The sequence below is a fragment of the Hordeum vulgare genome, chromosome 3H (genome assembly GCF_904849725.1).
Source record: "Hordeum vulgare subsp. vulgare chromosome 3H, MorexV3_pseudomolecules_assembly, whole genome shotgun sequence".
Taxonomy (NCBI): Eukaryota; Viridiplantae; Streptophyta; class Magnoliopsida; order Poales; family Poaceae; genus Hordeum; species Hordeum vulgare.
Window position 1 is genome coordinate 379,357,716 of NC_058520.1, and position 72,089 is coordinate 379,429,804.

The 72,089-nt window shown below is 46.3% G+C and overlaps 1 protein-coding gene across 4 annotated transcripts; it reads left to right on the forward strand.

Annotated features, from left to right (window-relative positions):
* Positions 1-29,197: 29,197 nt before the first annotated feature.
* On the forward strand, positions 29,198-34,783 carry LOC123443915 (peroxisomal biogenesis factor 6-like). 4 transcript variants are annotated; one of them, XM_045120476.1, is made up of 16 exons: positions 29,198-29,514; positions 29,772-29,893; positions 29,973-30,061; positions 30,157-30,192; positions 30,727-30,820; positions 31,025-31,067; positions 31,148-31,236; positions 31,515-31,573; positions 31,648-32,147; positions 32,265-32,346; positions 32,445-33,016; positions 33,105-33,243; positions 33,335-33,403; positions 33,586-33,807; positions 33,905-34,024; positions 34,301-34,783. In XM_045120476.1, exons 1-15 carry the CDS (start codon positions 29,312-29,314, stop codon positions 34,016-34,018), a joined length of 2,433 nt encoding a protein of 810 aa, XP_044976411.1. In that variant the 5' UTR covers positions 29,198-29,311; the 3' UTR covers positions 34,019-34,024; positions 34,301-34,783. The 4 variants fall into 4 exon arrangements, with proteins under 4 accessions (XP_044976411.1, XP_044976412.1, XP_044976409.1 ...); XM_045120477.1 differs by having other exon boundaries at positions 34,304-34,783; XM_045120474.1 differs by lacking the exon at positions 34,301-34,783 and having other exon boundaries at positions 33,905-34,256.
* Positions 34,784-72,089: the final 37,306 nt, after the last annotated feature.

Sequence of the window (72,089 nt, forward strand, 5' to 3'; positions counted from 1 at the left end):
AAACCTCATCTGAGGGGTTTGAAAGTTTAATCAAAGAAATGCTTTTTGGTAAAATAATATTTGGTGAAAATAGATATTTATCCTAAACACATGGCATGATCATTAGGCAGGAGATCATGAAATGAGGAGGTGATTAGGAGGATGGCAATAATTAATGGGGAGCAATCACATGCATTCAAGCAAACATGCAAACAATAGTCACTCCAAGAATCACAAGCATTCACAGAAAATTTAATTGGTCCTAATTTTTGAAATAAGTTACTTAATCGGGAAAGCCAAAAACTGGGTGTGACACAAACAAACATCACCAAAACTAGTAATAAAGGTTTTACTTGGCACAACACAAAAATAAACACAAAAACATAATCATAACAGAATTATGATGGTGTGGACACAACAAAATAGAAAGCAAAAAAGCAAAGATAAATTCATTGGGTTGCCTCCCAACAAGCACTATTGTTTAACGCCCTTAGCTAGGCATAAGGCGATAGAATCAAGTATCGTCGTCTTTGGTGCTCAAACCATAAGTATCCCTTATCATGGATTCATAAGGGAATCTTATTTTCTTTCTAGGAAAATGTTCCATGCCCTTCTTTAATGGGAATTGAAATCTAATATTCCCTTCCTTCATATCGATGACAGCACCAATAGTCCGTAGGAAAGGTCTACCAAGAATGATAGGACATGTCGGATTGCAATCAATATCAAGCACAATGAAATCTACGGGTACATAGTTCCTATTTGCAATAATAAGAACATCATTGATCCTTTCCATAGATTTCTTAACAGTAGAATCCGCAAGATGCAAATTAAGAGAGCACTCATCAATCTCATTGAAGCCTAGAACATCACCTAAAGACTTTGGAATAGCGGAAACACTAGCACCCAAAGCACACAAAGCATTGCATTCATAGTTTTTGATCTTGATTTTGATAGTAGGTTCCCACTCATCATGAAGTTTTCTAGGAATAGAAACTTCCAGCTCAAGTTTCTCTTCAAGATATTTCGTCATAGCATCGACGATATGATCCGTAAAGGCCTTGTTTTAACTATAAGCGTGTGGAGAGTTTAGCATGGATTGCATCAAGGAAATACATTCAATCAAAGAGCAACTATCATAATTGAATTCCTTGAAATCCAAAGTAGTAATTTCATTACTACTCAAAGTTTTCATATCCTCTACTCCACTTTCAATGCTTTTAGCATCAAGATAGATAGACTCCGAATCCTTGGGGCGTTTCTCAACCAAAGTGGATTCATATCCAGCCCCATCATCATTAGGTTTGACAATAGAAAACAAGGATTCAATAGGAGTCACACCAATCACTTTGAGATCTTCGTGATTCTCATCACGAGAACACGCCTTTTTAAGCCATTCATGTCTAGCACGAATTTGGGCGGTTCTTTCTTTACTCTCATTCATGGAAACACGCATAGGTTTTAAAGTTTCATCCATATTAATCTTGGGAGGAGCACATCTCAATTTCAAAGCATCAACATCAAGAGACATTCTATCAACGGTCCTAGCCAAGTCATCAATTTTGAGCATTTTTTCCTCTATGGATGCATTGAAAATCTTTTGCGAGTTGATAAACTCCTTAATAGTACTCTCAAGATCAGAGGGTAATTTATTGTAATTTCCATGAGAATTGTTATAGGAATTGCCAAAGTTATTAGAGGGATTACTAGGAAAAGGCCTAGGAATAAAGTTTCCTCTATAAGCAATGTTGTTGCCAAAATTATTCCTACCAACAAAATTAACATCCAAGCTCTCATTGTTATTCTCAATCAAGGAAGACAAGGGCATATCATTTGGATCTAGAGCATCACCTTTACTAGCAAGCTGTCGGGACCCCGATCCTAGGTCATAGGAATCCAGCCTGTAACACATCGCATCTCTTTGCGGTCTCACGCACGGTTAACTCCACGGCTGCAGCCTTACCTTAGCCGGGACCGTTTGCGTCTTTTGACTCACGTATGCAATAGTGTCGCTAGCATTCCAATGTCAAAGAACCTGGATCGACAAGTCTAGTCACAAACCAAAGTGGCAGTACCGCACAAGGACAGGCATACATGACCCAACAAAGCAGGTGTCGGTCACCAGCGAGTGTAGACGAGTCGTAGCAAGCTACAAGGACTCCATTACATCGCGTGACATTTCCCCAAAGGGGACAGACACAGCAGCTAAGAAGGACACATGCCGGTCAACCAAAGTGTCCGGAGCAGTAGCGAACTACCAAGGCTCGTTGGATCAAAAAGGGGCATTTCCTTGTAAGGAGTGCTACTAAAGTTCACGACTAGGTAATCGAACCCCATACATATGAAGTACGACACACGTACGCATGGCATACCGATATGTATAGATACATCGATGGCATCACAACATAACCATAAACATACAAACTTTATTTAAGAGGCTTGGAAGAGCCACACACATAATATTACACATTAAGGGTCTGACGACCCATAATAGCAGTCATTCAGTTACAAGCCAGTGGAAGAGTTTAAAACTGTCTGAGTACAGACAGGTGCAACTAGAAGGCACATGGCCTGACTATACTATAGACCCAACGTAGGGCCAGATCGTAGCTCGGAGACCAGCTACTCATCGTCGTCGAAGTCTACGAAGAACCCTCCATTAGGGTCATTAGCAACCTCTGCAACATTTATTAAGCAAACATGAGTACGGAGGTACTCAGCAAGACTTTAGGATAACTATCTACTCGTGCAATGTATCAAAAGGTATTGTGGGGTTTCATGCGGGAAGCCAGCATTTGACTCGTGGCTAGACAACATGCATTTTAAAATAATTTTGACAACTTGATTTCTCGCACACGAGTCCACTAACACCACAACAATACACCATCGTGGAATCATTCCGTCTCCATACGGAATTGCCGTCCACGACACTCACGCTTATCTTGACAATTTTATGAGTAGCCATTGAAGTTATCTATGAATAACATATGTCTCCAAGTAGTCCATATCCGCGGACGCGGCTATTCGAATAGATCATAACCCTGCAGGGGTGTACTTCGTCACACATGCTCTCGCCACTTATCGCCATGTGCACGTCATGCACCTCGGCAACCTTCAAGCGGAAGCCTAGCGAGGGAGTCGGCCACGACCATTAACCACACTAGTACCTAGTTCAGGTTTATCGCCTATCTGAGAGTAACCCGTACGGAAGTCCGGCCGAGGTTTCCACCACGGCCTCAAACGATGTGTGCAGGGTTCCCAAGCCCACCATCCGGGTGCCACTGCCTACCGCATCACAGCCCACCTCTCAGGTCAGCACCATGCACGGCCTCCAGCATGACTATAAACACCAGAAACTACTTGCAACTCCTCGACCGAGTACTAAGCGATTAATAGGTCGAGCGGGGTCATATTTCAGGGCCCAGCATGTGGTAGTATCTAGTCTTGGATTACATACACGGAACTCAGTTCCTAAGGACGGTTCCAATGAAACAACCCGCCATGTACTCCTACACAGCCTTTCACCGGTACCTTTACCAAACCAGGTTCAACACACAACCTTTGCTTACCGAACACATTCTCACAATTATGTTCATCTCCCAGATGACAGACCATACACAACTCTAAGCATAGCATGCATAGCAGGATAAGGCACATCATGGCTCAAGCAACTATCAGGTATGCTAGGTTGGAAGGTTCGGCTATTTACTGTGACAAGGATAGGTCATGCAAAGGAAGTGGGTTCAACTAACGTGGCAAAAGCAGTTGAAGCATTTGATCATAATGCAATAAGTAAGTGCAGGAGCAAGAACATGGTATTTATCGGGATGATCAAAATGGTTGCTTGCCTTGTTGCTCAGAGGAGTGACAATATCCGTCAGACGGATATTCGGTCGAATCCGGGGGAGCGGAGCCTACCGAAAGGAATGACAACAATCAATAACAAACATATGCAATCAAGATGATGCATGAGCATGGCATGAGAATGCAAGGTGATAAACTAATATAGCTAGCATGTATTAGGTTTGAAGTTGATTTGAATCAAATTCAAATATCACTTCAAACAAGGTATTCTCGGATACCATTCTAATTGATTCGACCTGATGCTCAGATCAATTTGATGTTAACATGCATGGGATGACATGTTAAGTTGCTGGTTTGTAATTAGGACGGTATTTGATCATGTCAATCATAGTGAAAATCAAATATTTTCCACATTCCATTTATAAAGTATTTATAAGGATTGACTTATTCATTAATCTACATGTTTGGGTTCTGTAACATTTTGAAACATGTCTGAAAATGACATATTTAGATTCCTTGAATTTTTCTGTTACTTTTTCATATATAAATTATTTTCATTGGAGTTACAGATTAATTTCTATGAATTTTAGAAGTTTTAAACATTTCTGGAATTATTTCTATACTGGAAAATCCATTTATTGCGTCAGCCTGACATCAGCAGGTCAACTGACCTGTTGAAAGTCAAACCTTACCAGTGGGACCCACTGGTAAGTGACTCTGGTCTGTTTTAGATTAGAATTAATCTTAATTAGCTAATTAATCTCACTGGACCCACATGTCGGTGACTTATTAAATTATTTTGTTTTATTTTTATTATTCCAGATTATCCAGAGGCTGGCCCCACACGTCAGTGGCTCAGGCCAGCTGAGATCCACCGGTGGCGAGGTCGTCCTCGCCGGCGGGGAGCCTCCGACGACCACCAGTACGGTGGAGGGCTTCGGAAACTCGCCTCCGACGGCCAAACTCACGGCAAAGACCACGGGGAGAACGGCCACTCGACGGCGCGCACGATAGGACAAACCCCAAGGGCTGGGGTGGCCGGAATCAACGCCGACGACAAGCTTGGCGGCGACCAAGTTTGGCCATCGTCGAAGCCATCGATTACAGGGTCAAAACGCGCGGGGCTGGGTTCCTAAAGCATCTACGTGATGTCCTGAGGCTGCTGGTGGTCTCAGACGGACCAACCCTTCACCAGAGGGCTACCGGCGACGAGCTGCAGTGGCGGTCCTCGTTGGGCTCCGATGGAACTAAGCCTAGAGGAGGGGATCGACGGGGAGAGCTTAGGGAAAAGATGCGCAAGCTCACGAGGAGTGCAGAGAAGGGCTTAGACGGCTCGGGGAAGCACCGAGGGCAACGAATCGAGCAGAGCTCGCCGGCGGCCGAAAGTTGAAGACGACGGTGCCGAGGGCGTTGCAGGGCTCAGGAAGGCTTCGGCTTCTGCAGGGAGGACCAGATCGACGAGGCGGAGCTAACGGCACACTCAGAATGAGGATCCTATGTCTAGGGGCACGGGCAGCTCGAGCTCGAGCTCCTGTCAATGGCGGCAGAGGGGATCGAGGGAACCGAGAGGAGAGGGGGAGGAATGAGCTGGGGAATGGATAGCTATGAGCTCGGGGAGCTTATCCCCGTGCTTGCCAGCGCGAAGCGGCGGCCAGGCAGGCGCACAGGTGCGTGGCCGCGCCGGAGTACGTGGCGGCCACCTCGTGCTGTCCACTGGCGGGGGAGGAAGACGACAGAAGAAGATGGGCCCGGCCAGGTGAGCGTCAGGTAAGGTTTTCTCATTTTCTTTCTGTTTTGTTTCTGTTTTAAATACTGAAGTTGATTTGCTATTTATTTCAGCTCCCAAATAGTTTGTAAAAACTATGTTGAGCACCTTAGAATATTTGTTGGAATATTTCCAATCATTCCTAAAGTTTTCAACATTTTTGAAAGTTTAAAGTTTCTGATTTCAAATTTAAAACTTGAAACCAGTAGCTTTTTGCATTTATTTAAAATGCTTCAAGTGTCAAGAAAAAGGTTTTCTTCATTGCTTATATACTTTCATGATTTATCAGAAAGTTTGAACTTTTCTTGAGGCCATTTTGGGTTCATTGATTTTAACTAGTTTGAGATTTCCTTTATTTAAAGAAGTGGCTAGGGTTTTGAGTTTTCCTTCACCACTTACTTTATTCTTGTTGAAATTTCCTAGATGCAATGCAAAGAAAACATGAGCACAAAGCTAACTTGCTTAAAGTGTCAGGGATGTGACACAAACAATTTCATTAACTATTTACACTTGTTCCAAGAACCAATACTGTTTTTGGGTAAAGATGAAAACCAAGTTCTTGCTCGAACTCGCAATGAGAACGGAAAGAGCTTCAATTTAATCACATCATTATCCACATCTTTCTTCTTTTGCATATCGCATAACTTAATGAAGGTATTAAGATGGGATGCGGCATATTCACTAGGAAGGTCGGAAAATTGCTCTTTCATAACAAGATTCAGCAAAGCAGCATTGATTTCATATGATTCCACACTAGTGGCGAGAGCAATTGGAGTACTAATAAAATCATTATTATTAGTATTCGAGAAGTCACAAAGTTTGGTGTTTTCAGTCATGGTGACTTCAGCAAGCAGACAAGCACACAAGCGGACAGAAAGCAAGCGAAAGAAAAGGGCGATCGAAAAAGGCAAATATTTTTGTAATTTTTGTTTTTCAGAAGTGGGGGAGAGGAAAATGAGAGGCAAAAAAGTAAATGCAAGAGATGAGTTTGAGACAGTTACTTGGATAAGCTTCACTTAGAATAGTCCCCGGTGCTAGAAATTGACACGTTGGAGGAAGACTATTCTTGACTTGATACTCCTGGGCAACGGCGCCAGAAATTGGCACGTTGACGGGAGACTATTCTTGACTTGATCCTCCCCGGCAACGGCGCCAGAAATTCTTCTTGCTGCCTCTTGAGCTTGTGTTGGTTTTTCCCTTGAAGAGGAAAGGGTGATGCAGCACAGTAGCAGTAAGCATTTCCCTCAGTTTGAGAACCAAGGTATCAATCCAGTAGGAGTATCAAGCCAAGTCTCCAAAGTACCTGCGCAAAAACAAACAAACTTGCACCCAACGCTATAAAGGGGTTGTCAATCCCTTTACGATTAATTGCAAGGTGAGATCTGAAGGTGGAAAGTGCAACAAAGTGAAAGTGTAGAACTGAAAATATGATGTGAAGTAGACCCGGGGGCCATAGTGTTCACTAGAGGCTTCTCTCATGATAGCAAGTATTACGGTGGGTGAATGAATTACTGTCGAGCAATTGAAGTCATGATGATATCTAAGGCAATGATCATACATATAGGCATCACGTCCGAGACAAGTAGACCGATACTTTGTGCATCTACTACTATTACTCCACACATCGACCGCTATCCAGCATGCTGTTGGAAATATGCCCTAGAGGCAATAATAAAATGGTTATTATCATATTTCCTTGTTCATGATAATCGTCTATCGTTCATGCTATAATTGTATTAACAGGAAACAGTAATACATGTGTGAATGAATAGATCACAATGTGTCCCTAGCAAGCCTCTAGTTGGCTAGCTCGTTAGTCAATAGATGATCATGGTTTCCTGATCATGGGCATTAGATGTCATTGATAACGGGATCACATCATTGGGAGAATGATGTGGTGGACAAGACCCAATCCTAAGCCTAGCACTAGATCGTATTGTTCGTATGCTAATGCTTTTCTAATGTCAAGTATCTTTTCCTTCGACCGTGAGATTGTGCAACTCCCGGATACCGTAGGAGTGCTTTGGGTGTATCAAACATCACAACGTAACTGGGTGACTATAAAGGTGCACTACGGGTACCTCCGAAAGTGTCTGTTGGGTTGGCACGAATCGAGATAGGGATTTGTCACTCCGTGTGACGGAGAGGTATCTCTGGGCCCACTCGGTAGAACATCATCATGAGCTCAATGTGACTAAGGAGTTAGTCACACGATGACGTTCTACGGAACAAGTAAAGAGACTTACCGGTAACGAGATTGAACAAGGTATAGGTATACCGACGATCGAATCTCGGGCAAGTTCTATACCGACAGACAAAGGGAATCGTATACGGGATTGATTGAATCCTTGACATCGTGGTTCATCCGATGAGATCATCGTGGAGCTAGTGGGAGCCACCATGGGTGTCCAGACCCCGCTGATGGTTATTGGCCAGAGAGGTGTCTCGGTCATGTCTGCCTGTCTCCCGAACCCGTAGGGTCTACACACTTAAGGTTTGATGACGCTAGGGTAATAGGGAATTGTTGTACGAGGTTATCAAAAGTTGTTCGGAGTCCCGGATGAGATCCCGGATGTCACGAGGAGCTCCGGAATGGTCCGGAGGTAAAGATTGATATATAGGACGGATGGTTTCGGACACCGGAAGTGTTTCGGGCATCACCGGTAACGTACCGGGACCGCCGGGACCACCGGAGGTGGTCCCGGGGGACCACCGAAGGGGGGTGACGACCCCAGGAGGCTAGATGGGCTAAGTGGGGAAGGGAACCAGCCCCTAAGTGGGCTGGTGCACCCCCCGCCCAGCCCATGTGCACCAGAAAAAGGGGAAAGGGGGGGAACCCTAACTTAGGTGGGCCTTAGGCCCACCAGAGGGGTGCGCCACCCCTCCTCCTTGCCCTGGCCGCCACACCCCCCATCTGGGAGGGCTGCCGCACCCCCTAGGGTGGGAACCCTAGGGGTGGCACCCCCTCTCCCCTTCCCCTACATATAGTGGGCACTTTTGGCCTTTGGAGGACACGGTTTTCCCTCTCCCTCGGCGCAGCCCTGCACTTCTTCCTCCTCCTCTCTGCCGGCGCTTGGTGAAGCCCTGCCGGGAGACCTCGTCTCTCCACCAACACCACGCCGTAGTGTTGCTGGTCTTCTTCCCCAACCTCTCCCTCCTCCTTGCTGGATCAAGGTGCGGGAGACGTCACCGGGCTGCACGTGTGTTGAACGCGGAGGTGCCGTTGTTCGGCACTAGATCGGAATCGCTGCGAGTACGACTCCATCAACCGCGTTCTAGCAACGCTTCCGCTTAGCGATCTTCAAAGGTACAAAGATGCTCTTACCCCTCTCTCGTTGCTGGTCTCTCCATAGGAAGATCTGAACATGCGTAGGAAAAAATTTGAATTTATGCTACGTTTACCAACAGTGGTATCAGAGCCAGGTTTTCTATGTGTAGATTCTATGCACGAGTAGAACACAAAAGTTGTGGGCGATGGTTTGTCAATTTGCTTGCCGTTACTAGTCTTATTCTTTTCCGGCGGTATTGTGGGATGAAGCGGCCCGGACCGACCTTACACGTACGCTTACGTGAGACTGGTTCCACCGACAGACATGCACATCGTGCATAAAGGTGGCTAGCGGGTGTCTCTCTCTCCTACTCTAGTCGGATTGGATTTGATGAAAAGGGTCCTTATGAAGGGTAAATAGCTTTGGCATATCATCGTTGTGGTGGTCACGTTGGTAAGAAGGCGTTCTTGCTAGAAACCCAAATCAGCCACGTAAAACTTGCAACAACAATTAGAGGACGTCTAACTTGTTTTTGCAGGGTTTGACATGTGATGTGATATGGCCAAAGTTGTGATGTTTCATGTATGATGTATGAGATGATCATGTTATTGTAATAGGTTTCACGACTTGCATGTCGATGAGTATGACAACCGGAAGGAGCCATAGGAGTTGTCTTAATTTATTGTATGAGATGCAATGCCATGTGCTTACTACTTTTACTTCATTGCTAACGGTTAGCCATAGTAGTAGTGATAGTAGTAGTTGGCGTGACGACTTCACGAAGACACGATGATGGAGACCATGATGATGGAGATCATGGTGTCACGCCGGTGACGATGATGATCATGTGATGCCTGAAGATGGAGATCGAATGAGCAAAGATGATAATGGCCATATCATGTCACTATATGATTGCATTGTGATGTTTATCATGTTTTACATCTTATTGCTTAAAACGACGGTAGCATAATAAGATGATCCCTCTTAAAATTTCGAGAACGTATTCCCCTAAGTGTGCACCGTTGCGAAGGTTCGTTGTCTCAAAGCACCACGTGATGATCGGGTGTGATAGATTCTAACGTTCGCATACAACGGGTGTAAGCCAGATTTACACACGCGAAACACTTAGGTTGACTCGACGAGCTTAGCATGTAGAGACATGACCTCGAATACAAGAGACCGAAAGGTCGAACATGAGTCGTATGGTTGAATACGATCAGCATGAAGTTGCTCACCATGATGACTAGTCCGTCTCACGTGATGATCGGACACGGGTTAGTCAACATGGATCATGTATCACTTAGATGACTAGAGGGATGTCGATTTAAGTGGGAGTTCATACTTAATTTGATTAAATGAACTTAATTGTCATGAACTTAGTCTAAAAAGTTGTCTTTATAAATATTGTAGATGTCCAACGTCAACCTCAACTTCAACGCATTCCTAGAGAAAAACAAGCTGAAAGATGATGGTAGCAACTATGCGGACTGGGTTCGCAACCTGAAGCTCATCCTTGAAGCAGCTAAAAAGGCTTATGTCCTTAATGCGCCGCTAGGTGACCCTCCCGCTCCCGCAGCAGCCCAGGACGTTCTAAACGTCTGGCAAGCGCGAAGTGATGACTACTCTATGGTCAGGTGTGGCATGTTATACAGTTTAGAAACGGGGCTCCAAAGACGTTTTGAGCAACACGGGGCATATGAGATGTTCCAAGAGCTGAAGCTAGTTTTTCAAGCTCATGCCCGTGTCGAGAGATATGAAGTCTCCGACAAGTTCTTCAGCTGTAAGATGGAGGAGAACAGTTCTGTCAGTGAGCACATACTCAAAATGTCTGGGTTACACGGTCGTCTGACTGCACTTGGAGTCGAACTTCCGGATGATGCTATCATTGACAGAATCCTCCAGTCTCTCCCACCAAGCTACAAAGGCTTCGTGCTTAACTACAACATGCAAGGGATGGAGAAAACCATTCCCGAGTTGTACTCGATGCTCAAGTCTGCAGAAGTAGAAATCAAGAAGGAGCATCAAGTGTTGATGGTCAACAAGACCACTAGTTTCAAGAAAGGCAGGGGTAAGAAGAACTTCAAGAAAGATGGCAAAGCTGTTGCCGTGCCCGGTAAGCCAGATGCCGGGAAGAAGAAAAATAACGGACCCAAGCCTGAGACTGAGTGCTTCTACTGCAAGGGAAAAGGTCACTGGAAGCGGATCTACCCCAAATACTTAGCGGACAAGAAGGCCGGCAACGTTAAAGGTATATGTGATATACATGTTATTGATGTGCACCTTACCAGCGCTCGTAGTAGCTCCTAGGTATTTGATACCGGTGTTGTTGCTCACATTTGCAACTCAAAGCAGGAACTGCGGAATAAGCGGAGACTGGCCAAGGACGAGGTGACGATGCGCGTCGGGAATGGTTCAAAGGTCGATGTGATCACCGTCGGCACGCTACCTCTACATCTACCGTCGGGATTAGTTTTAAACCTTAATAATTGTTATTTAGTACCAGCTTTAAGCATGAACATTGTATCAGGGTCTTGCTTAATGCGATACGGCTACTCATTTAAGTCAGAGAATAATGGTTGTTCTATTTATATGAGTGATATGTTTTATGGTCATGCTCCGCTGGTGAATGGTTTATTCTTGATGAATCTCGATCGTGATGTTACACATATTCATAGTGTGAGTACCAAAAGATGCAAAGTTGATAATGATAGTCCCACATACTTGTGGCACTGCCGCCTTGGTCATATCGGCGTTAAGCGCATGAAGAAGCTCCATACTGATGGACTGCTAGAGTCTCTTGACTTTGAATCATTTGACACATGCGAACCGTGCCTCGTGGGCAAGATGACTAAGACTCCATTCTCAGGAATAATGGAGAGAGCCACCGACTTATTGGAAATAATACATACTGATGTGTGTGGTCCAATGAACGTTGAAGCTCGCGGTGGTTATCGTTATGTTCTCACTCTCACCGATGATTTGACTAGGTATGGGTATATCTACTTGATGAAGCAAAAATCTGAGACGTTTGAAAAGTTCAAGGAATTTCAGAATGAGGTTGAGAATCAACGTGACAGAAAAATTAAATGTCTACGATCTGATCGTGGAGGAGAATATTTGAGTCACGAGTTTGGCACACACCTAAGGAAGTGTGGAATCGTTTCACAACTAACGCCGCCTGGCACACCGCAGCGCAACGGAGTGTCTGAACGTCGTAATCGCACCTTATTAGATATGGTACGATCTATGATGTCTCTCACCGACTTACCGCTATCATTTTGGGGATATGCATTAGAAACTGCAACATTCACTTTAAATAGGGCACCGTCTAAATCCGTTGAGACGACACCGTATGAACTGTGGTTTGGCAAGAAACCTAAGTTGTCGTTTCTTAAAGTTTGGGGCTGCGATGCTTATGTGAAGAAACTTCAACCAGAAAAGCTCGAACCCAAAGCGGAGAAATGCGTATTCATAGGATACCCTAAGGAAACTATTGGGTATACCTTTTATCTTAGATCCGAAGGTAAAACCTTTGTTGCCAAGAACGGATCCTTTCTAGAGAAAGAGTTTCTCTCGAAAGAAGTAAGTGGGAGGAAGGTAGAACTTGATGAGGTAATTACACCCCCTCTCGAACAGGAAAGTAGCGCAGTGCAAGAAGTTGTTCCTGTGGTGCCTACACCGACTGAAGAGGAAGTTAATGATGATGATCATGAAGCTTCGGATCAAGTTACTACTGAACCGCGAAGGTCCACAAGGGTACGCTCCGCGCCAGAGTGGTACGGCAACCCTGTGATGGAAATCATGTTGTTAGACAATGGTGAACCTTCGAACTATGAAGAAGCAATGGCGGGCCCGGATTCCAACAAATGGCTTGAGGCCATGAAATCCGAGATAGGATCCATGTATGAGAACAAAGTATGGACTTTGGTGGACTTGCCCGATGACCGGCGAGCCATAGAAAATAAATGGATCTTCAAGAAGAAGACTGATGCAAACAGTAATGTAACCGTTTACAAAGCTCGACTTGTCGCAAAGGGTTTTCGACAAATTCAAGGAATTGACTACGAAGAGACTTTCTCTCCCGTAGCGAAGCTGAAATCAGTCCGAATCATGTTAGCAATTGCCGCCTTTTATGATTATGAAATTTGGCAAATGGACGTCAAAACAGCGTTCCTTAACGAGAATCTTAAGGAAGAGTTGTATATGATGCAACCAGAAGGTTTTGTCGATCCTAAAAGTGCTAACAAAGTATGCAAGCTCCAGCGCTCCATCTATGGGCTGGTGCAAGCATCTCGGAGTTGGAACATTCGCTTTAATGAGGTGATCAAAGCGTTTGGGTTCATACAGGTTTACGGAGAAGCCTGTTTGTACAAGAAAGTGAGTGGGAGCTCTGTAGCTTTCCTCGTACTATATGTGGATGACATATTATTGATGGGGAATGATATAGAGATGTTGGAGAGCATAAAGGCCTATTTGAACAAGAGTTTTTCAATGAAGGACCTTGGAGAAGCTGCATACCTATTAGGCATCAAGATCTATAGAGATAGATCGAGACGCCTCATAGGTCTTTCGCAAAGTACATACCTTGACAAGATACTGAAGAAGTTCAATATGGAAAACTCAAAGAAAGGGTTCTTGCCAGTTTTGCAAGGTATGAGATTGAGTAAGACTCAGTCGCCGACCACGGCAGCAGATAGAGAGAAGATGAGTTCTGTCCCCTACGCTTCAGCCGTGGGCTCTCTAATGTATGCCATGTTGTGTACCAGACCTGATATAAACCTTGCGATAAGCTTGGTAGGGAGGTACCAAAGTAATCCCGATGCGGAACACTGGACAGCGGTCAACAATATCCTTAAGTACCTGAAAAGGACTAAGGAAATGTTTCTCGTTTATGGAGGTGACGAAGAGCTCGTCGTAAAGGGTTACGTCGACGCTAGCTTCGACACAGATCCGTATGACTCTAAGTCACAAACCGGATACGTATATGTGTTGAATGGTGGGGCAGTGAGCTGGTGCAGCAGCAAGCAAGAAGTCGTGGCAGCATCTACATGTGAAGCGGATTACATAGCTGCTTCACAAGCGGCTCATGAAGGAATTTGGATGAAGGAGCTCATCACCGACCTTGGAGTGGTTCCAAGCGCGTCGGGTCCTATGACACTCTTCTGTGATAACGCTGGAGCCATTGCCATAGCCAAGGAGCCCAGGTTTCACCGGAAGACGAAGCACATCAAGCGCCGCTACAACTCCATCCAGGACCATGTCCAGAGTGGAGTGATAGATATTTGTAAAGTACACATGGATCTAAATATTGCAGACCCGTTGACTAAACCTCTTCCACGAGCAAAACATGATCAACACCATGATGCTATGGGTGTTCGATACATCACAATGTAACTAGATTATTGACTCTAGTGCAAGTGGGAGACTGTTGGAAATATGCCCTAGAGGCAATAATAAAATGGTTATTATCATATTTCCTTGTTCATGATAATCGTCTATCGTTCATGCTATAATTGTATTAACAGGAAACAGTAATACATGTGTGAATGAATAGATCACAATGTGTCCCTAGCAAGCCTCTAGTTGGCTAGCTCGTTAGTCAATAGATGATCATGGTTTCCTGATCATGGGCATTAGATGTCATTGATAACGGGATCACATCATTGGGAGAATGATGTGGTGGACAAGACCCAATCCTAAGCCTAGCACTAGATCGTATTGTTCGTATGCTAATGCTTTTCTAATGTCAAGTATCTTTTCCTTCGACCGTGAGATTGTGCAACTCCCGGATACCGTAGGAGTGCTTTGGGTGTATCAAACTTCACAACGTAACTGGGTGACTATAAAGGTGCACTAGGGGTACCTCCGAAAGTGTCTGTTGGGTTGGCACGAATCGAGATCGGGATTTGTCACTCCATGTGACGTAGAGGTATCTCTGGGCCCACTCGGTAGAACATCATCATGAGCTCAATGTGACTAAGGAGTTAGTCACACGATGATGTGCTACGGAACGAGTAAAGAGACTTACCGGTTTCGAGATTGAACAAGGTATAGGTATACCGACGATCGAATATCGGGCAAGTTCTATACCGACAGACAAAGGGAATCGTATACGGGATTGATTGAATCCTTGACATCGTGGTTCATCCGATGAGATCATCGTGGAGCTAGTGGGAGCCACCATGGGTATCCAGACCCCGCTGATGGTTATTGTCCAGAGAGGTGTCTTGGTCATGTCTGCCTGTCTCCCGAACCCGTAGGGTCTACACACTTAAGGTTCGATGACGCTAGGGTTATAGGGAATTGTTGTACGAGGTTATCGAAAGTTGTTCGGAGTCCCGGATGAGATCCCGGACGTCACGAGGAGCTCCGGAATGGTCCGGAGGTAAAGATTGATATATAGGACGGATGGTTTCGGACACCGGAAGTGTTTCGGGCATCACCGGTAACGTACCGGGACCGCCGGGACCACCGGAGGTGGTCCCGGGGGACCACCGAAGGGGGGTGACGACCCCGGGAGGCTAGATGGGCTAAGTGGGGAAAGTAACCAGCCCCTAAGTGGGCTGGTGCGCCCCCCACCCAGCCCATGTGCACCAGAAAAAGGGAAAAGGGGGGGAACCCTAACTTAGGTGGGCCTTAGGCCCACCAGAGGGGTGCGCCACCCCACCTCCTTGCCCTGGCCGCCACACCCCCCATCTGGGAGGGCTGCCGCACCCCCTAGGGTGGGAACCCTAGGGGTGGCACCCCCTCTCCCCTTCCCCTATATGTAGTGGGAACTTTTGGCCTTTGGAGGACACGGTTTTCCCTCTCCCTCGGCGCAGCCCTGCACTTCTTCCTCCTCCTCTCTGCCGGCGCTTGGCGAAGCCCTGCCGGGAGACCTCGTCTCTCCACCAACACCATGCCGTCGTGTTGCTGGTCTTCTTCCCCAACCTCTCCCTCCTCCTTGCTGGATCAAGGTGCGGGAGACGTCACCGGGCTGCACGTGTGTTGAAAGCGGAGGTGCCATTGTTCGGCACTAGATCGGAATCGCTGCGAGTACGACACCATCAACCGCGTTCTAGCAACGCTTCCGCTTAGCGATCTTCAAAGGTATGAAGATGCTCTTACCCCTCTCTCGTTGCTGGTCTCTCCATAGGAAGATCTGAACATGTGTAGGAAAAATTTTGAATTTATGCTACGTTTACCAACACATGCATCTAGTGTATTAAGTTCATAACAAACAGAGTAACGCCTTAAGCAAGATGACATGATGTAGAGGGATAAATTCATGCAATAGATATAAACCCCATATTTTTACCCTTGATGGCAACAACATGATGCGTGGCTCGCTACCCCTTCTGTCACTAGGTGAGGACACCGCACGGTATGAACCCAAAACCAAGCACTTCTCCCATTGCAAGAATTGTAGATCAAGTTGGTCAAACGAAACCCACAACTCGAAGAGAATTACAAGGATACAAAATCATGCATATAAGAGATCAGAGGAAACTCAAATAACATTCATAGATAATCTGATCATAAATCCACAATTCATCGGATCTCGACAAACACACCGCAAAAGAAGATTACATCGGATAGATCTCCATGAAGATCTTGCAGAACTTTGTATTGAAGATCCAAGAGAGAGACGAATCCATCTACCTACTAGCTATGGACCCGAAGGTCTGTGGTGAACTACTCACGCATCATCGGAGAGGCAATGGTGTTGATGAAGAAGCCCTCCATATCCGAATCCCCCCTCCGGTAGGGCACCAGAACGTGCCCCAGATGGGATCTTGCGGAGACAGAAGCTTGTGGCGGCGGAAAAGTATTTTCATGGCTCTCTTCCGTGGTTTCAGATTATTACAGAATTTATAGGTGGAAGAAGTAGGGCAGGGGAGCCACAAGGGGACCACAAGCCTGCTAGGCGTGCCCCGCCTAGGCCGGGCCTGGGTGGCTTGTGACCTCCTCTGAGGTCCCCTGCCTTGGTTCTCAAGTTTCCTACGTGTCTTCTATTATGGAAAAAATCATTCCGCAGGTTTTATTTCGTTTGGACTCCGTTTAATATTCTCCTCTGAAAAAGGTCAAAAACACGGAAAAAACAGGAACTGGCACTTGGCACTGAGATAATAGGTTAGTCCCAAAAAAGATATAAAATAGCATATTCATGCATACAAAACATCCAAAGTTGACAAGATAATAGCATGGAACCATCAAAAATTATAGATACGTTGGAGACGTATCACGTAATTGGTAAGCTTGATCTTCCTATGTATCCTCCCCAGCAACGGCGCCAGAAATCCTTCTTGTTACTTTTTGAGCTTGTGTTGGTTTTCCCTTTGAAGATGAAAGGGTGATGCAACAAAGTAGATAAGCATTTGTTGAGAACCAAGGTATCAATCCAGTAGGAGGAACAAGCAAGGCTCCAATATTAGCACCTACACAAACAATCAAACACTTGCGCCCAACGCAACAAAGGGGTTGTCAATCCCTTCACGGTTATTTTCAAGGATGAGATCTGATAGAGATAAGTATAAAAGATTGCGGAAACAAAAATTAAAACAAAAGTAAATAAATGGCAGTAATATATTTTTCGTATTTTTGGTCTATAGATCTGAAAATATAATATGGAAAATAGATCCGGGGGCCATAGGTTTCACTAGAGGCTTCTCTCATGAAGGAAAATAATACGGTGGGTGAACAAATTACTGTCGAGCAACTGATAGAAAAGCGAATAATTATGAAGATATCTAAGGAAATGATTATTAATATAGGCATCACGTCCGTGTCAAGTAGACCGAAACGATTCTGCATCTACTACTATTACTCCACACATCGACCGACTCCTGCCTGCATCTAGAGTATTAAGTTCATTAAGAACAGAGTAATACATTTGGTAAGATGACATGATGTAAAGGGATAAGCTCAAGCAATATGATGAAAACCCCATCTTTTTATCCTCGATGGCAACAATGCAATGCGTGCCTCGCTACCCTACTTTGTCACTTGCTCAGGACACCGCAAGATTGAACCCAAAACTAAGCACTTCTCCCATTATAAGAACTACCAATCTAGTTGGCCAAACCAAACCAATAACTCTAAGAGACTTGCTAAGATATGAAATCATGCATATCAGAATTCAGAGAAGATTTAAATAATATTCATAGATAATCTGAGCAGAAACCCACAATTCATCCGATCTCGACAAACACACCGCAAAAGAGTATTACATCGGATAGATCTCCATGAAGATCATGAAGAACATGGTATTGAAGAACAAAGAGAGAGAAGAAGCCATCTAGCTACTAGCTATGGACCCGTAGGTCTATGGTGAACTACTCACGCATCATCAGAGGGGCAATGGAGTTGATGTAGATGCCCTCCGTGATCAATTCCCTCCCCGGCAGATTACCGGAATAGGCTCCCATATTGGATCTCACGGGAACAGAGTCTCACGGCGGCGGAAAAGTATTTTGTGGTCTCCTTCTGGTACTGGGGAATATTTGGGAATTTATAGGCCAGGATTATGGTTAGGAGAGCTGCAGGGGGCTCACAAGCCCCCCCCCCAAGTGCGCGCCCTGCAAGCTTGTCGCCTCCCGGCAGGTCTCCTACGCCCTTCTCCAAGTGTCGTAGGTGTCTTGTGGTCCAAGAAAAATCATTCTGGAGATTTTATTCTGTTTGGACTCCGTTTAATATTCCTTATATTCAATACTCAAAACATGGAAAAACAGAAATTGGCACGGGGCTCTAGATTAATAGGTTAGTCCCAAAAGTAATATAAAATAGCATATTAATGCATATAAAACATCCAAAATAGATAATATAATAGCATGGAACAATAAAAAATATATAGATATGTTGGAGACGTATCATCCCTGAGGTTGCAAAATAAGCCCAAATTAAATGATTCCAATTTCTAAAAAATTTAAATGTTCCACACTATTTAATAGCACCACTTGTGGAATTTTTTCAAAAAGATTTATACATAGTTTTGTTTAAAACCTTGTTTGGACTATTTTAACCATCTGTTAAATGCTTTTTGTTGCTTTTTGCACTTAAAAACCAAAATCTTATAATTTTTACAAAGCTTATATTCACCCTACTATTTTACAAAAATGGCGTGACATTTTTAGCAAGACTTTATTTTCTCTGTTTTTGTCATGGTCTTACTATTCCCGTTATAATTGCGATGACTGATTGCGTTGTTGACGAAGGAGTTGGATCACTAGACTTTGAAGACCCCATAAATTTTGTTGATCCATGCAACTAGCCCCTTGTCCATGACTAGAAACCCTTTTTGCATCGCATATAGCACTTACTTTGTTGCATTGGATCATGATGATTATGGTAACTATCTTTATGGGTTGCCTCGGTTACTTCGTCGTTGATACTTGCATGCCATGACTCTAATTTTGCTTAGAGTTGTGTGGGTGGGAAGTAGATAGGTTGCTATGTACTCACTATGCAAATGGGATGGGATTATGCATGTGTTGGAAACAATGGTGTTTTCAAAGACCTTTCGAAAACCCCGTCGGGTGCCACTAATGCCCGAGGGAGATGGTGTGAGTTAGGTAACCACCTGAGGAAGAAGTGAGGTACCGAGGCAGGTGTGTGTCTGTTTTCTCGAAAACGGATTAGATTTAAGATATGTTGACTAATACGTCTCCAACGTATCTACTTTTCCAAACTCTTTTGCCCTTGTTTTGGACTATAATTTGCATGATTTGAATGGAACTAACCTGGACTGACGTTGTTTTCAGCAGAATTGCCTTGGTGTTATTTTTGTGCAGAAATCAAAGTTCTCCAAACGTCTTGAAAATTTACGGGGAGCAGTTTTGGAAAATATAAAAAATATCTGTGCCAAGTTCCACCTCAGGGGGTGGGCCATTGGGCCACAAGCCCCTGCTCCGCCACCACCCCCCTGGTGGCGGTGGGCAGGCTTGTGGGGCCCACAGGCACCTGCCGCCCCAACTCCAGCTCTATAAGTTGTCTTTCGTCCTAGAAAAAATAAAAAGAGAAGTTTTCGTCGCGTTTTCGATACGGAGGCGCCGCCACCTCCCGTTCTTCATCTAGAGGGCAGATCTGGAGTCCGTCTTGGGCTCTGGAGAGGGGAAATCGTCGCCATCGTCATCATCAACCTTCTTCCCTCTCCAATTCCATGAAGCTCTTCGTCGTGGTGAGTAATCTATTCGTAGGCTCGCTGGGCGGTGATGAGTAGGATGAGATCTATCATGTAATCGAGTTAGTTTTGATGGGGATTGATCCCTAGTATCCACTATGTTCTGAGATTTGATGTTGCTACTACTTTGCCATACTTAATGCTTGTCACTAGGGCCCGAGTGCCATGATTTCAGATCTGAAATTATTATGTTGCCACCAATATATGTGTGTTTTAGATCCGATCTTGCAAGTTGTAGTTACCTACTATGTGTTATGATCCGGCAACCCCGGAGTGACAATAACCGGAGCCACTCCCGGTGATGATCATAGTTTGAGGAGTTCATGTGTTCACCAAGTGCTAATGCGTTGGTCCGGTTCTTTATTAAAAGAGAACCTTAATATCCCGTAGTTTCCTTTTGGACCCCGCTGCCACCGGAGGGATGGACAGTAGATGCCATGCAAGTTCTTTTCCCTAAGCACGTATGACGACACACGGAATGCATGCCTACATCACATTGACGAACGGGAGCTAGCCACTTATCTCTCCGTGTTATAGCTGTTGCATGATGAATATCATCCAAACAAATCACCGACCCATTGCCTACGAGTTTGTCCTACTGTTGTTACTTATCTTGCTCTGCTGCTGCTACTACTGTTGCTACTACTGTCGCTTGCTACTGTTGCTACTTGCTACTGCTGTCACTACTGTTGTTCCTTGCCACTGCGATTGCTCGTTACACTGCTGTTACTAGCTACTTTGTTGTTACTACTGTGCTTGCAGATACTAATCTTTCAGGTGTGGTTGAATCTGACAAATTCAGCTGCTAATACTTGAGAGTATACTCTCACCTCCCGACTGGTAAACCAGCAAATTGGGTCGAATAATCTACCCTCGAAAACTGCTGCGAACCCACGCGCTGGTGGGCCATCAACGACATTCTTCCAGTTTCATTGCCGGGGAGTGCTATCAGCATTCTTCTGGTGCCGTTGCAGGGGAAGGTTCGTTGTCATAAGCATTCGTCTAGCTAACACTAGAAATTGCAGGATCAGCACTTTTCTGGCGCCATTGCCAGGGAAGCACAGCTGACGTCACTGACCGTCCCAACCTTACATGCACAACGATTATACCCCTTGTGAGACGGGGTTTTGTTGATTACTATGGTTAGTACTAGCAGAGAGCCCGCATTACTAGTGGTGGGAGTGACGTGATCACTCTCGAGACAGGGTCATGCCAAGAAAGGATGACCATGGGCTATTTTTACAAACACCGGGCACACTGTTGCGTGCCCTCGTGTATGATACGTGTGATGTACATCACGAGGGATGTCACCAACGAGTGGACTCTTTGTTAGTATCATCATGGGAAGGGCATTTTTCGGGTACTTACCTCGGGTATGAACAATACCGCGAGTCGTGGATTGACACGGAAGTTCCCCGAGTCTTGTGGGTAAAGTGTGCAACCTCTATAGAGTGTAAAAAATATTCGAATAGCCGGGTCCACGGTCATGGACAGTTGATGGTCCTGCTTAGACTATGTCCAAATGTTTTCACAAAACTTGGTGTGTGTGTGAGAAAGATGATATTTGAGACAAGTCGGAGGATTTGACAAGATGTTCAAACATGAGATGTTCAACCCCTGTTATATTGATATCCATAACTTGTTCATAAGGATATCTATCCTGTCATAATGCATGCCGTCATACGATATTGATCATGTCATTGCACTTAAAATTGGCTTTCTGCAACTTACCTATTAGTGATATATCATGCATTGTTATTGCCTTGTTCCAAACATGGGTTGCTTTCCGCTGGTTATTTAATTTTCCAGGCATGGAAGATGAGGAGTTCGAAAAAGAGTTCGTTGGGGACGAACATGCGAACTAGGACGCTTCGCAGTTAGAAGCGTGTAGGGTTAAGGCACATGGCATGGGTTCACGCTTTGTTTTGAGATTTCTCCTGCTAGTTTGTGTTTGGTATTTGGTCTTTATGGACCTACCATGTAATACTTGACCTTGATGGTATTTATTTGTATCAGACGGTATTATGGATGTAAGACTCTTGTTATTTAGCTTGTGTGTGTTTAATGAGCATTGATATCTTATATTATTGTACATGTGCATTCGGTGATCACAACTCATGAGTCGGGCCCCCACAAAGATATAGCCATATAGGTACTAACTATGGACCAGTAGGTTAGTCTTAAACTACTCACACATCAGCATGGGAGCAGCAAGGATGATGTAGAGACACTCCATGATCGATCCCCCTCCGGCAGGCATCAAAAAAGGACTCCAAATGGTCTCATGGCGGAACAGAGACTTGCGTCGGCAGAAAAAGTGTTTCGGGAGGCTCCTTATGGTTTTGGGGATTTATTAGAATTTATAGGACGGAGAGGGACATCATGAGGCGCCAGGGGAGCCCACCACACAATAGGATACGGCCACCCCCCTCGATGCACCCTGATGTGTGGTGGCCTCCTCGTGTGGCCTCCAGTCTTCTCTCGAAGCTTCTAGGTCTTCTTTTGTTCTAGAAAAATAATCAAAAAGTTTCGGGGCAATTGGACTTCGTTTGGTACCGTAAAACTGAAAAGCCAAAAACATGGAGAAAATGACAACTAGCACTAGGCACTGGGTTAAGAGGTTAGTGATCTAAAATAATATTAATTGATAAATAAATACCCAAAAAGTATTCTAGAATTATAATATTATAGCATGGAACAATCACAAATTATAGATACGTTGGAGACATATCAGGGAGGTGTTGACCTAGGTAACCACTAGATAAAGAAGTGGTGTAGCGAGGCAAGTGAGTGTGTTGTTTTCGAAAAAGGATTGGTTTAAGTTGCGATCGTTACTCCAACCTTATATGTACGAAAATAATACCCCTTATGAGGAAGTGCTCTGTTGATTACTTTGGTCGATGCTAGTAGAGAGCCCACATTACTAGTGGCGAGAGAGCCGAGTCACTTTCGATACGGGGTCATGACTGAATGGACAACTATGGTTGTTTTTGCAGAAACCGGGCACATCGTTGTGTCCCCTAATGGATGGTATGAGTGATGTACATCATGAGGTATGTGTACCAATGAGTGTACTCTTTGTTTAGTGTTGTCATGGGAAAGGCATTGTTTTGATGCTTACCTCGGGTATGTAATATACCACGAGTCGTGGATGCTGCGAAAGTTCCCCGAGTCTTGTGGGTAAAGTGAACCTGTGCAACGTGTCAGACTATTTGAATAGACATGTCCATGGTCAAGGACAATTGGGTGACCTCTCTTAGTATACGCCCCATTGTTTTACAAAACTTAGTGTGTGTGGGGAGAAGTACTTGAGCTAAGTCAGATGACTTTATGAGATAATTAAACTTGAGTTATTCCAACTCTGCTTATATAATGAGGTTATATATATATATATAACCTCATTATGCATGATTTACAAAATGGTAGGACATAATATTGCACTCAAAACTAGCTTTCCACAAAGATACCTGCTTAGTGTTATGCGATGCATTGTTTACTTTGTTCCAAACATGGGTTGCTTGCGAGTACATTCAAAAGTACTCACTGGCTTGTCCCTGGCTATTTACTTGGCCATGCATGAAAGAACATGATATGATGAAGGATACCTTGGTGAAGAACATGCGAGTTAGGACACTTCCTAGTCAAAATTCCTGTAGGGTTAAGGTAGATGACATGGGTCCATGCTATCATTGAAGATTTGTGTTGCGAGTGCTTATCTCATGTTTGGACTTCATGGTCCTATCTATGAAGACTTGACCATAATGGTCATATTTGTGCAAGATGGTATGTAATGGATCTAAGACTCTTGTTCTTTAGTTTCTGTCTATTCAGTGAGCATTGATCATGGGATCACTGCACACGTGCATTCGGTGACTTCGACTTATGAATCGGGGTCCCCACACCGATCCAAGCGGACGCGTGCCCGCTTTTCATCCGCCTGTCAACCCATTCCAAGCCCAAATTTGAGCCTCATTTGCGTCGGCGGGAACACGAGGCGGACACACATGACGCCCGCCTACTCCTCCCCTGGCCTGCCAGCCAGTGGCACATATATAGGCCATTCTCTCCTCCATCGACAGCGAGCCTCTGCCCACCCCACCGTGTCACCGCCGCCAACAAGTTCTAGTGCCCTTGGGAGCAGTCTCTACCCACATACCTCCCCCACAACATTCCACCTTCCCACGTTGCCGTCGCCACCACCTCGTCGTCGGGGAACCGCAACTTCTTCCCCGATGTCGCTGCGAGCACCACCTCAGCCCCGTGCCCTAGGCCAGCTCCTTGGACAATGCTGCCATGCTCGTCGGACATTACGAGGCCAGCTACCTGGTCCAGGGGAGGCGAACATCTCTCTGCCGACCAGCTTCTTCGACGATGCTCGCAAGTTGTCCGACGGTTTGACCCAAAGGTACAAATGGACTCCGGTGACTAGTTCCTTTTCCACAATTTCCTATGCGACTCCGATGATTCCTTATCCAACGATGAGGAGATGGTGGCTGCTGTGTTGGTCGTCCATGACCACCTTAGTAGGCGGTCATGGTTGTTTCGGGGATCAATCCTGACTCCTGCGTTGAATTGTAGCCGAGAGAGTGGCCATTTACTTCTTTGGAAGGGCTACTTTTAGACAGCCAACCCGCTCTTCAAACATCACCAATTCCGGTGTCGTTTCCTTATGGCTAGGCATGATTTCAACCATATTCGGGATGGGATGGTTGGATACAATAAGTATTTTGAGTGCAAGGAGGATGCCCTTGGAAAGATTGGCTTCTCCTCTTATCACAAATGTACTATAACTATCTAGATGCTTGCATACGGAGTTCCTGGTGATCTCATTGATGAGTATGTTCATATGAGTGAGTCCACGTGCCTAGAATCCATGTATAAGTTCTACAAGGCTGTGATTGCAGTGTTTGGCCTTGAGTACTTGAGAGAGCCAAATGTTGCAGATACTGACCGGCTGTTGGGGATGCATGCCAGTAGGGGCTTCCCGGGGATACTTGGTAGCATAGATTGTATGCACTGTTAGTGGAAGAACTACCCTTCTGCTTAGTAGGGGCAGTATAGGGGCCATGTCAAAGATTGCACTGTCATACTCAAGGTCGTGGCATCACAAGATGTCTCAATCTAGTACTGTTTATTCAGCATGGCCGTATCTCACAATGATATCAACGTGCTTCAATGATCTCCGGTGTTTGGAAGACTTGCATAAGGAAATAGTCTGAAGGTCAATGTTGAGATCAATGGCCACATGTACGAAAAGGGATACTACCTAGCTGAGGGTATCTATCCTCACTAGACTACTCTTGTGAAGACAATCCCCGACCCTATAGGAGTGAAAAGGAAGAGATTTTTCGAGGAGCAAGAGAGTGTTAGGAAGGGTGTGGAACATGCCTTTGGTGTTCTTCAATCTCGATGGGGCATCATTCACTATCCTGCGAGAACTTGGAGCACCAAGAAGTTCTAGGGGTGATGATAACTTTGTGATCATGCACAACATGATCGTTGAGGATGAGCGCACGGAACGTATCTACAACCAAGGGTTTCAGTTCCAAGGTGACAACGTTGTGCCTCATCATGGCGGAGAGACAATGTTTGCATAGTTCATCGAATTTCGTCATCAAATGTGTGATTGAGAAACCCATGTTCAGCTACAAGATGATTGGTTGAGCATATGTGGGCTCATGTTGGCAACCAATAGATATATTGCTCTATTTCATTTGAGACAATTTAATTTCTCTTTGGCTTGTAAACTATGAAATATTCTTATTCGGTTGTGAAATTATGTGTTTTTTTGGGACATTTAACTTCTATTCGGCTTGTATAAATAAATTACGATTATGTGGACCGACCGGCTGCGTGGACGAAAATGCGCCCTCTCGTTGAATGCACAACCTACCCAAGCGGAAAAGGGGGCAGCCATGCCGACCCAAACGGAGAAAAAGAGAACAAAGCGCAAGTCCATTTGGGACAACGCGTTAGAATTGCTCTTATTCAACTGTCTGTTTCCATGCTTGGTTGCCTATTGGGCAGGCAGGTCGGCCTCAATGGTGATCCCACGAGATTCACCATTTTGGATGGTAACTTTGACATCCACGACACCACACTTCTGGCCTCCTCGCTTTGTATGCTTGGCCTGGCCCCTATCCTTGTGCTTTGTCCCTCATGCTTGCGTCACCCAGCCCTAGAAGAGAACTTGCCTTTCTCAGCCCGAGCACACTTGTGTGTATTGCAATATAGTTTCATGAGAGTGTACACCCGGTTTGTGGCGAGTTTGCAACGAACATGGGCACCCCGAACGCCTGTGTAGAATTCTGAGATGATAGATCTATCAGACAGGTCTTGGATCTGGTGATGTACTTGACAGAAGCAGAGGATGAACTCCCCAAGAGGTTCATTGAGTTGTTGCTTAAGTTGATGGAGCGTTGAATGTGGTAGCTCGGGTAACCCCGTGCTTGTTGGGCTGACTCCTTATCTTGGGCTTGCCCCAGGGGATCCCACCATCAGACTTACGCTTGACTTAGTTGCATGAATATTTCCATACATTCATCGGCCCGCTTATGAGTACATTCAGTGTACTCAACTAGCTTGTTGTTTTGGCCAGATCTTGGAGACGACCAATAGATGGAAGAGTACCACCATGAGGTCTACGTGGGATAGATCGATCTTCGAGTGAGCTTTCCTGTTGTATTAGCATTTTGATGTGGTCCCATCTTGAGGTTGAAGATGTGTTTCTGCTGCAGTTGTTTTGAAGACTTTCCCTAGTGGCTTATGTTGTAAGACTTGGTCCACAAGGACCCTATTTGTGTAAGACACGATATATGTATGCATGTAAACTATGATAATCAGTTCGGTGTGCACCATTGCCAAGTCAATCCAGGGATCATTGTTGCATGCAGAACCAGTAGCGGTGGCAGAAAATTTTGATCGGGGGACCAAGTGCTATTAAAATAGGTTGGGGAGGGCCAAACCTTAGAAAAATAGATGTTTAGCAATAAAAAATCTCTAATTCTACATTGTTCATGAGTAATCTGGTAGGAAATTCATGTTGTTCGGGAGCCCATGGCCCGGGCTGGTCCCCCTGTCTCCGCCACTGTGCACAATTGGTGGCTTTGATCAGGTAGAACGGGTCCCTACATCCACATCCCTCTTGCACTTCTCATGTCAAAAAATAGAAGTTAAGGAGAATCCATCTATTGACATGGTTGTTAATGTTATCTTCCAGACTCTTCTTTCTTACTTACTATTATTGTAAATGCTTTAATTCAACCATTTTGTTTTCATTGATTAATCTCAAATGATGTTGCTGTAAATAAGAAAAATGCATGCATCACTATTGCCAATTTCAATATCTTCCTTGCAAGGAAGCATTACTCTAAGAAGGAACGACAATATCAATTGACATGGTTGTCAAGGTTGCCATCTAGACTCTTGTTTCTTTCATATTTACTGTGAACTAGAAGGGTTGGGCGCGCTTTGTTGCGCACTTGATGGTTTTGGATTATATATATATTCAATCTATCTTAAAATATAAGGTGTATTAGTTTTTGAAAAATGTAAATCTCTTTAAATTTGACCACATTTTTGTAGAAATATATCAATATCCATAATATCAAATCAGATTCTTTTGTAATGAAATAATTGTTCATATTTTATTATTTAATATTGTGGATATCAATATTTTTGCCTTTGAACTTGGTCAAAGTTAAAAAAATGGCTTTTCAATAAACGTATACACTTTATATTTTAGAACAGAGTGAGTATTAGGTTTGGTTAATGGGGAAGATGATGGAGTGTCTTTTTCTATTCATATAATGCGATGTTGTGGTGCGCTTTCGCAATGGGAAAAATTTCTGCGTGAGTGCCTGCATGTACTATATTGGTGTTAGAGTATCACATATTAACGCTATTTTTTCTAGATGATGAGACGGTGCCTAGTATTGATAAGTTTTTATAAGTCGGTTGCTTCTAATTGATTTGAAGAATTGTTGACCTAGTTAAGATCATGAACTAAATCTAATACTTGATTTGAGACATTGTTGACCCAGTCAAAACCGGTGACCCAATTCCAAATTAGTGACCTTAATTGAATTAGAGGCATCTAATATTTAATTTCTCAATGAAATAAGAGAGCATAGTAAATTAAAATAGTTAAGTGAGACATTGTTAACTCAGTCAAAATCGGTGATCCAATTCTAAATTGATGACCTTAATTGAATGAGAGGCCTTCAATTCTAGGGAGCTTAGCGTTTTGTCTTCATCAATTTTGCTCATACAACATAGTAAGGGGATGCATCAAAAGCAACATGAGCCAGGGTGTAAAGATGGAAAAATACACATATTAGTGTTTTCCGTTTCAGTATCTTTTTGCGAAAAAGTGTTACACTAATAAGAAAGAACAACAATTGAAAGATAGTGGTCTCTTGCTATGTAGTTTGTTCCGCGTGCACTTATCCTCGTCCATCGGCTCCCATTCCACGTGTATGTACTCGCGTGGATGCACCAGTCAAGTATAATTGCTCTTGTTAATTGCACACATCGAACCTACCTATTATTGTTTTTGACAAATATGGCATGACCTATTGTTAACACCTTGTTGGCATTTCATTTTTATTTTAAGATGAACTCTTAAAAGAAATTAGATCAACAGGGAGAAGCCATGAAGCATTATTTAAAAGCAAATCACCGAAACTCTAAATAGTGGCCTACGATTCGTGCTAATCTCTTTTGAAAAACTATTGCACTTAGAAAGAACGCTAATATTTTTTAAATCATTTGAATTGCTTACCACATATACTAAAAAAATCAAAAAGTAAGAACGCTAATACTAAGATTGTGGTCCTTGTGCAATCACCCACGTATATCCGCGCCTGCTACGTGTGTGTGAAGTATGAGGTGTTCTTTTAATAATGAAGAAACGAGGCGAAAAAAATAGAGTAACGTATTTATCCAGCTGTTAACGCTCTGTTAACCTATTTCGCCAAAAAAAAAAGGCTCTGTTAACCTTTCCGTCAGTAGATGAACGTGCAATTTTCCTCTGCATAAACGGGATTGGCGACCAGGAACGAAATCCGGCCCTCCATCGGCGATCCAGCCGAGTCGGCACCTCTGGCAATTCCGAATCCCCGGTGACGGTGACACGCCGTGGACTTGTTGACCCGTCGGGACCCAGACGAACACGTCCCCGTCTCTATATAAGCAGCAGCCCCCGCCACCCACCCCTCCGGATCGATCCGCCCCTTGGCCCAACCCAAAAACATTGCATGCCTTGTGCATCATAAGTCGAGCGCACGCGCGTGAGGCGGCGGCGTGTACTCTCGGTGCCGCGGCGGCTGTGGCCACATGGAGCACGGGAGCCTCCTTGCGTCCGCCGTCACCGTCGGCGTCGGCGTCGGCATCGGCCTCGTGTCGGCGCGCCTGACGGCCGCGTCCACCCCACACGACGGCGGCGTCGCCGGCGCGGAGGTGGAGGCGGAGCTGCGCCGGCTGGTGGTCGACGGGGTCGACATCGGGGTCACCTTCGACGACTTCCCCTACTACCTCAGGTCCGTGGGCTCTCTCCGCGCGTTTTCAGGATTAAAAGTCAATTAAAGTAAATGTGCGATCTTTCCCCTCGGTTTCATTGGAAAAAGTTCCAAAGCGAGGAGTGATTACCGATTAGTATACGACTTGGCGGTATTTGGTGGGTAGACCCATGTGTTCTACTAACTTGTAGGCCGTCAACGGGAATTCGAATGTGTTTGGGGAAAAGCAGCTAATCATCAAGCAGGCGTTACATTGTTTATTTATCTTCTGATTGCAGCGAGGAGACGAAGCTGGCACTCACCAGCGCCGGGTACGCCTACCTGAGCAAGACGACGTTGCCCAGCCACATCCGGGTCCTCTCTGCCGCCAGCCGCACCATACTGCTCTGTGGCCCCTCAGGTTCGCCTCCTCGTAATTAATGTGGGTTCGCTTGATCGCAAAGATCGTCTCTTTTGACGTGGGCAGCTTGTTCTTGCAGAACCATACCTCCAGTCGCTCGCCAAGGCTCTGGCACACCACTTTGACGCTCGCCTGATGCTGCTCGACATCGCCGAGTTCTCGCGCCAGGTTAGTGAGGAACTATTGGGGCACTTAGGTTTGCGGATGCCATTTTGTAGTCTAGTTGATTCTGAACTGTTTCTCGCTGTATATGCCAAATGCAGATCCAACACAAATACGGGAGCGCAAGCAGTGCCCTGGTTAGTTTGTTAATCCCGTCCTGTGATTGATAGGTTTCATGTTTCTGTGCTACAATTGATTGGTATTTTGAGGGACACGGAGAATTCAGAATTTTCGGTGCGGTTCATCAGTTTTTCCGAAAAAACAGGGAATGATCCCTGGTGCGGTTCATCAGTTGGTTGTGTGGACCTACTGTTTTTACGTTTAGTTATACTGAGGCCCCTGCCCCACTACCTTTCTGTTGTCAGGGTTTGTCCATTTTATTACCTCAGGAAACAAAACGTTCAGGTTAAAAGGATCGACCATGGGTTCCTTGATAAGGACACCATTAGTTTGTCCGCATTGATGAACAATTACGAAAAGTAGAGATGCTGAATATGCATTTTCTGTTTTCGTGTGTATGGCGACGGGAGTCGCCACCTCTGTACCAAAACTCTCTTTCTACCTATCAATAGAATGATACACAACCATGTGTATTCGCGAAAAAAAAACTAGCTTGTAAAACTTGCATTGATATGACTATCATCTTACCGATGATTTGTTCTTTGATGAAGGTTCGTAAAAGATCCTTAACAGAGTCCGCCTTGGACAAAGTGTCTGGTTTGGTTGGATCTTTCAACTTTTTCCGCAAGAAGGATGAGCCAGAAGGTATGAAATCACTAGTCACCTTCGGAGATGTCACACTAGCCACTAGCATAAGCTCCGCCATTTGCTTTTATTTTTAATCTTGTACTGTTTCTTCCTATCAAGTCGTTTTCATTCTGTCAATCATGCATTTGAATAAGGCAAGCATCACAATTCCTACAATTTCTGTGCTATTCTGATTGTTTTTTTCATGAAACATTAATGCAGAATCACTGAAATATGAAAAGAACCTTCTGGATTTGAGGACGAGGTAACACATCTAATTGTGGATATTAAACTCGAGATAAAGATTATTCTATTTAAGTCTCACTTTTTATATTGCTTCTGCAGTAATTGCACTAAAACACCTTCAGTTCGGGTGCATATATCGTTATTGCCTGCTGCGTTTTTCCATGCATGTGAGCCTTCCGAAGATTTTGGTGAGTTGTCTGTCCGTTCAATATTTTCTCATCGCTGATGCAACAGTTCATGTATTGATTGATCAAATGGTTCGACAAGCTTCAGACAACCAACACCCTCAAGGATTTATGGTCCATTAATTTCAAATGTGCCCCATATTGGTTCATCCAACTCTAACTGGGAACCTTAAGGGCTCTATTTTTATCTATGATCTGTGTGTCAGCTCTGTGCCTTCTTGTGAATGCGATATATAATGATTTTGCATGCGCAACTAACTTAATATTCCTTTTCATTGCAGGTCCAATCAGACAAAGCTGGAACTTAGATGAGAAAATTCTCATAAAATCTCTTTACAAGGTAATTGAGGCATTCAGCTGCATCATCGACAACATTGCATTGCTTATGAGCTAATATTGATATTCTTTTTGCAGTTGATAGCTTCCGTTTCTGAATGTAATCCAGTTATCATTTACATAAGGGATGTCAACCTATTACTTGGTGCTTCAGATACAGCATGTTCATTGTTCAAGAAAATGTTGAGCAAACTGTCTGGGCGAGTTTTGATAATTGGTTCATACTTTCTCGAATCTGATGAAGATAGTGATGATGTTGATGAGGTTGTCAGTGATATATTTCCATGCGTTCTGGAGACTAAGCCTCCCAAGGAGGAGGCAGATCTTGTGAAATGGAAAACCCAAATAGAAGAAGATACTAAGAAAACCAAGGGTCAAATCTTTACAAATATGATTGCAGAGGTGCTCTCAGCCAACAGTCTGATCTGTGATGATTTGGACTCATTAGATCCAGATGAAGATTTAAAAACCATTGCCAGCTACATGGAAGAAATTATGGCCCCAGCAGTCTCTTATCATTTGATGGATAACAAGGTCCCTAAATACAGAAACGGGAAGCTCGTTATTCCTTCAGAGAGGTTAGCTAATTTATTACGATAGTCCATTGCTCTATCTCCAGCTATCTAGGGCGGGGTAGAGACATTCTTTTATCTAAAAGAAAACTAACATGTTTTCTTAACATGATTATTTCACAGCTTATCTCATGGATTAAGAATTTTCCAAGAGAGCAGCAGCCTTGGAAAAGATACAGTGGAACCAAAGGATGTCGGAAAGAAGGTAGGTATCCCATATTTTCAACTAGCAACGGCTTTGTCTTTAGTAGTTTGCAAAGTACTATTTACTAATTATCATTATTGTTTACAATTTTGTGTAAGTCACAGGTTACTCCAGACAACGAATTCGAAAAGCTGATCCGACCAACTGTTGTACCGGCCAGTCAAATAGGAGTCACATTTGATGACATCGGAGCATTGACTGATATAAAAGAGTCACTTCAGGAGCTTGTCATGCTTCCGCTTAAGCGGCCTGAACTTTTCAATGGTGGTCTTCTGAAGCCATGCAAGGGGATTCTACTATTTGGACCTCCTGGAACAGGGAAAACGATGCTGGCCAAGGCTTTAGCAAATGAAGCCGGAGCTAGCTTCTTGAACATCTCCTTGTCCACCATCATGTCAAAATATTATGGGGATGCCGAGAAGACAATCCGGGCTTTATTCAGTCTGGCTACTAAACTTGCACCGGCCATTATTTTCGTGGATGAGGTGGACAGCTTGTTAGGGCAGCGTGATCAACGCAATGAAAATGAGCTGCCGCGAAGAATCAAGAATGAGTTCATGACTCATTGGGATGGGCTCTTGTCAAATTCTAATGAAAGGATTCTTGTCCTTGCTGCAACAAACAGACCATTTGACCTGGACGAAGCGATTGTTAGGAGGTTTGAGCACAGGTTTGTTTAAATATGCTCTTTTTATGTGAAAAAACGTGTCTTGATGGCCTCTAGATGAGTTGCTGACATGTCATGTTTTTTCAAACAGAATAATGGTCGGTCTCCCTACTTTGGAAAGTAGAGAGTTGATTTTGAAGAAGCTGCTGTCCAAAGAGAAGGTTGAAGAAGGTATTGACTTTAAGGAGCTTGCAACATCGACTGAAGGATACAGCGGAAGTGATCTGAAGGTAACATTTCTGAATCATTCGTGAAGTTGGAACGGTATATTGAAGTGACCATTCTCTGAATGACCAGAACTGTTGTTTTCTTCTTTCCCAGAATCTTTGTGTGACGGCTGCCTACCGCCCTGTTAGAGAGCTCATTCAGAAAGAACAACAGAAGGAAAAGGTAAAACCACGAGAAACGAATCCCTCCACTAAATTTTATGGCCAGTAGATTTGTCGGAAAAAAAAATCATATATAAGTGTGTCTCCCAATTGAAGCCTGCAAACACATGCATTGGTTTGGTTTAGATGTGTTGCACCAATCATATCATCATCTCATGCTGGCTAGATAATTCAATTTCCCAGGATAAGAAGGAAAATGTAGTGAAAGTGAAGGAGCCAGAAACGCAACCCAAAAATCAAGAAAGCGCGGAACAAAGCTCAGAAAGCAAGAAATGCGAGAATGTCATGCCAGAAACCAAGCAAGGCGAGACAGAGAAAACCGAGAAAGGCGTCGAAGGCGCAACCGAAGATACCGTCACCCTCAGGCCGCTAACCATGGAGGACTTGAGGCTGGCGAAGGATCAAGTAAGTTACTAGTGTTTTTTTTTCTTTTTGCTGTTAGTCTAAACCTTTTCACCCCAGGAACAGACTGCTAAACAATTACGCATTTGACGCTACGTAGGTCGGCGCAAGCTTGGCTAGTGAGGGGTCTATCATGACTGCCCTAAAGGAATGGAACGAGCTCTACGGCAAAGGCGGGTCGAGGAAGAAGGAGCAGCTCTCATACTTCTTCTAGTGCAAGGTTCGGAGTTTGTATATACATGTGTATGTGCGGTTGAATCTGATTCGTCCCCTTGTTGACCTGATGAACCGGAGGAAGTGCTTGCAAGCGATGTTTAGCTGTAGCCATTGCCATTTGAGGCTGTTTGTTTAAATAGGCCGGCCTTTGTGCCGAATAACAACAGCAGGGAAAATTCCCTGTTGCAGGAATAATGTTGTACCTTTGTTCTAGGAATGGATCGTTTAACTTGGAACTTGTTAGAATTCCTAAAGAGTACTAATGCATCTTTTTGGTCAGAAGGTTTCGGTTCCAGGCCATCACAGTTCACCTGTAGCCGCGGAAGGGGTGATAGGCAGGGAGCGATGCCGGCCACATAGTCGCAAGTCGCCTCCGCCGGCTTGCCGCTCGACCTGACCTCATCAGGAGTAAATAGCAAAAAACCACTTCATCATATTTTGGGTTTGTGTCCCACAAAACTCAACCACTTTTTCTTAGACGCCAATAACTTTTTTTGAGACAAATAAGACGCCAATAACTGTCTGCTGGGGCGAAATCAGTAATTGTGAAGTACTTCTTTCAAAAATCACTTTCAGGTTGCGACAAATGGCGTACTGCATGTGTACTACTTGTCGCAACCTATGGGTTTTTTCTTTTTTCATAGATCTGTATTTTAAAAACATTTTATCTCTTAAACCGTGGATCCAAATCTTGAACCGTTTTCATCGTTGGATTCTTCGCGTTGAGATCTTCAAAAATAGATTCCATATTTATATGTTTTGATGAATTTTTTTATGAAGAAACCTAGCATAAAAATCAAATAGAAAAATCGTACCTCTCGTGATTAAAAAAACAAAAAAACATGTTTTCTTTTCGTTTCTAAAAGCGATGTGTGAGAGTGATTATTGGAAGGCTTCTAAAGCAACGGTCACCAACTAGTTGCTACCTTCGGTGAATACGCCAAACCACCCAAATAACATTTCTGGCACCCATGCCTTTCTTGACTCCAGGCATAAGCCACCTTTTCTAGTCGAGTACAAACAAGATAACACTTCTAAAACATCACATTTCTAAAAGATAACTTTTCTCATTCCAAAATCTGATACGCACCTTCTAAAAGTTATCAAGAAAAAAAAAGATAAGACTTCTAAAACATCACACAGATAGAAAATGCATCTTGACGCCTATAATTAGGCATTTTGTGCTCATTTCAGAAAAGTTAAACACAAACAAAAAATGCAAAAATGCCAAGATATGTATTTCTCTTTGTATAAAACAAAACAAAATCACACACAGAAAGAAATGTCTATCAGGACAAACAAAACAACAAGCCTGCGAAAAAGAAAAAATGCCGTCAAAAATATAAAATCGTTCATGGCAGATTTGAGTTTTTAAGAAAATGAAGAAAAACATACATAAAATCCTTGTGAGAAAATGATTCAAAAAAAATCAAGGAGCAAAAAAGGAATTCCCATGATAAAAAAATAAATAAAAATGCCATGACATAAAAATAAAAATGTCATGATAAAAAATATCATGTTACTAATAATAAAAATGCCATGTACTTATCACATTTTATGATGACAAAAATGATTCAAATATTGGAAAAAAAGAAAATTACTCATGGTCAAAAAATAAAATAAAAATGACATGACATAAAATAAAAATTCCATGTTCCAGACATTAAAATTGACACGCTTCTTATATTTTCTTTGACATGGTCTTAATGGTAAAGAATGTCAGGATCCAAACAATAAAAGTGCCGTGTTATTAATAATAAAAATGTCATGTCATTAAAGATAAAAATTTCATGTGCGTACCAGATTTTAGAATGAGAAAATGATTTAAATATTGGAAAAATATTAAGGAGGAAAAGAGGAAAATTCCCATGATCAAAAGATAAAACTAAAAGGACGTTGATAGCCACCACAAGTGTGGTGGGAGCAACACCCTACCATACGCCCCATGACCATGGATTGGGCAATGTCATCCCATCCCATGCATTCACAAGTGACGAAATTTATGATGTCAGCAGAGTCTTTCGATTTTTGTTTTAGATAAATTTTTTGATTGAAACACTATTTTCACCATTAATTCCGCCGCAATGAGATCTTCGAAACTAGATCTCATATCGATGTGTTTCGATGACCTATTTTTGTTGGTCAAAAGTTGCCATATCTATTACACATAAATGTCATCATGATTACACTGAAGTTTCTATGATATATTTCAATTACTTTTCTTCTACGTTTAAAATAAATTTTTACATGTTATAAAAAAGAAATTAAAAAACTAAACTTGCCATGATGAAATACTAAATTTTTCCATGATCCATGAAATAATTTTGATATGGTTCATAAGTAAAAATGAAATATGTCGTCAATTACTTTAAAAATGCATGTTCACTGGTTCAAATTTGACATGAACTATAACTAAAATTGCCATGCTGGATTACTTAAATTTGCCATGATACATGCACTAAATATTCTCATGGTTTATACAAAAAATAATTTTCATGTTCAAAATACTAGAATTGTCATGGTCAAAATACTAAAATTGTCATGATATATAAACTCAATTTGTCATGATGAATTACTGAAAATTGTCATGATTCATGAATTAATTTTGCTGTGGTTAATCACTAAAATTTGCCATGGTCAATTAATAATAATTAACATGAAAATTAGTTGAAATACGATGGTAACTTTAAATCTAGAAGAAAAAACTAGATGCAACATGTCATGGCAACTTTATTGTAAAAACCATGACAACTTTAGTGTAAACACTGTGGCAACTTTTGGCTCCGAAAAAGGCCGTCGAAACATAACAATATCGGATCTAGTTTTGAAGATCTTGTCGAGACAGAATTTAATGATGAAAAAGGATTTTTAGTTGGATTTTTCATTTAAGAGATAAAACATTTTGAAGTCCAAAAAACCAAAATGATTCTAGTGATGTCATATGTTTGATGTGGCAATATTAATGGTTATGGAGACGATGGACCATGTGTTGAGGAACGTTGCATGGGAAACAAAAAAATCCTATGCTCACCAAAATCGATATATGAGATGCACATCTACGAGAGGAGAGATTGAATCTACATACCCTTGTAGATCGCAAAGCGGAAGCATTCAAGAACACAGTTGATGTAGTGGTACGTCTTCGCGATCCGATCATGATCCGTCCCACGAACTCCCTATCAAGCGCCAAACAGACGGCACATCCGCGTTCAACACACGTACGGCTTGATGACGCCTTTACCTCCTCGTTCCAGCGTGTGATGATGAAGTAGTAGCCCGAGTCCTCTAGTAGCACGACGGCGTGGTAAGGTGATGGTGGTGACAGCTCAGCACGACTTCACGACATGATGTTTAGAGGGAGAGGAGGAGGAGCGTCGTAGCATGTTGGTGTGTTGCTGCCCTCTCTCTCCTTCTTTATATATAGAGGGAAGGGAGGAGGGGAGGACGCCCTAGGGTCCGGTAGCCAAGGTGGAGGCGGCGGCCAGGGTGGGCCCTGTTGGGGGAACACAGTAATTTCAAAAACTTTCCTACGCCACACAAGGATCTATCTATGGAGAAACCAGCAACGAGCAAAGGGGTAGAGCATCTTCATACCTTTGAAGATTGCTAAGCGGAAGCGTTGCTAGAACGCGGTTGATGGAGTCGTACGCGCAGCGATTCAGATCGCGGTGGATTTCCGATCTATGCACCGAACGATGGTGCCTCCGCGTTCAACACACGTGCAGCCCGGTGACGTCTCCAACGCCCTGATCTAGCAAGGAGGGAGGAGAGGTTGAGGGAGAGCTCTGACAACACGATGGCGTGGTGACGGTGGAGCTACATGGTACTCCGACAGGGCTTCCCCACGCAGTACGGAGGGCGAGGAGGAGGAGGAGTAGGGCTGCGCCGAGAGAGAGAGAGAGAGAGAGAGAATTCTTGTCTCAAATCAGCCCCAAAACCTCCACTATTTATAGGAGGAGAGGGAGGAGGGTGCCCACCCTTTAGGGTTTCCCACCGTAAGGGTGCGGCAGCCCTAGATGGTTTTGGCCGGCGGCCAAGGTGGTGGAGGCGTCCTAGGGTGGGCCTTGAGGCCCAAGGTGGCCTCCCCACGCCTACGGTTTTGCCTCCTCCACCCCTTGCTGCGCCTTGGGCTGATTGTGGAGGCGCACCAGACCACTTAGGGGCTGGTTCCCTACCACTTTTGGCCCATGTAGCAGCTTGGGGCTGATGGCCCTTGCCGGTGGACCCCCGGAACCCTTCCGGTGGTCCCGGTACATTACCGGTGTCGCCCAAAACACTTCCGGTGACCAAATCCTCACTTTTTATATATGAATCTTTACCTCCGGACCATTCCGGAACTCCTCATGATGTTCGGGGTCTCATCTGGGACTCCGAACAACCTTCGGTAATCACGTACACTATTCCCATATAACCTTAGCATCATCGAACCTTAAGTGTGTAGACCCTACAGGTTCGGGAAACTTGCAGACATGACCGAGACACCTCTCCGGTCAATAACCAACAGCGTGATCTGGATATCCATGTTGGCTCCAACATGTTCAACGATGATATGATCGGATGAACCACGATGTGAGGGATTCAATCAATCCTGTATGCAATTCCCTTTGTCTACCGGTATAATACTTGCCCAAGATTCGATCGTCGGTATCCCTATATCTTGTTCAATCTCGTTACCGGCAAGTCTCTTTACTCGTTCCGTAACACATCATCCCATGGCTAACTCCTTAGTCACACTGAGCTCAATATGATGATGGATTACTGAGTGGGCCCAGAGATACCTCTCCGTCACACGGAGTGACAAATCCCAGTCTTGATTCGTACAACCCAAGAGACACTTTCGGAGATACCTGTAGTGCACCTTTATAATCACCCAGTTATGTTGTGTTGTTTGATAGACCCAAAGCACTCCTACGGCATCCGGGAGTTGCACAATCTCATGGTCTAAGGAAATGATACTTGACATTAGAAAATCTTAAGCACGCGAACAACACGATCTAGTGCTATGCTTAGGATTGGGTCTTGTCCATCACATCATTCCCCAATGATGTGATCCCGTTATCAATGACATCCAATGTCCATGATCAGGAAACCATGATCATCGATTGATCAATGAGCTAGCCAACTAGAGGCTCACTAGGGACACATTGTGATCTATATATTCACACACATATTACGGTTTCCGATAAATACAATTATAGCATGAATAATAGATAATTATCATGAACTAGGAAATATAATAATAACCACTTTATTATTGCGTCTAGGGCATATTTCCAACAGTCTCTCACTTGCACTAGAGTCAATAATCTAGTTACATTGTGATGAATCGAACACCCATAGAGTTTTGGTGCTGATCATGTTTCGCTCGTGGAAGAGGTTTAGTCAACGGATCCGTGACATTCTGATCCGCATGCACTTTACAAATATATATATCTCCATCCTGGATGTATCCACGTATGGAGTTGAAGCGGTGCTTGATGTGCTCGGTCTTCTTGTGAAACCTGGGCTCCTTTGCAATGGCAATAGCTCCAGTGTTGTTACAGAACAAAGTCATCGGGCCCAACGCACTTGTAATCACTCCTAGGTCGGTGATGAACTCCTTCATCCAGACTCCTTCCCGTGCTGCTTTCGAAGCAGCTATGTACTCCGCTTCACATGTAGATGCCGCCACGACGCTTGGCTTGCAACTGCACCAGCTAACTGCCCCATTATTCAAAATATACACATATCCGGTTTGTGACTTGGAGTCATCCGGATTTGTGTCGAAGCTAGCATCGACGTAACCCTTTACGATGAGCTCTTCGGCGCCTCCATAAACGAGAAACATATCTTTAGTCCTTTTTAGGTACTTCAGGATGTTCTTGACCGCTGTCCAGTGATCCACTCCTGGATCACTTTGGTACCTCCCTACCAAACTTATGAAAAGGTTCACATCAGGTCTGGTACACAACATGGCATACATAATAGAGCCTATGGCTTAAGCATAGGGGACGGTACTCATCTTTTCTCTATCTTCTGCCGTGGTCGGGTGTTGAGTCGTACTCAACCTCACACCTTGTAATACAAGCAAGAACCCCTTCTTAGCCTTATCCATATTGAACTTCTTCAATATCTTGTCAAGGTATGTACTGTGAAAGACCTCTGAGGCGTCTCGATCTATCTCTATAGATCTTGATGCCTAATATGTAAGCAGCTTCTCCAAGGTCCTTCATTGAAAAACTTTTATTCAAATAGGCCTTTATGCTTTCCAATAGTTCTATATCATTTTCCATCAACAATATGTCATCCATGTATAATATGAGAAATGCTACAGAGCTCTCACTCACTTTCTTGTAAATACATGCTTCTCTATAAGTCTGTACAAACCCAAACGCTTTGATCACCTCATCAAAACGAATGTTCCAACTCCGAGATGCTTGCACCAGCCCATAGATGGAGCGCTGGAGCTTGATACATCTCCATCGTATCTACTTTTCCAAACTCTTTTTCCCTTGTTTTGGACTCTAATTTGCATGATTTGAATGGAACTAACCTGGACTGACACTGTTTTCAGTAGAATTGCCTTGGTGTTATTTTTGTGCAGAAATCAAAGTTCTCCAAACGTCCTGAAAATTTATGGGGAGCAGTTTTGGAAAATAAGAAAAATATCTGCGCCAAGTTCCACCTCAGGGGGTGGGCTAGTGGGCCACAAGCCCTGGCTCCGCCACCACCCCCTGGTGGCGGTGGGCAGGCTTGTGGGGCCCACACGGCTCTGCCGCCCCAACTCCAGCTCTATAAGATCCCTTTCGTCCCAGAAAAAATAAAAAAAGAGAAGTTTTCATCGTGTTTTCGATACGGAGGCGCCGCCACCACCTGTTCTTCATCTGGAGGGCAGATCTGGAGTCCGTCTTGGGCTCCGGAGAGGGGAAATCGTTGCCATCGCCATCATCAACCTTCTTCCCTCTCCAATTCCATGAAGCTCTTCGTCGTTCGTGAGTAATCTATTCGTAGGCTCGCTGGGCGGTGATGAGTAGGATGAGATCTATCATATAATCGAGTTAGTTTTGATGGGGATTGATCCCTAGTATCCACTATGTTCTCAGATTGATGTTGCTACTACTTTGCCATGCTTAATGCTTGTCACTAGGGCCCGAGTGCCATGATTTCAGATCTGAAATTATTATGTTATCACCAATATGTGTGTTTTAGATCCGATCTTGCAAGTTGTAGTTACCTACTATGTGTTATGATCCGGCAACCCCGGAGTGACAATAACCGGAACCACTCTCGGCGATGACCATAGTTTGAGGACTTCATGTGTTCACCAAGTGCTAATGCGTTGGTCCGGTTCTTTATTAAAAGGAGAACCTTAATATCCCGTAGTTTCCTTTTGGACCCCGCTGCCACGGGAGGGATGGACAATAGGTGTCATGCAAGTTCTTTTCCCTAAGCACGTATGACGGCACACGGACTGCATGCCTACATCACATTGACGAACGGGAGCTAGCCACATATCTCTCCGTGTTATAGCTGTTGCATGATGAATATCATCCAAACAAATCAGCGACCCATTTCCTACGAGTTTGTCCTACTGCTGTTACTTGTCTTGCTCTGTTGCTGCTGCTACTGTTGCTATTACTGTCGCTTGCTACTGTTGCTAATTGCTACTGCTGTGACAACTGCTGTTCCTTGCCACCGCTGTTACTCGCTACTTTGCTGTTACTACTTTGCTTGCAGATACTAATCTTTCAAGTGTGGTTGAGTATGACAAATTCAGCTGCTAATACTCGAGAGTATTCTCTCACCTCCTGTCTGGTAAACTAACAAATTTGGGTCGAATACTCTACCCTCGAAAACTGTTGCGAACCCACGCGCTGGTGGGCCATCAACAACATTCTTCTAGTTTCGTTGCCGGGGAGTGCTAGCAGCATTCTTCTGGTGCCGTTGCAGGGGAAGGTTTGTTGTCATCTGCATTCGTCTAGCCATCGCTAGAGATTGCAATGAGAGCTTGCATACCTTGTTAGCATTGCTAGGATCGACAAAACCTTCCGGCTGTATCATATACAATTCTTCCTTAAGAAAGCCGTTCGGGAATGCCGTTTTGACCTCCATTTGCCAGATTTCATAATCATAAAATGTGGCAATTGCTAACATGATTCCGACCGACTTTAGCATCGCTACGGGTGAGAAGGTCTCATCGTAGTCAATCCCTTGAACTTGTCGATAGCCCTTAGCGACAAGTCGAGCCTTATAGATGGTCACATTGCCATCCGCATCGGTCTTCTTCTTAAAGATCCATTTATTCTCTATGGCTCGCCGATCATCAGGCAAGTCCACCAAAGTCCATACTTTGTTCTCATACATGGATCCTATCTCGGATTTCATGGCCTCAAGCCATTTGTTGGAATCCGAGCCCGCCATCGCTTCTTCATAGTTCGAAGGTTCACTGTTGTCCAACAACATGATTTCCATGACAAGGTTGCCGTACCATTCTCGTGCAGAACGTAACCTTGTCGACCTTCCAGGTTGAATAGCAACTTGATCCGAAGTATCATGATCATTATCATTAATTTCTTCTCTTGCCGGTGTAGGCACCTCAGAAACATTTTCTTGCGCTACTCTCCGGTTCGAGAGGAGGTACAATTACCTCATCAAGTTATATTTTCCTCCCACTTACTTCTTTCGAGAGAAACTCTTTCTCTAGAAAGGATCCGTTCTTAGCAACAAAGATTTTGCCTTCGGATCTAAGATAGAAGGTGTACCCAATAGTTTCCTTAGGGTATCCTATGAAGACGCATTTCTCCGCTTTGGGTTTGAGCTTCTTTGGTTGAAGTTTCTTCACATAAGCATTGCAACCCCAAACTTTCAGAAACGTCATCTTAGGTTTCTTGCCAAACCATAATTCATACGGTGTCGTCTCAACGGATTTAGACGGTGCCCTATTTAAAGTGAATGCGGCAGTTTCCAATGCATATCCCCAAAATGATAGCGGTAAATCAGTAAGAGTCATCATAGATCGCACCATATCCAATAAAGTGCGATTACGATGTTCAGACACACCATTACGCTGCGGTGTGTAAGGCGGTGTGAGTTGTGAAACGATTCCACATTTCCTTAGGTGCGTGCCAAACTCGTGACTCAAATATTCTCCTCCACGATCGGATCGTAAGAACTTTATTTTCTTGTCACATTGATTCTCCACCTCACACTGACCTTTCAAAGGTTTCAGACTTGTGCTTCATTAAGTAGATATACACATATCTACTTAAATCACCAGTGAGGGTGAGAACATAACGATAGCCACCGCAAGCCTCAACGCTCATTGGACCGCATACATCGGTATGTATTTTTTCCAACAAGTTGGTCGCTCGCTCCATTGTTCCTGAGAATGGATTCTTGGTCATCTTGCCCATGAGGCAGGGTTCGCATGTGTCAAATGATTCAAAATCAAGTGACTCCAAAAGTCCATTTGTATGGAGTTTCTTCATGCGCTTTACGCCGATATGACCAAGGTGGCAGTGCCACAAGTATGTGTGACTATCATTATCAACCATACATCTTTTGGTACTCACACTATGAATATGTGTAACATCACGATCGAGATCCATCAGGAATAAACCATTGACCAGCGGGGCATGACCATAAAACATACAACTCATATAAATAGAACAACCATTATTCTCTGATTTAAATGAGTAGCCATCTTGCATCAAGCGAGATCCCGATACAATGTTCATGCTCAAAGCTGGTAATAAATAAAATTATTAAGGTTTAAAACTAATCCTGAGGGTATATGTAGAGGTAGCGTGACGACGGCGATCACATCGACCATGGAACCATTCTCGACGCGCATCGTCACCTCGTCCTTAGACAACCTACACTTGTTCCGCAGTTCCTGCTTAGAGTTGCAAATGTGAGCAACAACACCGGTATCAAATGCCCAGGAGCTACTACGAGCGTTGGTAAGGTACACATCAATAACAAGTATATCACATATACCTTTGACGTTGCCGACCTTCTTATCCGCTAAGTACTTAGGGCAATTCCGCTTCCAGTGACCGGTTCCCTTGCAGTAATAGCACTCAGTCTCAGGCTTGGGTCCTTTACTTGGCTTCTTCCCGGCAACTGATACGTCTCCAACGTATCTATAATTTTTGATGGTTTCATGCTATTATCTTGTCAAACTTTGGATGTTTTGTATGCCTTTTATATCTTTTTTGGGACTAACTTATTAACTCAGTGCCAAGTGCCAGTTCCAGTTCCTGTTTTTTTCGTGTTTTTGACCATTTTCAGAGGAGGATATTAAACGGAGTCCAAACGGAACGAAACTTCCTAAAAGATTTTTTTCCGAAATAGAAAAAGGTCGGGAAGCTTGAGAACCAAGTCAGTGGGCCTCCAGGGACCCCACAAGCCCCCTAGCCGCGACCAGGGGGCCCGCGCCTCCCAGGCTTGTGGGCTCCCTGGGCCTCCCCTGCCCTAGGTCTTTCGCCTATATATTCCCATAAATTCCAGAAAAAATCAGGAGATCATCGAAAGTACTTTTCCGCCGCCGCAAGCTTTTGTCTCCGCAAGATCCCATATGGGGCACGTTCTGGTGCCCTGCCAGAGGGGGGACTCAGATACGGAGGGCTTCTTCATCAACACCATGACCTCTCCGATGATGTGTGAGTAGTTCACCATAGACCTACGGGTCCATAGCTAGTAGCTAGATGGCTTCTTCTCTCTCTCTTGGATCTTCAATACAAAGTTCTCCATGATCTTCATGGAGATCTATCCGATGTAATCTTCTTTTGCGGTGTGTTTGTCGAGATCCGATGAATTGTGGATTTATGATCAAATTATCTATGAATCTTATTTGAGTTTCTTCCGATCTCTTATATTCATGATTTCATATCCTTGTAATTCTCTTCAAGTTGTGGGTTTTTTTTGGCCAGCTGATCTATGATTCTTGCAATGGGAGAAGTGCTTGGTTTTGGGTTCATACCGTGCGGTGACCTCAACCAGTGAAAAAAGGGGTAGCGAGGCACGCATCGTGTTGTTGCCATCGAGGGTAAAAAGATGGGGTTTTCATCATTGATTTGAGTTTATCCCTCTGCATCATGTCATCTTGCTTAAGGCGTTACTCTGTTCGTCATGAACTCAATACACTAGATGCATGCTGGATAGCGGTCAATGTGTGGAGTAATAGTAGTAGATGCAGAAAGTATCGGTCTACTTGTCTCAGACGTGATGGCTATATGTATGATCATTGTCTTAGATATCGTCATGACTTTGCGCGGTTCTATCAATTGCTCGACAGTAATTTGTTCACCCACCGTAATATTTGCTATTTTGAGAGAAGCCTCTAGTGAACACTATGGCCCCCGGGTCTACTCCACACCATATTTCCATCCTTACTCTTTTACTTCGTTGCACTTTCCACCCTCAGATCTCACTTTGCAATCAATCTTGAATGGATTGACAACCCCTTTATAGCGTTGGGTGCAAGCTCGTTTGTGTTTGCGCAGGTACTCTGGACTTGACGAGATTCTCCTACTGGATTGATACCTTGGTTCTCAAACTAAGGGAAATACTTACTGCTCCTGTGCTGCACCACCCTTTCCTCTTCAAGGGAAAAACCAACGCAAGCCCAGCCTCCGTCAACGTGTCAATCTTTGGCAGTGTTGTCTGTTGCCGCAGCAGAAGAATTTCTGGCGCCGTTGCTGGGGAGGATCAAGTCAAGAACTCATCCAAGTAAGTGTCGCAAACTCATCTCTTGCATTTAGTTTTTTTGCCTCTCGTTTTCCTCTCCCCCACTTCTAAAAAACAAAAATTTACAAAAATATATTTGCCTTTTTTTGTTTTCCTTTTCGTTCGCCCTCTTCTCTCGCTTGCTCTTTGTTCGCTTGTGTGCTTGGTTGCTTGCTGAAGTCACCATGACTGAAAACACCAAATTTCGTGACTTCTTGAATACTAATAATAATGATTTTATTAGTACTCCGATTGCTCCCGCCACCAGTTCGGAGTCATACGAAATCAATGCCGCCTTGCCGAATCTTGTTATGAAAGAGCAATTTCCCGGCCTTCCTAGTGAAGATGCCGCATCCCATCTTAATACCTTCATAGAGCTTTGCGATATGCAAAAGAATAAAGATGTGGATAATGATATGATTAAATTGAAGCTTTTTTCCTTTCTCGTTGCGAGATCGAGCAAAAACTTGGTTTTCGTCTTTGATGGGGTTATAGTCCCAGGGTAGGGTCATAGGCCTGCCCTATAGGTCCTACCCAAGGACTACCCTTCATAGAGGACAAGGCCCTTAGACAGTTCCGACTGAACTAAGGACTCCCCCATCATCCAGTCGGTGACGAGCATTCAGAGCGTATTTAACGTACCGACTGAATTCCACTCTGTACATCGTAACCTCTCAGGAGGGCAACGGTCATACGTTTTCATACACCATTATTAGCATTTAAGGCATACATTACCTGTAACGTAGGCATTTATTCGCCACTACTCCACCCCTGTCCACCGGGCCGTTGTGGAGGGCAGCGCACTCTATATAAGCCGCCCTTCCCCACTGGTGCAGGGGTTGGCATTTACTGTAATCCTATATTCCACTCGACACTAAGCTCCCAAGAGCACTGAGACGTAGGGCTTTTACCTCCACCGTAGAGGGGCCTGAACTCATACAACCTCGCCGTAGCTAAGGCTCTGCCCATCCTTTTGTAACCTACACATCTACTGTCAGACTTATACCCACGACAGTTGGCGCCCACCTTGGGGCAGGCGTCTAAGCGACTTCCGGCGAGTTTGCAACTTCACCTTTTCATCATGTCGTCCGGCAGAGATTTATACATGGGTCGTGAGATCCTCTTCGGTGCACTCTCCTTCATCGTCGACGATTCGGCATGGCTTCGGGATGCGTCTCTCGACGTCGAGGCGCTCCCCAGTCGTGGGGCTACGCACTTCCGTGCCGGTGCCCGCGGCGTCCTTCTTCTCCAGTAATCGGCCCCGGTGTCGATCTTCGCCCCCGTCACGCGCCGCAACAAGCGGTCCCGCCGTCCGCGGCTTCAGCGTTGGGTGCGACACGCCCAGGCGCGACAGAGCGCGTCTTCTCAAGTGGCGGACCTCGGGTCGGTTGTGGTCGCGCCGCCCCCCAGTGCTTGGACTCAGTTCCGACTGAGTTACCTTCCGAGTACTTGGGTCTCGGGCCTGCAGCCGAAGTTCTCATGGCCAATTCCCATGAAAGTCCACACCGGACTGGTCGGGACGAGCACGAGGTCGGCGAATCGTCTAGCGCTCGCCGTCAACACCACCGTTCTGCCAGTCGACGCACTCGTCAGAGCAACGTTGAGGTGTTCCGCAGACCCGTCCTCAACCTGGCTGCCGCCGCCAAGATAGCCGATTCCCTCCAACCGACTGATTCAGAGGCTGGTAGAGGAATCGAGCAGATCCGTGCCCTGTTGCACATGGCGCAGCAGCAGAATTCAGCGGTCTCCCAGTCGCACAACAGGATCCACAACAGTTCTGTTCACGGGAACACGCATCGGTCGGTTTTCAGCCCCGACTCTCATCAGCGACGCAGAGGGGGCAGCCGTTCCATGAATCCAGAAGATCATCGCTGTTCACGCACCCCTCCGCGGGGTGGGCCTTACGGGCCCCGACATCACGATGATCGGCGTTCAGTTGGTGACACGTATGATCCAAGGCCCGACGCAAGAGGGTACATCGCCCAGAGGAAGGTCGACAGGAGTCGAGCCCACCGTGATGGTCACGATAGAGACCGTCGGAGTGGAAGCAGGACCATCATATCTGGCCCCGAGTGCTTCAGTCGGGCCATCCGTTCAGCTGACATCCCTCCCAACTTCCGATTGGCGACGGGGATCAGAAAGTTCATAGGAGAATCCAAGCCAGAAACGTGGCTGGAGGACTACCGAGTGGCGGTCCAGATCGGTGGCGGAGATGACCAGGTCGCCATGAAACATCTCCCCCTGATGCTCGACGGCTCGGCACGAGCGTGGCTGAACCAGTTGGCTCCATCAAGCATCTACAGCTGGGCAGATCTGTCCCGAGTGTTCATTAGGACCTTCGAGGGCACGTGCAAATGCCCTGCTGGTCTCGTGGAGCTCCAGCACTGTGTCCAGAAGCAGAATGAGCCCCTGCGCGATTTCATCCAGCGCTGGACGACCCTCTACCACACGGTGGAGAATGTCACAGAGCATCAAGCAGTCTGCGCCTTCAAGGCAGGCGTGCAGTACAGAGATCTGTACCGAAGTTCGGTCGGACAGGCGACATCTCCATGAGCAAGATGATGGAGATAGCCACACGTTATGCAAATGGCAAAGAAGAGGACCACATACGTAGCGGCAAGCACAAGGCAGTCGCCGACGGAGATGGGAACAGCAATCGGAAGCAAAAGCAGAAAGCTCCGTCGACTCCACAGGCAGAGGCAGCTGCCGTTACAAATGCCAAGTTCAAGGGCAAGGGGAAAGCTCAATACACCCCCAAGAAGAAGCAGTTCGGGAACTCCATCCTGGATCAGCCATGTCCAATCCACACGAAGATGGATCAAGAAGGCAACGCCATATTCCCGAAGCACACCACTCGGTAATGTCGCCTCCTGATCCAAGGGTTCGGCGAAGGGCAGCCGAGTGAAAAGGACAACGAGCAGGATGATGAGGACAAGGAGGATCCGTTCCCCCAAGTCCATGCAACATTGATGATTTTTGCTGACGTGGAAAGCAAGAGTCGACTGAAGCTGGTGAACAGGGAGGTGAACATGGCAACACCAACCAACCCCACGTTCCTCAAATGGTCTCAGACTGCGATCACCTTTGACCAGTCGGACCATCCAGCACATGTGCCCACCCTAGGGAGGCAGGCTCTGGTCGTCGACCCGGTGGTGGAAGGAGTCCGACTACGCAATGTCCTCATGGACGGCGACAACGGCTTGAACATCATGTACGCCGGCACTCTCAAGGGGATGGGCATTCCGATGTCCAAACTTAGTGAGAGCAACATGCAGTTCCACGGAGTCGTCCCAGGACGAAAGGCCAAGTCACTCGGCCAGATCGCATTGGATGTCGTTTTTGGCTTCGACAAGAACTTCCGCAAGGAAAAGCTGACATTCGAGGTGGTGGACTTCCAGAGTGCATACCATGCAATTCGGGGCCGTCCGGCGTATGCACGTTTCATGGCGTGTCCATGTTACGTGTATTTGAAGCTGAAGATGCCGGCTCCCAAAGGTGTGATCACGATCACAGGCAATCGGCAGCGGGCCGAAGAATGTCTGCAGCCGGGGTCGCGAATTGCCGATCAGCACATGGCTATCCTCGAGCTGGATGAGTACAAGAAGACAGCCGACCCCGCTGACTTGATGTGTTCGAAGAAGCCAGCTTCGGAGTCCGCATTCCAGTCGGCGGGCGACACGAAGAAAGTCAGCATCCACCCGACGGACGACACCGCCGCCCCGACGAACATCTCCACCACCCTTGATCCAAAATAGGAAGCCGAGCTCATCCAATTCCTCCGTGAGAACTGGGACAATTTCGCATGGAAGCCCGCTGACATGCCAGGTGTACCCAGGGAGTTGGCTGAGCACCGACTGCATGTGGATCCTACCGCTCGGCCCGTCTGAGAACGCCTGCGTCGGTCCGCCGCGCACAAAAGGAAGGCAATCGGAGAGGAGGTGGCTAAACTTTTGGCAGCCAACTTCATTCGCGAGGTACACCACTCCGAGTGGCTCGCCAATGTTGTCATGGTTCCCAAGAAGGACAAGTCCCTCCGTATGTGCATCGACTTCAAGCATCTCAATAAGGTCTGCCCGAAAGATCATTTCCCGCTCCCCCGCATTGATCAAATTGTTGATTCGACTGCGGGTTGGGAGCATTTATCATTCCTTGATGCCTATTCGGGCTATCATCAGATCCGTCTGTATGGTCCGGATGAATTAAAAACAGCCTTCATCACCCCATTCGGGTGTTTCCGCTACATCACTATGCCATTCGGTTTGAAGAATGCAGGAGCAACTTTCATGCGCATGATCCAAAAATGCCTCCTTGACCAGATCGGTCGAAATGTGGAGGCATATACGGATGATATCGTAGTCAAGTCACGCAAAGGTTCCGACCTGCTGATTGACTTGGCAGAAACATTCGCCAACCTTCGTAGGTACGATATCAAGCTCAACCCTGCCAAGTGTTCATTCGGTGTTCCCAGCGGAAAGTTACTCGGTTTCTTCGTTTCCGAACGAGGGATCGATGTCAACCCCGAAAAGATCGGGACCATCGTCCGAATGGAGCGGCCGGTTAGAATACATGATGTTCAAAGGCTAACAGGTTGCCTAGCGGCTTTGAGCAGGTTTATCGCTCGACTCGGCGAGAAGGCGTTACCTCTGGACCGACTCATGAAGAAATCAGATACTTTCGAGTGGACAGACGAAGCCCAAATTGCATTCGACGACCTCAAAGCCCTGCTTTCCACCCAGCCGGTTCTTACTGCCCCGCTCAGTAAAGAACCCCTTCTTCTGTACATCGCGGCTACAAATCAAGTCGTCAACACTGTTCTCACACTCGAACGCGAAGAAGGCAAAGCATACAAGGTTCAGCGGCCAGTATATTATGTCTCCGAAGTCCTGACTCCTTCCAAGCAGAGGTATCCCCATTATCAAAAGCTTATTTATGGGATTTACATGACTGCGAAGAAGGTGGCTCATTATTTCCAAGACCACTTGATGTCCGTCATTTCCGATGCTCCATTGTCGGAAATCCTCCACAATCGAGATGTTATACTGCGACATCAAGTTCGAAGCCAAGAAGGCTATAAAGTCTCAAGCTCTGGCTGACTTCATAGCAGAATGGGTAGAACAACAACAACCGACTCACATCTACTCAACTCATTGGACTATGTTCTTCGATGGGTCCAAGATGTTGAATGGCTCCGGCGCTAGCGTAGTGATCATATCGCCAAAAGGTGATAAACTTAAGTATGTGTTGCAGACACATTTCGACTCTTCCAACAATGAGGCAGAGTATGAAGCTCTCCTTTATGGATTGCGCATGGCCATCACACTCGGCGTCCGTCTCCTAATGGTCTATGGCGATTCAGATTTGGTGGTTAATCAAGTGATGAAGGAGTGGGATGTCAGGAACCCCACCATGACTGCATACTGCAACGCAGTAAGGAAGCTCGAGAAGAAGTTTGAAGGTCTGGAACTTCACCATGTTCCGCGACTGAAGAACCAAGCAGCTGATGAGTTTAAAAACTCGGATCCACTCGGAGACCAGTCCCGAGTGATGTCTGCCTCGAGCACCTACATCTCCCTTCGGTGAAAGAAGATCCTTTTACAGAGGAACCGGTACAACCGAAGAGTTCAACAGATCCAACCGAAGTCGAGGTCCCCGCTGTGGTTGATTTGATCATGGAGATTCTTGCTATCATCCCCGATTGGACTGTGCCGTTCATTGCATACATCCTGAGGCAAGAATTACCAGAAGACGAAGTCCAAGCGAGGCAGATCGTCCGCAGGTCGAAGTCCTTCACCGTCATTGATGGCCAGTTGTACAAGGAAAGTGTTTCAGGAGTCCTTCAGCGATGCATCTCCCCTGAGGAGGGACAATTAATCTTGGAAGAAATTCACTCGGGAACCTGCGGCCATCATGCCTCCTCAAGAGCAATCATCGCCAAAGCATTCAGAGCTGGATTCTTCTGGTTGCAGGCGAATGAAATGGCAAAGGATATGGTCGACCGATGCGAAGGCTGTCAGTTCTATTCGAACAAGTCCCACAAGCCAATGTCTGCGCTGAAGATAATCCCTCTTGTTTGGCCGTTCGCAGTGTGGGGATTAGATACCGTCGGTCCATTCAGAACAGGCCAAGGGGGATTCACTCATTTGTTGGTAGCAGTCGACAAGTTCACCAAGTGGATTGAAGCCAAGCCCATCAAGAAGCTCGACGCCCTTACGACCATCAAGTTTGTCAGAGACATCATCGCTAGATTCGGGGTCCCGCAAAGCATAATCACCGAAAACGGCACAAACTTTGACTCGGACAGATTCAAGGGTTTTTGCACAGGCCAAGGTATCCGAGTAGATTTTGCATCTGTGGCGCATCCCCAAACAAACGGGCAAGCAGAGCGGGCGAATGGACTTATTCTTCAAGGATTGAAGCCTCGACTCCTGCGAGAAGTTGGACATGCCGCCGGCGCATGGGTCACCAAGCTGCCTTCGGTGTTGTGGGGCCTCCGCACAACTCCGAATAGATCTACAGGGTGATCCCCCTTCTTCCTCGTTTATGGAGCAGAGGCGGTCCTTCCGAGTGACTTGCTTCACAACTCTCCACGAGTCGAACTCTTCTCCGAAGCCGAAGCAGAGCAAGCCAGGAAGGACGGAGTGGATCGACTAGAAGAAGAGCGCGAGATGGCACTGACTCGCTCAACAATTTATCAACAAGATCTGCGATGATTTCACGCGCGGCACGTCAGGTGTCGCACATTCCAAGCAGGCGACCTAGTGCTCCGAGTGGACCAGCAGAGGCCTCACAAGTTAGCTCCCGCCTGGGAAGGACCCTTCATCATCTTTAAGGTGCTGAACAACGGAGCATATCGATGATACAACCTCGATAGGGAAACGGACGAGCCGCGAGCATGGAACAGAGATCTCCTGAAGCACTTCTACACATGACCGCCGACGGAGGCAATGTAAAGAACAAGTAACATCGAAGTAATACAAAGCAAACAGATTTTTTGCAGGTCCAAAATTCTTCCGCGTTTGCAGACTCCGGTCTGAAAAAACTCTCTCCGAGTGTGCACTAAAAGTCGCACTCAGGGACTTAGCTGCGACCCAGAGTCGCCTAAGTAAAAAAATCTCTCCGAGTGTGCACTAAAAGTCGCACTCGGGGACTTAGCTGCGACCCAGAATCGCCTAAGTACAAACTCTCTCCGAGTGTGCACTAACAGTCACACTCGGGGACTTAGCTGCGACCCAGAGTCGCCTAAGTAAAAAACTCTCTCCGAGTTTGCACTAACAGTCGCACTCGGGGACTTAGCTGCGACCCAGAGTCGCCTAAGTAAAAAACTCTCTCCGAGTGTGCACTAAAAGTCGCACTCAAGGACTTAGCTGCGACCCAGAGTTGCCTAAGTAACAAACTCTCTCCGAGTGTTCACTAAAAGTCGCACTCGGAGACTTAGCTGCGACCCAGAGTCGCCTAAGTAAAAAACTCGCTCCGAGTGCGCATTAAAAACCGCACTGGGGGCTTAGCTGCGACCCAGAATCGCCTAAGTACAAACTCGCTCCGAGTGCGCACGAAAAGCCGCACTCGGAGACTTAGTTGCGATCCAGAATCGCCTAAGTAAAAAAGCTTCCTTCGAGTGTATCCTCGAGATCCACTCGGAGGTTTAGCAGACCCTCATTAAGGCTCATGTGGATGTGAAGACAACTGACAACTGCATGAGTTCAAACTCGCTCCGAGTGCGCACTAAAAGCCGCACTCGGGGACTTAGCTGCGATCCAGAATCGCCTAAGTAAAAAGCTTCCTTCGAGTGTATCCTTGAGATCCACTCGGAGGCTTAGCAGACCCTCATTGAGGCTCATGTGGATGTGAAGACAACTGACAACTACATGAGTATCAACTCACTCCGAGTGCGCACGAGATGCCGCACTCGGGGACTTAGCTGCGATCCAGAATCGCCTAAGTAAAAAGCTTCCTTCGAGTGTATCCTCGAGATCCACTCGGAGGCTTAGCAGACCCTCGTTGAGGCTCATGTGGATGTGAAGACAATTGACAATTACATGTTCCGCATGTTTGCCATTGGCTTCACCAAGAAACGCCAAACAAAAACCACGAGCCAAAATCGTGTCAAAAAAAAACTTGGCGAAAGAAGAGCAAATATTCGATTCAAATTCAAAGTTGGATCGGCTCGGTGTGGATCAAGCTTATCCACACCGAGCCACAAATGTGATGGCCAACAGCAGTGGCCAAAGTTTGTTACAGATAACACTCGGCATTCTGAGGCAAAAGTGCATTCACCATAAAGTTTTTCAAGTGTCACCAGGACTGGCAGGCTCCACAAAGGTGTCAAGGTCGATCCCGTCTGCGATGCGAGTGGCTGTGTCGATGAAGGTCTCCATGAAATCTTTGAATCGAAGCTTCTTGGTGTTGGCGACCTGCAACGCCTTCAACTTTTCTTCGCGAGCTTCTTTGCAGTGCACTCGGACCAGAGATAGCGCCACGTCCGCACCACAACGAGCAGCCGACTTCTTCCATGCCTGCACTCGGTTCGGGACGTCCTCCAGCCGAGTCATCAACCCTTCTATTTCTTGATGGGAATCGTCTTCGGGCCACAGCTCCTTGTCAATCCGGCCGATGACTTCTCTCAAGCGGCCAATGAAAGGTACCACTCTGCCAGGGCGAATATGCGCTCGGAGCATGTCCCGATTGGCTTCGTCGCCGAGTGGAACGTTCCGAACAACCGACCGCTCAATGTCAGCTACTTCAGCCTCAGCGTCCAGACAATAATCTGCAAAGAAAAGACGAGCAGAAAGTTAGCGCAGAATGAACTACAAAGTCAAGAAGCACTCGGCAAAAAGCTTACCACCGAGCAGTGCAATCATCTTCCTTGCCCAGTCGCTGACGTACTTCTCCTGCGAAATGCACCGACTGTTCATCAACTTCATCTGACCCATCAGTTCAGTTCTTTGCTTGCCCATTTTCTCAATTTCGGCCATCAATGCCTTGTTGGTCTCCCGGGACTCCTCCAAAGACTTCTCTCGGTCAGCAAGAGCCCCCTTCACACCAGCCAAGTCATTCACAGCCACCTCCAATTCCGCAGCAAGCTGAATCTTTTCAGCCTTCAGAGCATTGTACGCGGACCCCATATCGCAAGTCTTCTGCCAAATCAGCGCAAAGGGAAGATCAGACACATTCAACAAGGAAAACAAACAAAGCTCAAAGTTCTTCAGACCCCTGCCGATGCAAGCAATCGACAACGGTCTCGGGGACTACACCCAGTGGGTTCACTAAGAGTGACCCCACTGGCATGAAGCTCGAACAGGCCGGCCCTATTGAGCTACATTACAACCAGACAAATCTATGACAATACTATCACCCGACCTGAGTAACACTACTCTCGGGGACTACACCCAGTGGGTGCACTCGGAGTGCCCCCACTGGAACCATTCGGGAAGATCAGCTCTGATCTGCTCAGGTAACAGAAAATACATATAAAGACAACTGCCGGTGCAAGCACTCGACAGAAGTCTCGGGGATTACACCCACTGGGTTCACTCGGAGTGAACCCACTGCAAAATAATCCTACTGTATCCGAGTATATCACTTAAACCCCCCAGTGGGTTACAAGAGGAAAGTAAACACTTACTAGCGCACTTACTCGGATATCGTTCCGGAGCTCCAAGCTTCTCTTATACAAAGACGCGATGGAGTCGTACGCTCCCTTGGCATCACCCACCATCAACTCCACCTGCACCATGGCCTCCTTGGCGGCTCCCACTTGGTCTTCCGGGAGGTGTCGGGCGTCGTACTGGACGGTCGACGGACCTGGCACGACATAAGACTCCGTGGGCATCCCAAGTCCCGCTCCAGTCGGTTCCGCCGCGAGGGGCACCGCCTCAGTCGACGACATCGTCTCGGTCGGCGACGCGTCCATGGTGGGAGCAGTAGCAGATGGAACAACCTCAAAGACATGCGCCAAAGTTGTCCCTGATCCCCTTTGGTCGTCCTCCTCCAGATGAATCACCTCCGAAGGAAGCCCGACTGAACAACATGAGATTACATAAAAAGGGAAAGATTAAAGACAACACTCATGAAACAATAATGCAAACTCTCGGAGTCGTCACAATGTACCTTGCTGGGATGTGGCAGCGTTATCCGTGTCCATAGGATCATCGCCTTGGCGCGGCAGAGAGGTGGCGGAGGTAGCAACTCTGTCGAGTAAAATCCACTCGGCGGATAAGCATGAGTTCAACTAGATACTGAAGCAAGATGGGAGAACAAGACACTTACGCTGAGGCGACTGGAACAGCGATCCTCATCCGAGGCAAAGCTTTCCTAGGCTTGGGCCCGCTAGGTTTTGCCACCTTGGATGGCTGTTCCGTGGGCTCGGCAGCAGCGTCCCTAGTCCTCTTCACGCTCCGAGCACTCAGAGCCACGGGAGAGGCTGGCGGAGCACTCGGGGCCGCTAGAGGAGCCGGCGGAGCCGCGGGTTCGTGACGGTGCTTAGTTCGAGGCTCTGATGGTGGAGGTGGCGAGCTCTGCTCCCCAACCTCTCCCTCCTCCTCTTCAGACTCCTCCTCCGTCTCCCCACTGTCGGAGACGTACTCGGCGCTATCCACGCTGCCCTCCTGGCTGCCCTCCTCTTCCTCAGTGGGATTCCCGTTCGAGACGGGAGAGTGCCAGTTGGTCCACTCCTGCACAAAATACAGTCGACAATGTCAGACACCAGGCTGCGGTACAAGGAAAGCGATAAGTCTAAGAAGATTGGAAGCACTCGACAAGAGGTGCTCACCTCATTCGGAGGAGGATTATCGGCGCGGAAGGGCCTCATTCGCCGGGCTCCTTGGGGGTTGTCGCATGCGCCTGTGATGCCGCGGACCCACGCTGTCACCATCTCCTCGGTCATGCACTCTGGGTGAGTCCGAGTGGAATCCTCAGGCCCCACATAGTGCCACATGGCCTGGTGTCGAGCTTGCAGCGGCTGGATGCGCCGACACAGAAAAGTCTCCAGCAAGTTCGTGCCGGTGACTCCCTTGCGGACGACGGCTATCAGCGCATCGACCAAAGGCTGGATCTGGACCTTTTCCAACTTTGAGAGCGCAAGCTGCCGGGGAGGGGCCGGACGGTCTAGACTAAAAGGGGGCAACCCCGTCGCAACATTCGGACAAGCGACGTCCTGGCAGTAGAACCAGGTCGACTGCCAGTTCCTAACTGACTCGGACAACTGGAGAGGGGGGTAGCTACTCTTCGTTTTCTTCTGGAAGCCTAAGCCCCCACAGAGCTGGAGGAGATGGGTTTTATCGTCCGACTGGCTAAGCTTTTTGACAGTCTGGGACCGAGCGGAGAAGATGTATTAAAGATCCCCCAATGGGGGGGGGCATCCAATAAAGCACTCGCAAAGGGTGACGAATGCGGCGAGATGGGCTATCGCATTTGGAGGAAAATGATGGAGCTGCGCCCTGAAGTGATTCATAATACCTCTGAAGAAGGGGTGGGGAGGCAAGGAGAAGCCCCTGTGCACGTGGCTGAGCAGCAAGACGCGCTCTCCCTCCTGCGGCGCCGGCTCTGTCTCGCCCTTCGCCGGCAGCCTCCACGATTTGTTGGCAATCATGCCCTGCTCCACCAGCTCCAGCAAGTCGTTCGCCGTCACCGTGGAGGGGAGGAAATCCCCCTGGATCCAACCCGCCGGCACTGCCCGCTGTCTCCGCTGAGGAGGGCCGCCGCCTTCTTCTTCTTCTTCTGCGACTCGAGCTTGCTCGTCTGCCCCTTCGTCATGGTGAAGGCAGCAGATCCGCAGAGGAGGAGAGGAAGGAGGAGGCTTGGAGCACGCAGGGAGCTACGGGAGAAGCGAGGCGAGTGCGAGTAACAAGGGCAGCGCAACAAGAAACCCCCGCCGGAGAGACTTAAATAAGGTTCCGATTGAGTCACTAACAGGTGGCCCCGAAATCTTATCCCCCAACCGGCTGCTGCGATGTTAGTGGAGAAGATAACGGCGCGGTAATCGAGGCGGCAGAAACTACTCGATGGCGATGTCGACATCCCCGCTGAGCGCGCGGCAACCGAAATTTGAGGATCCCAGAAAATCCGCGGCTGTCAGTTCGATTGGTCACATCGAAAGATTCCGCGGAAGCACTCGGTCCCTTACGGTTTGTTTCACTGGTATATTCACTCAGATCACTGGTCGAAAGGGTAAAATGGATCGAGGTAAACAACGCCAAAGTCACATCCATACCAGTCGGATGTGTACTCCAGGCATCACTTCGTCGTTCCAACCCCGATCCATTCGGGGACTAATGATGGGGTTATAGTCCTAGGGTAGGGTCATAGGCCTGCCCTATAGGTCCTACCCAAGGACTACCCTTCATAGAGGACAAGGCCCTTAGACAGTTCCGACTGAACTAAGGACTCCCTCATCATCCAGTCGGTGACGAGCATTCAGAGCGTATTTAACGTACCGACTGAATTCCACTCTGTACATCGTAACCTCCCAGGAGGGCAACGGTCATACGTTTTCATACACCATTGTTAGCATTTAAGGCATACATTACCTGTAACGTAGGCATTTATTCGCCACTACTCCACCCCTGTCCACCGGGCCGTTGTGGAGGGCAGCACACTCTATATAAGCCGCCCTTCCCCACTGGTGCAGGGGTTGGCATTTACTGTAATCCTATATTCCACTCGACACTAAGCTCCCAAGAGCAATGAGACGTAGGGCTGTTACCTCCACCGTAGAGGGGCCTGAACTCATACAACCTCGCCGTAGCTAAGGCTCTGCCCATCCTTTCGTACCCTACACATCTACTGTCAGACTTATACCCACGACAGTCTTTGCCCAAAAATAGTATCGATTCTTGGGATAAGTGCAAAGATGCTTATATATCCAAGTATTTTCCGCCGGCTAAGATTATCTCTCTCCATAATGATATCATGCATTTTAAGCAACTTGATCATGATCATGTTGCACAATCTTGGGAGAGAATGAAATTCATGATTAGAAATTGTCCCGCTCATGGCTTGAGTCTTTGGATGATTATACAAATCTTCTACGCTGGTTTGAATTTCGCTTCTAGAGATATCTTGGACTTCGCCTCAGGTGGAACGTTCATGGAAATCACGTTAGGAGAAGCCACAAAACTCCTAGACAATATCATGACGAACTACTCTCAGTGGCACACTGAAAGGTCACCTACTAGTAAGAAGGTACACGCTATAGAAGAAATTAACTCGTTGAGTGCTAAGATGGATGAGTTAATTAATATGGTTGCTAGTAGAAATGTGCCACGCCCAAGATGCGACCCTATCCTCAATTTGGCACGAGGGCCTCGTGAGGGATAGAAGCGCATCTCATCGTGTCGCAAGAATGGATATTGTTACAAGTACATGTACTGAAAAGAAGAGTTATATATATTGAATTGGCTTACACTCGCCACAAGCTACATAAGAGTCACAACAATACAATACATAATCATCAAGAAGAAGAGCAGGGTCCGACTACGGACGAAAACAAACGAGAAAAGAAGAACGACGCCCATCATTGCTATCTCAGGCTCCCGGCCTGGAACCCATCCTAGATCGATGAAGAAGAAGAAGAAGCAACTTCAAATGAACAACCAACGCGCTCGCGTCAAATAACTTTACCTGTACCTGCAATTGGTGTTGTAGTAATCTGTGAGCCACATGGGACTCAGCAATCTCATTTCCAAAGGTATCAAGACTAGCAAAGCTTAATGGGTGAGGTATGGTTAAGTGGTGAGGTTGCAGCAGCGGCTAAGCATATATTTGGTGGCTAAACTTACGAGTACAAGAAATAAGAGGGGGGAGATCTACGTATAACGGACGTGAACTACTGAAGATCAAATGAATGATCCTGGACACCTACCTACGTCAGACATAACCCCACCGTGTCCTCGATCGGAGAAGGAACTCACGAAAGAGACAGTCACGGTTATGCACACGGTTGGCAAGTTTTAATTAAGTTAACTTCAAGTTATCTAGAACCAGTGTTAAACAAAGTTTCCATGTTGCCACATAACCGCGGTCACGGCTTTCCGAAAGACTTAACCCTGCACGGGTGCTCCAACTAGTCCATCAAAAATTACGACAAGCCGCATAGAAATCCTCGATCACGACACTCGCGATCTCGTTGAATTCCTTAGTGGAAAACCTCAACTCTAAGATTACCCAAAGCATCAACCGGAATCCCGATGCACAAGATATTTAGTCAAAGGTAAAACTAATCCAGTAAGGCCGCCCCGATGTGTCGACGATCCCGATAGGAGCCGCGTATCTCGTTCTCAGGACACGACGGATGAGCGATGGTTACCACGCCAGACGCCGAGTTGCCCCGAGTAGCGTTAGTAAGCTGCTCTGTTTTGGACCAACACCATCAGCACTGGCCCTCCCTGTATTATGTAGAATTACTCCTCGGGTAGCGCTAACTCCCTATGCATTTCAGTATTATCAAAATTATCTTGTTGGGCAAATGTAGTACCAATGTTGGGCCTTGCCAGACCAGCTTTAATCTAAAACGAATTATCAAGGGGGTCCCCATAACAACCCCAATCGTGTTAGGAGCGCTCAATTATGGAACATAACACCGGTAGCCGAAACTAAGGGGGCAAAGGTGCAAAAAAAGCCAGGCTAGAAAGGCCGAGCCTTCCACCTTTTACCAAGTATATAGGTTCATTAAATTAAATAGCCTTTAATAGGGTGATATAACAAGGAACCCATGTTATAACATGGAAGCAACTGCACCTGCAACTAGAAACGCTAACACATGGATAAGCAAGCGGTAACATAGCCAATCAGTGGTTTGCTAGGTTGTGAACAGGTTGAAGGTTTTTCATGGCATTGTTGAGAGGCTGATATTTAACATGTGGTAGGCAACGAGACATAACGATAGAAACGGTAAAACTAGCATGGCAATGATAGTAATGGTATCTGGGGAAATGGTCATCTTGCTTGAGATCCCGCTTGGAAGAAGAATGCCTCCGTGAAGCAGACGAGTGGATGTAGTCGAACGGGTCCTCACATCCGACACGCTTGCGGAACTCTATCGAGATGGAGGAAACCGGAAACAAACATCAACACACGAAATTGATCACACGATGCACAACACAAATGATGCATTAGCAACTGAATATATGCACGACACGGCATGAAAATTCACTACACTCAAACACTACACATTAAGCCCCCACAGAGCTGGAGGAGATGGGTTTTATCGTTCGACTGGCTAAGCTTTTTGACAGTCTGGGACCGAGCAGAGAAGATGTACTTAAAGAGCCCCCAATGGGGGGACATCCAATAAAGCACTCGCAAAGGGTGAAGAATGCGGCGAGATGGGCTATCGCGTTTGGAGGAAAATGATGGAGCTGCGCCCCGAAGTGATTCATAATACCTCTGAAGAAGGGGTGGGGAGGCAAGGAGAAGCCCCTGTACACGTGGCTGAGCAGCAAGACGCGCTCTCCCTCCTGCGGCGTCGGCTCTGTCTCGCCCTTCGCCGGCAGCCTCCACGACTTGTTGGCAATCATGCCCTGCTCCACCAGCTCCAACAAGTCGTCCGCGTCACCGTGGAGGGGAGGAAATACCCTGGATCCAACCCGCCGGCAGTGCCAGCTATCGCCGCTGAGCAGGGGCCGCCGCCTTCTTCTTCTTCTTCTTCTGCGATTCGAGCTTGCTCGTCTGCCCCTTCGTCATGGTGAAGGCAGCAGATCCGCAGAGGAGGAGAGGAAGGAGGAGGCTTGGAGCACGCAGGGAGCTATGGAGAAGCGAGGCGAGTGCGAGTAACAAGGGAAGCGCAACAAGAAACCCCCGCCGGATAGACTTAAATAAGGTTCCGACTGAGTCACTAACAGGTGGCCTCGAAATCTTATCCCCCGACCGGCTGCTGCGATGTTAGTGGAGAAGATGACGGCGCGGTAATCGAGGCGGCAGAAACTACTCGATGGCGATGTCGACATCCCCGCTGAGCGTGCGGCAACCGAAATTTGAGGATCCCAGAAAATCCGCCGCTGTCAGTTTGACAGGTCACATCGAAAGATTCCGCGGAAGCACTCGGTCCCTGACGGTTCGTTTCACTGGTATATTCACTCAGATCACTGGTCGAAAGGGTAAAATGGATCGAGGCAAACAACACCAAAGTCACATCCATACCAGTCGGATCCGTACTCCAGGCATCACTTCGTCGTTCCAACCCCGATCCATTCGGGGACTAATGATGGGGTTATAGTCCCAGGGTAGGGTCATAGGCCTGCCCTATAGGTCCTACCCAAGGACTACCCTTCATAGAGGACAAGGCCCTTAGACAGTTCCGACTGAACTAAGGACCCCCCCATCATCCAGTCGGTGACGAGCATTCAAAGCGTATTTAACATACCGACTGAATTCCACTCTGTACATCGTAACCTCCCAGGAGGGCAACGGTCATACATTTTCATACACCATTATTAGCATTTAAGGTATACGTTACCTGTAACATAGGCATTTATTCGCCACTACTCCACCCGTGTCCACCGGGCCGTTGTGGAGGGTAGCACACTCTATATAAGCCGCCCTTCCCCACTGGTGCAGGGGTTGGCATTTACTGTAATCCTATATTCCACTCGACACTAAGCTCCCAAGAGCACTGAGACGTAGGGCTTTTACCTCCACCGTAGAGGGGCCTGGACTCATACAACCTCGGGTAGCTAAGGCTCTACCCATCCTTTCGTACCCTACACATCTACTGTCAGACTTATACCCACGACAGTCTTTGCCCAAAAATACTATCGATTCTTGGGATAAGTGCAAAGATGCTTATATATCCAAGTATTTTCCGCCGGCTAAGATTATCTCTCTCCATAATGATATCATGCATTTTAAGCAACTTGATCATGATCAAGTTGCACAATCTTGGGAGAGAATGAAATTCATGATTAGAAATTGTCCCGCTCATGGCTTGAGTCTTTGGATGATTATACAAATCTTCTACGCTGGTTTGAATTTCGCTTCTAGAAATATCTTGGACTTTGCCTCAGGTGGAACGTTCATGGAAATCACGTTAGGAGAAGCCACAAAATTCCTAGACAATATCATGACGAACTACTCTCAATGGCACACTGAAAGGTCACCTACTAGTAAGAAGGTACACGCTATAGAAGAAATTAACTCGTTGAGTGCTAAGATGGATGAGTTAATTAATTTGGTTGCTAGTAGAAATGTGCCACGCCCAAGATGCAACCCTATCCTCAATTTGGCACGAGGGCCTCGTCAGGGATAGAAGCGCATCTCATTGTGTCGCAAGAATGGATATTGTTACAAGTACATGTACTGAAAAGAAGAGTTATATATATTGAATTGGCTTACACTCGCCACAAGCTACATCAGAGTCACAACAGTACAATACATAATCATCAAGAAGAAGAGCAGGGTCCGACTACGGACGAAAACAAACAAGAAAATAAGAACAACGTCCATCCTTGCTATCTCAGGCTGCCGGCCTGGAACCCATCCTAGATCGATGAAGAAGAAGAAGAAGCAACTTCAAATGAACAACCAACGCGCTCGCGTCAAATAACTTTACCTGTACCTGCAACTGGTGTTGTAGTAATCTGTGAGCCACATGGGACTCAGCAATCTCATTTCCAAAGGTATCAAGACTAGCAAAGCTTAATGAGTGAGGTATGGTTAAGTGGTGAGGTTGCAGCAGCGGCTAAGCATATATTTGGTGGCTAAACTTACGAGTACAAGAAATAAGAGGGGGGAGATCTACGTATAACGCACGTGAACTACTGACGATCAAATGAATGATCCTGGACACCTACCTACGTTAGACATAACCCCACCGTGTCCTCGATCGTGGAAGGAACTCACGAAAGAGACAGTCACGGTTATGCACATGGTTGGCAAGTTTTAATTAAGTTAACTTCAAGTAATCTAGAACCAGTGTTAAAAAAGTTTCCACGTTGCCACATAACCGCGGGCACGGCTTTCCGAAAGACTTAACCCTGCAGGGGTGCTCCAACTAGTCCATCACAAATTACCACAAGCCGCATAGAAATCCTCGATCACGACACTCGCGATCTCGTCGAATTCCTTAGTGGAAAACCTCAACTCTGAGATTACCCGAAGCATCACCGGAATCCCGATGCACAAGATATTTCGTCAAACGTAAAACTTATCTAGCAAGGCCACCCCGATGTGTCGATGATCCCGATAGGAGCCGCGTATCTCGTTCTCAGGACACGACGAATGAGCGATGGTTACCACGCCACACGCCGAGTTGCCCCGGGTAGCGTTAGTAAGCTGCTCTGTTTTGGACCAACACCATCAACACTGGCCCTCCCTGTATTATGTAGAATTACTCCTCGGGTAGCGCTAACTCCCTATGCATTTCAGTATTATCAAAATTATCTTGTTGGGCAAATGTTGTACCAATGTTGGGCCTTGCCAGACCAGGTTTAATCTAAAACAAATTATCAAGGGGGTCCCCATAACAACCCCAATCGTGTTAGGAGCGCTCAATTATGGAACATAACACCGGTAGCCGAAACTAAGGGGGCAAAGGTGGAACAAAACACCAGGCTAGAAAGGACGAGCTTTCCACCTTTTACCAAGTATATAGGTTCATTAAAATAAATAGCCTTTAATAGGGTGATATAACAAGGAACCCATGTTATCACACGGAAGCAACTGCACCTGCAACTAGAAACGCTAACACATGGATAAGCAAGCGGTAATATAGCCAATCAGTGGTTTGCTAGGTTGTGAACAGGTTGAAGGTTTTTCATGGCATTGTTGAGAGGCTGATATTTAACATGTGGTAGGCAACGAGACATAACGATAGAAACGGTAAAACTAGCATGGCAATGATAGTAATGGTATATGGGGAAATGGTCATCTTGCGTGAGATCCCGCTTGGAAGAAGAATGCCTTCGTGAAGCAGACGAGCCGATGTAGTCGAACGGGTCCTCACATCTGACACGCTTGCGGAACTCTATCGAGACGGAGGAAACCGGAAACAAACATCAACACACAAAATTCATCACACCATGCACAACACAAATGATGCATGAGCAACGGAATATATGCACGACACGGCATGACAGTTCACTACACTCAAACACTACACATTAAGTGAAGTTCAATATGCAACAAGTTGCATATTGACGAAACTCCACATACAAGTTATTTAGTTCTGTCTCGATTAAGTACACAACAATATTAAATGTGGTTGCACATGGCAAGAGGTGAAGCGTAATTAAACTACCTATCTAGGCATTTTAAATGAGGTCAGTAATAACATATAGCACCTCCGAGGCGACCTCACATGTTAATTTATAATTCTGTCCAGATCTGAGCGAACACATTTAATTAGTTGTTAAACAGCAAAAAAATAGGTGCACGTGATTCTACACATCGTTACAAGCAATTTACACATAGAGAACATCTCCAACGGAGCTACGGATCAAAAGATATGGACACCGCAAGATATGATGGCATGAATGCAACAATGTGTGCAAATGGTTTCCACAACACTTAAAAACACACAACCAGCAAGAAAAGTAGAAACCACACGAGATTCTAAGCAAGTTTCATATAGGACATGATCAAAACGGAGCAACGGTTCAAAATCTACGAGCTGAACAAGATATCACTACAATCTGCCAAAATCAGCCACATAGCATTTTCTACACCCCCACAACTATGAGCTACACAATTCCAATAAGGTCAATCAAGGAATGAAACGATAGAGGGGAAGAAATACTACAATATACAACTAACAACAACTAGCATGGAAGCATGGATCACTAGGAAAAGAAGTCACAAAATGGCTTCTCACACACAGTTCCAGACTTTGTGAAAATAACAGTTTATGAAACTGCGGTTTTCGATCTGAAGGCATATTGACAGCAGAAAAACCATAGCTATAGGAATTCAACTGGCATGAAAATTCACAGCATGCTAGAGAATCCCAAAGTCTACAACTAACTCCATTGCACCAACCTCAAAAGAGCTACAGATCACAAGATAGAAGCAAGATAAGACATCAACAAAATAAAACAGATTCAGACTTAGAAATATTTCATCATCTCTAATACATCACTATTTCCTAGCAAGTAAAGAATAACCAAACCACACCTAATCATGGTTTTCTATTGCAACCAAAATTACCAGGGGCTAGACTAAACATCCAAGGCCATATCTCTAGTTGACAAGTCCTTCAAACGAAGCACGGATTAAACCACACAAAATAGACAAGAGCGCAACATGGCAAAATATCACGCGCACTAATTTCCTCAAAAGCTAAACTAATTGCACAGATAAATCCTATGGATTTTTCTACCCCGAAAACATATATAACATGAGGGGTTGCAACATGAAAACAACGCCACACGTATATGCGGGATTATGTCCTAAACACGTAAAATAAACTAGCGGCAAATCCCTACACGCAAAAATACCAATGGCTACTCTAAAATACATGGCAAAGGGGTTCCTAAAACATTAACATTTTATCTACGACATTCGGGCAATCCAGACACACACGAGAAAATAATACGGGACGAAACCTATTGGAACAACACGTAGAACTATGCATTCGGCACGTCAAACTACCTCAAACAAATATGCAAGTTACAAATTTCGTAATCTACGCGCACAACTACAAAAAACATATGCTACACGTTGCGATCTGACTTACGTTATTAAACTATGGGTGATTTAAAATGCGTTTATTTTCTGGAATCTATTAATTCCGAAAATTCCTAATTGACTAACGGGCCTAACAGGGGGCGCATCATTGCTAACACACACCACGGGCGCGGGATAGGTCTCGGTGCTCACCTCGTGGCCTGGAGGGGGCCGATGGAGGTGGGCCTCGCTGGGGTTGGCCCACTCGGGCGACAGGAGGCGCTGGAGGTCGAGGCAGGCCGGGGCGAGGCCCACACGGGCGAAGCGGGACTGGGCCGGGGCGACGCGGGGTCCAGCTGGCCGCTGGAGGCTGGCGGATCGGGGGGAGGCCGAGCACGGGTCAACGCCGTGGCTGGTGAGCAGAAGAAGAGGCAAGCGCTGCCTCGGGGTGTTGCGCCGTCCCGATGCACCAGGGGCCAGGCGGCGCGACGAGGGGAGGTCTCCTCCACAGAAGCTGGGCAGGAGCCGGTCGGGGGAGCTGCCGGAGCTGGATCCGGGCGGCGGCAGGGACACTCCGGCCAGCAGGGGCAACCACCGGTTGCGGGGGGGGGGGGGGCTTGGCTCGAGCTGGAGAGGAGCTAGGGTAGGAGCTCGGGAGGAGGAATATCTCGGGCTTGGGTGGATCTGGTCCGTTGGATCTCCGATCCGACGGTCCAAATTGTCGAGATCGGATCTGGAGGATGAGGAGGAGAAGAAGAAGGGGTGGCTAATATAGATTTTGAGGAGAGAGGGGGTTGGCTGCCTAAAAAATAGGAGGGGGTCTATTTATAGACAATAAGGGGGGCTAGGTTTTATCGGAATTTCGTGCCGGATCCAATCGCGCGGTCGGAATCGGATAATTCCGAACGCGGGAATGGTTAAGTGGCCGTGTAGTGTAGCTATCCGGACACGAGAGGGAAAACGGGCGGCGTGACAACGCGATTTGAAAACACCGATAACCGTCCGATGGTAGACCGAATACGGTGCCGCTACGGTCGACTGTTCGGGTACCAGACGGACTCCGATTGCGACGAAACTTGACAAGCGGCCTACCTATATTAAAATAAGACCGCACGTCAAATCTCAACCCAATCAGAGAAAGTTTTACGCACACTTTTAAAAACAAGATTTGACGATGCCGTGGGCGCGTGCGTGTGCGGTCGGGCTCAGAACGGACAACGACGAGAACCGGAAACTAACAACGTATGCAAGTTCGAAAACTGGCGGCAACGGAGATGCCGATGCAATGCAGATGATGCGAATGATGCGACAAATAAAAATAGACACACGACGAAAACAGAATAAAGGGGGGAATCTTCTGGAACGTCGGCATCGAGCTGTTACAACTCTCCTACACTTCAAGAGGATCTCGCCCCGAGATCCAAGAATTAAAGGGGGAGAGGATGAGAAAGAACAAGATGTAAAAACTTAGTTGCTTCTTGGAAAAACGAGTGAAACCAACGATCCTTGAAGGTTGCAAAGCGATGAGGAATGAAAGGAGAAAGAAGCAAAATTCATGGAAAATTTTGGCAGCACTTCGGTAGGAAAAGGGGACAAAAAATTCGATAAGAAGGGAGAAATAGACAATATTCATAACAAACAACTAAATAGAAAAAGGGAACACCAAGATCTTGATAAAACAACATGATTGACCCAAAAGAGCAACATCACAATGCCTCCGGAACAAGAGAATAAGAGTAGATCATTGGGAACAAGAAAGAGTAAAAGAATGACAACTACTATCACAAGAATATTGAAGAACTCGTGAGAATGGATTAAAACCTTGATGAACGACCATGAAGGACCTCCGTATACAAATGAATGATGCAAAGATATGAAGGTAGAAAAGAATAAGATTATGACCTTACCAAGATTTAGATGCAGCCTCACAAAGAGATACTAAAAGAACTTGGAACTCCGGAAAAGAAAGATAAGCACATGGGAAAAGAATTGATATCATGAGCCACTCCGGAAGAAGAATTCAGAATACTATGAACAAGAATAAGAATTATGTTATGCTTACCCTTCATCAAGTTTAATTGATGACAAGCAACAAATTTCGCATACAACTTATTATTCTTGAAAAAACTTGAAGAGAGAGATAGGTAAGCACCACTTGAAGCCTAATTGAAGGAAGCACCGGTAAAAATTCACAATTTGAATGGGAATACCAAGAAAGCATGGAGACACATGAGAATGAAGAGATCATGATCCACCTGAGAGAAGAAAACTTAAACAAGACACCAGAATAATTGAGAGACGAACGAAGAGACAACAATTGAGAAGAATTTGAGAACGAAAGCTGAAAGATGAGAATGAAGAATCTTCTGAAATGATGGCCTTCGGAGGATCGAGAATGAAAACAACTCAGAAATTCACCGGATAGCAAGAAAGGGATTACTCATGATTGGAACAAATGAGAGGATAACACGAAGCTGAGATGACAATCTTCATAAAAATGGAGCAAGACTTATGAGGAACACTCCTTCGAATTCCCAATGGAGAGAATGATGAGAAGAACACCACCAAGAATAATTGAGACACTCCGGAATAAAGAAGAATGAAACGTTGAGCCAAATATGAGATTTAATATATATCTTGGAGAAGGGATATGTCTGATGAAATTCATACTTACGTCATAGTTGAAAAGAATTAGAGAACTCCGGAAAGATTAGAAGAGACAAATAAGATCCTGGGAAAAATCTGTGGGTTATGGGCCCACTGAAAAGAAACCACCGTTGGAACAATTACTAACAAAGAAAGATACTACACCGGTACAATGAAATCTTGATGAGGTTGAGCACCTCGAAATAATTGAAAGGATTGAAAAACAAGAACTACTGAGATAACTTCAACGCTCCGGATAGAATAGAGATAAATGCCAACAGAATACTAGATAAGAATTTCCAACACATGAAAGAATTTAAGGATGAAAAGGATAAGATGACATGGACAACTAAGTTGAATTCACCGGAAAAGACCACAAGAATGAATAAAGATGAACATGAAGCTCCTGAGAATCTTCATAATGAATCACCGGTTACGAAAGGAAGAAGAGATAGCGGAAGCCTCACTGAAAATAAAGGCACTTGGATGAGAATTGAATCACTGAAGAAAAGGGCGGGAGGGCGGGTGATGGGGTTATAGTCCCAAGGTAGGGTCATAGGCCTTCCCTATAGGTCCTACCCAAGGACTACCCTTCATAGAGGGCAAGGCCCTTAGACAGTTCCGACTGAACTAAGGACCCCCCATCATCCAGTCGGTGACGAGCATTCGGAGCATATTTATCGTACCGACTGAATTCCACTCTGTACATCGTAACCTCCCAGGAGGGCAACGGTCATACGTTTTCATACACCATTATTAGCATTTAAGGCATACGTTACCTGTAACGTAGGCATTTATTCGCCACTACTCCACCCCTATCCACCGGGCCGTTGTGAAGGGCAGCGCACTCTATATAAGCCGCCCTTCCCCACTGGTGCAGGGGTTGGCATTTACTGTAATCCTATATTCCACTCGACACTAAGCTCCCAAGAGCATTGAGATGTAGGGCTTTTACCTCCACCGCAGAGGGGTCTGAACTCATACAACCTCACCGTAACTAAGGCTCTGCCCATCCTTTCGTACCCTAAATATCTACTGTCAGACTTATAGCCACGACAGTTGGCGCCCACCTTGGGGCAGGCGTCTAAGCGACTTCCGGCGAGTTTGCAGCTTCATCTTTTCATCATGTCGTCCGGCGGAGATTTATGCATGGGTCGGAAGATACTCTTCAGTGCACTCTCCTTCATCGTCGACGATTTGACATGGCTTCGGGATGCGTCTCTCGACGTCGAGGCGCTCCCCAGTCGCGGGGCTACGCACTTCCGTGCCGGTGCCCGCGGCGTCCTTCTTCTCCAGTAGTCGGCCCCGGTGTCGACCTTTGCTCCCGTCACGCGCCGCAACAAGCGGTCCCGCCGTCCGCGGCTCCAGCGTTGGGTGCGACATGCCCAGGCGCGCCAGAACGTGTCTTCTCAAGTGGCGGTCCTCGAGTCGGTTGTGGTCGCGCCGCCGTCCCAGTGCTTGGACTCAGTTCCAACTGAGTTACCTTCCGAGTACTTGGGTCGCGGGCCTGCAGCCGAAGTTCTCATGGCAAATTCCCATGAAAGTCCCCACCGGACTGTCCGGAACGAGCACGAGGTCGGCGAATCGTCCGGCGCTCGCCGTCAACACCACCTTTCTGCCAGTCGACGCACTCGTCAGAGCAACGTCGAGGTGTTCCGTACACCCGTCCTCAACCTGGCTGCCGCTGCCAAGATAGCCGATTCCCTCCAACCGACTGATTCGGAGGCTGGTAGAGGGATCGAGTAGATCCGTGCCCTGTTGCACACGGCATAGCAGCAGAATTCGGCGGTCTCCCAGTCGCACAACTGGATCCACAACAGTTCTGTTCACGTGAACACGCATCAGTCGGTTTACAACCCCCACTCTCATCAGCGACGCAGAGGGGACAACCGTTCCACGAATCCCGAAGATCGTCGCCGTTCACGCACCCCTCCGTGGGGTGGGCCTTACGGGCCCCGACATCATGATGATCGGTGTTCAGTCGGTGACACGTATGATCCAAGGCCCGACGCAAGAGGGTACATCACCCAGAGGAAGGTCGACAGGAGTCGAGCCCACCGTGATGGTCATGATAGAGACCGTCCTAGTGGAAGCATGACCATCCTCTCTGGCCCCGAGTGCTTCAGTCGGGCCATCCGTTCAGCTGACATCCCTCCCAACTTCCGATTGGCGACGGGGATCAGCAAGTTCAAAGGAGAATCCAAGCCAGAAACATGGCTGGACGACTACCGAGTGGTGGTCCAGATCGGTGGCGGAGATGACCATGTCGCCATGAAACATCTCCCCCTGATACTCGACGGCTCGGCACGAGCGTGGCTGAATGAGTTGGCTCCATCAAGCATCTACAGCTGGGCAGATCTGTCCCGAGTGTTCATCAGGACCTTCGAGGGCATGTGCAAACGCCCTGCTGGTCTCGTGGAGCTCCAGCACTGCGTCCAGAAGCAGAATGAGCCCCTCGCGATTTCATCCAGCACTGGACGACCCTCTACCACACGGTGGAGAACGTCACAGAGCATCAAGCAGTCTGCGCATTCAAGGCAGGCGTGCGGTACAGAGATCTGTACCTCAAGTTCGGTCGGACAGGCGACATATCCATGAGCAAGATGATGGAGATAGCCGCACGCCATGCAAATGGCGAAGAAGAGGACCGCATACGTAGCGGCAAGCACAAGGCAGTCGCCGACGGAGATGGGAACAGCAATCGGAAGCAAATGCAGAAAGCTCCGTCCACTCCGCAGGAAGAGGGAGCTGCCGTTACAAATGCCAAGTTCAAGGGCAAGGGGAAAGCTCAGTACACCCCCAAGAAGAAGCTGTTTGGGAACTCCATCCTGGATCATCCATGTCCAATCCACACGAAGATGGATGAAAAAGGCAACGCCATATTCTCGAAGCACACCACTCGGCAATGTCGCCTCCTGATCCAAGGGTTCGGCGAAGGGCAGCCGGGTGAAAAGGACAACGAGCAGGATGATGAGGATAAGGAGGATCCGTTCCCCCAAGTCCATGCAACATTGATGATTTTTGCTGACGTGGAAAGCAAGAGTCGACTGAAGCTGGTGAACAGGGAGGTGAACATGGCCACCCCGACCAACCCCACGTTCCTCAAATGGTCTGAGACTGCG

Excerpts from the sequence above, each read along its gene's own strand:
- LOC123443915 (XM_045120476.1), top strand. The coding sequence starts at position 29,312 with ATGGAGCACGGGAGCCTCCTTGCGTCCGCCGTCACCGTCGGCGTCGGC. Across the intron at positions 30,062-30,156 it reads TCGCCGAGTTCTCGCGCCAG|ATCCAACACAAATACGGGAG; the intron begins GTTAGTGAGGAA and ends TGCCAAATGCAG. Across the intron at positions 30,821-31,024 it reads CAAGAAGGATGAGCCAGAAG|AATCACTGAAATATGAAAAG; the intron begins GTATGAAATCAC and ends ACATTAATGCAG.